Below are 70,932 nucleotides of genomic sequence, written 5' to 3'. Positions count from 1 at the left end.
TAGTTGTTCTATCCATTATTGAAAGTGGGATATTAAAGGGCCCACTTATTATTATTGAATCGTCTATTTCTCCTTTTAATTCCGTCCATTTTTGCTTCATATATTTTTGGGCTCTGTTGTTATATATTCACATATTTTGGGTGCATATATGTTTATAGTTTTTATATCATCCTGATGGAGTAACCCTCTGATATCGCTGTTTGCATGATATATATATTCATCCTTTAACTCTCAACCTATCTGTCTCTTTGAATCTAGAATGTGTCTCCTGTTAGAGCGTGGTATTTTTGTCCAGTCAGAACTACAGTTACATCTGGCATTTTGCTTTATGTTTTCTGTATGTCTCACGTCTTCCCCCAGGTTTTACCTCTATAAACATCATGAAGTGAATCAGGAAAGACCATGCCATTGCAAAACCAGAATTATAATACATGATACACAACTTGATGTACTTGATACACAACTCTGGCAAGTTCCAGTGCCTCAGCTACTCATTCTTAAAGGGATAGCACTAGTCTCTGCACATTCTGCCTACAAAAGCACTAATTCCTCGTCTCTTCATTTCAGTTCCGGAGGAGTCTGTGTGTGTGTGTGTGTGTCCTGTGGAGTGATAGAGTTGGGGCCAAGGGGTGGACTGGAGTTTTCTGTTTCTATTTCAAACCAGATGATAATGACAATGAACCGAGAAGGAGCTGTATCTCTCTGTGGCCCACTGTCCTTGTCTGAAGCCAGGGTTTTCCTGTCTGGTTCACATGCTTTGAGACTCGTGTCTGACGCAGAAAGAGCATGTAATACAGAGCCTAGGCATTCTGGGTCCAAGCATCGGTTCCCCCACTCACTGGCTATGTGACGTCACATAAGATACTTAAACTTTCTGTGCCTCAGTTTCTTCATTTGCAAAATAGAACTGATAATAACAGGAAGTACGTCATAGTGCTTCTGTGAGAATTAAATCAGTAAAGGCTCAGGAAGAGCCCAGGGCATGGGGAGGCCTGTGGCAGGTGACCGCAGGAATGGCCCTGTGCCCTGGCATCTGGCCCACCAGGAAGGGCGGCAGTGGGAAGCTTTTAGGTCATTGTGGTGGACACTGTGGGGGGCTGGGCACTTCCTTTTCGGGGATTCCAGTGATGATCAACCCCATTTTAGTTGACTCCACAGGTCTCTCTTCAGAGCAGTCCTGATTTTATGTTTCCAAGTTCTTGGGACCACCTTCCTCCAGGATAAATCTGAAGTATGATACCTCAGTAGTTAAGCCAACAGCTCATTAGAAAGAACCCTGGATTCAGAGCCAGGGTCTGTGCCCTGACTTTGCAGCCCATTTTCTGGGGAACTGGCTCATTCATTCCGCCATCTGGACCTCTGCTTCCACATCTGCCGTGTGATGTCGGATTCTGGGGGCTGTTTTATAAAGGCTGTCATAACACACGTCATGCCCCTTATAAACTTAAAGAGTTTGTGAGGATGCAAGAGGGCACACCACTGGACCTGTTTTCTGTTGCTGCTTGGTTACCTCAAGCAGCAGCTTAAAGTGATGCCAATTTATTATCTCACAACTCTTAAGTGAGAAGTTGGACACAGGTCTCATAGAGCTAAATCGCGGTGTCCACAGGGCTGTGTCCTTACACAGGAGAAGAATCCATTTCCGTACTCATTCAGGTTGTCAGCAGAATCAAGTTCCTTGTGGTCACGGCTTCCTGCTTCCTTGATGGCTGTCAGCCAGGGCTGTACTTGGTTCCTCGGGGCCTCTCTTCTTGGTCTTTGCATATAGGTTTTTCCTGAATCTCAGACCCAAGACACTTGGCATCTCTCTGACTTCTGCCAGGTCTTTATTTTTTTCCTTTCTCTTCCTTCCTTCTTTCCCTGCTTCCTCCTCCTTTTTTTTTCTCCCTCTTTCCTTTTTTCTTTTATTTTCCTTTCTCTTCCCTCCCCTCCATCCTTCCTTCCCCCTTCCCCCTTCCTCCCTTTCTCTCTCCAGCTGTAATGAGATACAATTGACACACAACACTGTGTGAGTGTAAGGTGTATGACTGTGATGACTTGATACACGTATATATTGTAACCTCCATAAGGTTAGTTAACACATTGTCACCTCCAATAGTTACTATTTTGTGTGTGGTGACAATACTTCAGATCCACTCTTTTATTGACGTTCAAGCGTATAATATAGTTTTTTGGGGTTTTTTTTTTTTGCCTTTTGTGTGTCTTTTTCGGGAAAACATATTTTTAGTTCCTGTGTCCATTCTTAATAGGGTTGTTTGGGGTTTTTTTTTTTTTGCTATTGAAGTGTATGATGTTGTATATTTCTTATTTCTTTCACTGACTTTCTTCTTTTTTAATGTTTATTTTTATTTATTTATTTGGTTGCACCAGGTCTTCATTGTGGCTTGTAGGATCTTCAACCTTCGTTGTGACATGTGGGATTTTTTTTTTCTTTTCTTCTTCTTTTTTTTTTTCAGTTATGACATGTGAACTCAGTTACAGACTGTGAGATCTAGTTCCCTGACCAGGGATGGAACTGGGGCCCCCTGAATTGGGAGTGCAGAGTCCCAGCCACTGAACCACCATGTGAGTCCCCACTGAATCTCTTCTGATTCTCTGTTTTTTAAAGACTTATGTGATTAGATTGGGCCCATGCAAGTAATCCAAAGTAACTACCCTATTTAAGATCTATAACCTTAATTCTATCAGGGGGTATCCTCAGGGATACCCACCCGCAGCCAACCCTAGGCAGAGTCCAGAGTCCTGATCTCATTCTTCCGGGAAATGCCCTTGGTTGGACCATAAAGACATCATGTGACTTGGGTCAGACTTGCAGGGCAGGCCTGAGGTTAAGGGGCATTCAGGGTCTAGAGCAGGTATTCTCACAAAGTGGAAGCTTTTAATGAAAATGATTGAGCGCTCACTGTTTGCAGGTATGAAGGTAATTAATCCTCACCAGAACCCTGAAAGAGCGGGGTTTTTATTGTCCCCATTGTACAGAGGAAGAGACCAAGGAGAGCTGACTTGTGCAAGGTAACTTAAAGGCTGTCAAGGTCACAGGACTCCCAAGGAGGTGGGTGGAAGCGAAACGACAGGGAGGACCGTCAGATGGAGGTGCCTTTTCCATACCAAGTTGCTGCCCTCCCACCTCATCCTTGACAGAATGTTCTAGCGTGGCTAGCACCGCAGGCTACCCGCTCTTCTGCATCTGCTTCCTGTGTGTGTGATTAATCTTGGAGCGTCTTCCCATGTCAGTACAGAGAGATGGTCTTTGTGCTCATCATCCACTGCAGTATCTTTTGTGGGTGGAATGACTAGAAACAATCCAAACGCCCTTGGAAGGGCAAATACAAATAAAAGCATTTCTTCCTGGCACCAAAAAGAGAAAGAGACATCCTTAGGGCATTTACTTTAGAAAACTTGTAAATTTTTTCTCGGATCCTTTTCCCTTGTATATGAGTCTTTTTAAAAAGCTGAACAAGCCTCTTGTCAGTTTTTCTATCCAGGAATGTTTTTCTCAAGGATGGAGGAACCTTCTGTTTGCAATGTAAATATCAGGAAGCCACGCCCCCTTCACCCACACTCTGGGCAAGGTGAGGAGCTTAACTTCAAGGTTTGGCTCCAAGTTGCAATGCCACCTTCATAGAAAGATACGGATTCTTCTTTCCTGTGGACGAGGACAATTAGCTAACAGCCAGCCAGCCCACATGCCAGCTGAGTTCAGGATGACCAACTGTACCATCTAGCTCTCTTTCTTGAGGACAAGTTGTCATTTGAGAACCTGGATGTAATGTTAACAGGTTGTGTCTGCTGGGCTTTATAAAAGGGTGGAGTTTCTTTCCACCTCTGAGGTCTCTTTAGCAGACTGTCCATGATATGTACCACAATCACATTGAACATATATTCAATAGTCAATTTTCTATGTTTTCTGCTTTTGTGGGAGGTTTTTGGATTTGGTGGGAGATTTTTAAAATTTTGTCTCCAACACCTTCAAATGCCTCTCTACAGAGAGCTGGTTGAAACAAATCTGGCAGCTCCACACAGTGGAATACTATGCAGTCATGACAAAGAATGAGAAGACTACATTTTCACTGTTGCGCGAAAGTGCAGAGTACACAGTGAGTTACTACTCTTTATGTAAAAAGACCATATTTGAATTTGTTTACATTTGCATAATCTCTGGAAGAATAAGCAAGGAACTGATAAAAGTGCTCGTGTATGTGTTAAGAGGAACTGGACAGAGCGGGAAGTGCAGAGGGATGGAATTTCTTTTTTGCTAAATATCATTTTATATGTTATGATTTTTGAAATATGTGACTTTATATTATCTGTTCAAAATTAAAAGGAGGGGTGGTGGTAAGCAAACAGAACAAACCTGTGAAGCAAAGAAGTCCCAGGATCAGACCTTCTCTAAGCCCTTGATTCTGTTTATTCCTGAGCTCAGCCTTCACTTTAGAACCAACTGAAAGCTGATTATATTGAAACATTTTTTCTGGCATTCATGTTGGACTTTCTCTGAAAGGATGACCTTAGTGTAAAAACAAGGAATATCTTTATTTATTTATTTATTTTAAAAAAGATAAAACCCCAAAACTATCAGGTAGCTAACACACTCCTCCCCATTCTACTCCTCCCTCCAGTTCAGAGGACTGCCTCCAGTTCAGAGTCAGCCAGTGAATGGGGTGGGGGAACTCATGTTCAGAGTCTTGCTGTGGCCCCTCCACCCCACACCTCTCCTTCTGCCTCTTAGGAGGTCATTTACGCTCCAAGGAGCGAGACTTCCTGGGTCAGCAGGGGTAATAAGAAGGGGTAGGTGAGGTACAATGTTCCTCCATACTGGGACACCAAGATGCCTGAGAGAGTCCACCATTAGCCATCTGGCTTCTAGAAGCTTCTCTATGAGAACAAGGGTGGAAAGGATATGGAGAAGGGGACATCTCTTAACCCTTCTAGCCACTTCTAGGCTTTGTTGATTGTCACTCCTGTTATTACCCTTGGTCATCAGATCAAGACATGCTGGGTGCTTCTCCCTTTTATCCCTGTGCCAAACCTATGACATAGGTGCTAATAATTCCCATTTTGTGGAAGAGGAAACAGAGGCGTAGAGCAATCAAGTGACTTTCCCACGGTCACATGGCTTATAACAAGCAACTCACCCTCCCAGCTGTTCCCCTTCTAACACCATCCAGCTGGGTGCTGCAGAACCGTTGTCAACATGAAAAATATTCACGATCTAAAAGTTATGTTTTATTCAGCGGGAATTTTTAGGACTTCAAGCCTGGGAGGCAGCATCTCAAGTAACCCCGAGAGAACTGCTCTGAGGTTAGGGGAGGAGCTAGGGTATAGGAGTTCTGCCACAAAGGGCAGGTAGCGGAAGCATCAATAGATTACTGTTAGTGAAAGAAAACCAGAAACTGCAAGTTAAGCAATTCAGCGCTTTTCTATGTATTTAGCATGAGTCTGGGCTCACTGAAACCATCCCTCTGATATGCACCTCAGCTATCTGGGGCCAGTATCCTGTGTTTTCATATCCTGAGTTTCCTCAGGGCTCACTGGCTCATGTTGGACACCTGCAATCGTTGGAGGCTGTGATATCCTCTGTTTATTGATATGGCAGAAAATAGTTCATTTCTCACAGTCATCTCTCAAGAGCTAAAACGAGATCTGAGAAGCTAGCACTGCAGGCACTGTGACAGAGTTGGGGTGGGCTGTGCTTTGCATTTCCATGTCCCCTGGGAGGCCCATACCACTCCCCACCTTTCCTGAGAGGAGTTTGTGGTGAACACAGAAGTACTCAGGCTCTGCCTCCCTGCAGTCTACCACTGGCTCTGTGACCTTGGGCACACACCTTGCCTCGAGGTGTCCCAGTTTTCAGGAGTTAGTAATGAGGGCGGGGCCTTATGATGGATCACGTCCCTTCAGCTGGTTTAGGCGGAGCAGTGCAGGCTGCAGAAGTCAGCGGATGAGAAGAGCGTCAACACGTTGACCAGCGGGAACATGACAACCGCTCCCAGGAGCGAGCCCAGCTGCACCGCCGCCCCGCACCACAGGAGGGCGCTGCGGCTGTGGTCGCGCAGGATCACACCCAGCATCACCTTGACGTAGCTCAGACAGCCAGTGAACAGCACCCAAGAAGCCACCTGCAGAGACACGTTGGGAGAGATGCTGAGTGAAGGTGACTTTGGGGTGAGCCCCAGGGGCAAAGGGCACTTCTAGGGTGACCTAACATGGCTAAGAGAACCCCATGGAATAGCCTCTAAGTGCAAGGAGAGCTAATGGGGCCCCCTGAGTTGACCTCCCCAAGGATAAAGGAGAACCCAATGGCTTTCCGTCCCCCATGATCAAGTCAGGACTTCCCTGGTAGCTCAGCTGGTAAAGAATCCACCTGCAATGCAAGAGAACCCAGTTCGACTCCTGGGTAGGGAAGATCCCTTAGAGAAGGGATAGGCTACCCACTCCAGTATTCTTGGGCTTCCCTGGTGGGTCAGACAGTAAAAGAATCCACCTGCAATGGGGAGGCCTGGTTTTGAGTTCTGGGTTGGGAAGATCCCCTGGAGGAGGGGATGGCAACCCAAAGTTGCCTGAAGAATCCCCATGGACAGGGGAGCCTGGTGGGCTACAGTTCATGGAGTCACAAAGAGTCAGACACGGCTGAGCAACTAAGCACAGCGCAGCATGATCAAGTCAGGGGCAACTGGGAGAAAGCTACTGCTGCCATACACGTAGTGCAGTGTGGCGTTCATGGGAGAGTCTGGACTGTCACCTTGGACCTGCCAACTAACCTTCTGAAGCCTCTGTTCCCCAATAAGAGCATCCCGCCTCCTCCCCACACCCACCTTGGGCTTCCTGAGCAAGTAACCACAAAGCACTTGGCCAATAGAAGGAGCTATACTCTGGGTCTCCTAGGCCTTGGCTAGGTAGAGGTGGGAGGGGGATAGCGCCACAGTCCAGGCACTCACGATGAGGACTTCTCCGCCCCAGTGGCCCTGCATGAGGGGGCAGGGGCTCATCACAGCCATGGCCATGTTATAGGCTCCGAAGCTGGTCCCGAGCACTGTGAGGACTCCCAGGAACGGCAGAGACCTAGGACAGAGTTGGGGGGATGGGGCGTGATTGGAGGAGTGAGAAGCCTGAACATTTGCCCCTACTCCCCCACCCGGCCCGAGCTCCAGGGGGCCACATGGAGTGGTCAGCTTCTCCAGGTTTAGAGGTTAGACCCATGGGGAAACTTCCAGGCTACCCAGTTCAAGTGCATCAGTGAGGTTTCTGAGATCAAGACTGGCACAAGTCATCCTGAGAATTAACAGCAGAGCCCAGCATCCCAGTGGGAGAAACCAAACAGATTCTGGGGCTATACAAGCCTGGTTCAAATCTCAGTTCTTCCTGCAAGACTGGGCCCTAAGCCTCAGTTTCTTCACCTGTGAGATGAGTCTTATGTGGCTGGGAGAATGCAGGGGAGCAGAGTGTGTAGGGCCTGGCCCTGGTTGTGGGCCCACCTGGTACCATCTGTTGCTATTTCCTCCTGCAACACCTCGCACCCACTCTAGGAAGTTGGGCAGATGAGTGGGAGGCTTGGATCATGGCACCGTGACTGTAGCGTGTACTGTGCAGCCTTGGGTGACCCTTCCTCCCTCCAGCCTCAGCTCCCTGGTCCACAAGATGAGATTCACATGATCCGGGGGCCCTGGTAGCCAGCTCAGAGGCACTGGTAGCCTTCCATGTAGCCCTTGGTCTGGACATCATCCTTCATTTGAGGCCTTTTCCCCGGGATCTCCCCATCCACACTGACAGGTTAGAGTGGAGGGCTGCCTACCTCTAAGGACACTTTCTGTCTCAGGATTCTTGGATTCCTGGACTCTCAGATTCTATATTTCTAACATTCTGGGCATCTCAGAGTCCACAGATCTGCAGTCTCTGGTCTGTTCCTTCAGAGATCTCCAGCTTCGCTCCACAGTTTTCAAACCCAAGGGAGAAAACTCAGCTTTCTGGAAAACTGACATCTGTCCAGCTCTCCCATCCTCATGATCCCTCCTTCCCTGGCAGGGGGTGGGGGTGGGGTGAACAGGACTAGGGGAGGTGGGGATGGCAGGTGGGGATGGGCAGGGCTGAGAGGCAGTAAGGACAGGCAGGGCAGAGGAGCAGGTGGGAGGCAGGGGGGACCTAAAATTTCATGACCCCAAGGTGGGTGTTTCTCCTGTGGAGGTCTGAAGCCCCTGCATCAGAACCACTTAAGCTGCTTATTAAAATTTGGAACCCCAGGCCTCAATCTAGGCTGACTCAATTTGCATTTTATCAATTTGCCCAGCCATTCTTCTAGAATTACAGCTGTAAGAGGGCTAGCGTGGACTGGAGGCAGGAGGGCAGGACTCAAATCCTGGGAATTAGACCAGAGCAAATGCTTTCTCCGAGCCTCAGGGTTTGTATTTGTAAATAGGAGCCTCGCTTCCAGCCTGCTGATTCCTCCTCCTGGGCCAGTGGTGGTGAACGGAGACCTGACCTGCACCAGGCACTCACTGCTCTAAAAGCTTGACACAATTAGCCCCCAGCAACCTAAGAAGAGCTATTATTATCCCCATTTTCCAGATTAGATTCCTGAGGCCCAGAGAGGTGTCTAGTATCACAGAGCTTGCAAGTGGCAGAGCCGGGACTTGAACCCAGGCAGTTGAGCCCCAGACACCGTGTTCTTAACTATCCCACCTCCAGCCTGATAGGTAGGCGCGGTGGATTCTGGGTTCTGACACGAAGTGCACCCCCAACCCGAGCTCTCCAGGGCCGGGTGCGGGCAGACCTGTTAGGCAGAAAAACGCAGAGGAAGCAGGTGAGAGGGCTGGCCATGGAGCTGAGGGTGGCAGACAGGTGGTAGGCCACAGGCCCGTAGGACAGGCAGGAGTAGGTCTGCACCGAGGGCAGCACGCCGTTGGTGAGCGCGTTCACGAAGGCCACCAGGACGTAGATGAACGCCAGCGGGGCCAGGTGCCGGGGGGCCGTCTTCTCCTCCGGAGCGCCCTGGGCCTTGCCGCTCTCCTCTGGGGGACCCAGGTCCTTCCCTTCCTGCGGCCGGATGGAGTTGAGGGTGACCTGAGAGGTGAGGAGGTCTTCTATGGAGGCTTCCCAGCGCTTGGGTTGACGCTGGAGGAAAAAGAAGGCCACGAAGCAGCAGGCCATCATGAAGGAGAGCAGGAGGAAGAAGACCAAGGGCGAGAAGTTGGCGGGCAGGTAACGGCTTTCCAGGTGGGTCACGGAGGGTGCTCGCCCAGCGAGCTCAGACGCCAAAGTGCTGCTAGCTCCCTGGGAAAGACAAAACCAGGGCCAGTCAGATCCCTGGGTGATTTTTTTTACAAACTGAAGGTTTGTGGCAACCCTATGTCGAGCAAGGCTATTGGTACTTTTTCCAACAGCATTTGCTCACTTCCTGCCTCTGGGTCACATTTTGGTAATTCTTGAATTATTTCAAACCCTCCATTAGCAAAAAGATTATGACTCACTGAAGGCTCAGATGATAGTTGACTTTTTTTTGGCTGCCCCACGCAGCTTGTGGGCTCTTCATTGCCTAACCAGGGATTGAACCTAGATCCCCTAAAGTGGAAGCTGAGTTCTAAACTCTGGATCACCAGGAAATTCCTAGATGGTTACCACTTTTTAGTAATAAAATATTTTAAAATTATGCTATGTACATTGTTTTTTTAGACACAGTGCTATTATACACTCAATAGATGACATATAGCGTAAACATAACTTTTATAGGCACACAAAAAGTTAGTGTGACTATCGTTAAGCTGAGATGTGTGCTTTATCGTGGTGGTCTGGAACCAAATCTGTAATTGTCTCCGAGGTCTGTGTGTATACAATAAATACTAGGCATTATCATTATTATGTAAGTGATGGATAATATACGCACAGCTACTATGGTGAGGATAATATATCCTCACACTGACTCGCTCACTGCGCACCAGCACTGGGTCTGTATCAGCTTGTGTGTGTCCCCTGACAGCGCCAGTGCAGTCCCCACTTTACAGAGCATGGAGGTGTCAGGACAGAAGCTACAGCTCCGCCCACTCAATGCCCTCCAGGGCTGGCAACCGAAAATACGCATATTCAAAGATGGGGCTGGGTTGAGACAGAAGAACAGCCCCATCCAAAGCCGCTCTGTGGCGACTGTTTTCAAGAGATATCATGCATCTAGATTTATGTGAAATTTCAAAACATTTGAATGTTATTAACTAATTCAAACTCTCAAAAAAAAAAAAAAATCTTGCCTGTTATGGTGGCCCAGGCCACTGGTTTGCAGCCATTGCTGCACTGTGGTTTGGATAATATCAGACATATACATTGTCCCATATCCAGTGAGAAAGTTTGATGCTGTAAACACATGGGGTAACGTCCAAACATTTATCAACGTCTAAAATCTGTGGTTCTCCGCCTTGGTTGTACATTAGTGGCAGCTGGGGAATTTTCAATAAAGACACGTTCACAATCCCTTATCTGCAATTCTAAAATCCGAAAGGCTGTGAAAGTCAGAATGTTTTCGTGACTTGGTTGACAGCAACATTTGAACTGGATTTGAAGCTGTTTATAGCCCTCATCTGCCTGTGGGGCATGAATGCCCTGGGCTGTGGGCTGTGGGCATCGCTGTGCCCATTGCCGTGTCACAGGCTCTGTCTTAGACGTGGGGTAAGTGTGTTCTACAATCTGACACTCCAGATTTCAAAGTACACCTGACCGCAAGGATTTCAGAGGAGCCCCACCCTAGATATGTATGTGTCTCAGCAGCGCCCCCAAGTGATCGAAAGTGCTGTCGGGTCAGGAACACAAGTCCACCCAACATCTAGGGAACACCAGCCCTTGGTAAGATCTTGTTTGTGACCAAGGACAGAGCTGCAACGACCCTGAGAGATGCCAGGTACCTGTGGGCTGTCCACGTTCCTAGTGGTCTCAGGGCTCAGGGTGGTGGCCGATATCTCCGTGACGTTGACGCAGGTGGTGAGACCTGAGCCCTGGGCGAGAGCCACCAGTGCAGGCAGGAGGCCGCTGAGTCCTTCGCCCACAAAGAAGGTGGTGAGGTAGTAAGTGGGCAGCCTGCTCATGAAGGGCAGGAAGGTGACAGAGGAGGTGCAGTCCACCAGGGCCAGGAAGAAGGTGAGCACGAGGAAGGCGATGCTGTGCCGGCTGCCCAGCACCCAGGAAGTGACGTTCCAGAGGAAGGCGAAGAGGGTGCAGGCGATGGTGCCCACCCCCAGCACGGTGAAGACAACGGCCACCTCGGAGAGGCAGCCAGGCCGGAAGTGATGGAGCAGGGTGACCAGCAGGGGGCCGATGTTGGCCAGCTGGATGATCACTGTGAGGTAGGAGGGCAGATACCAGCCCTCCGGGAGCTCTGCCACCAGCAGGGGCAGCTCCACCCAAAGCCCGTTGATGGCCACCCAGGAGCCCATCCCGAACGTGCAGACCAGCAGGTGTATCAGGAAGGCCATGGTGACGTCCGCCCTGGGCCGGAGGCAGCTCCCTCCGCAGACCAGCCTGCAATGTGTTTGACAGAGAAGAATATCAGGTGAGCCAAGTCACGTGCATCATATAGCAGACGACTGTGCTTCTGGGCCCAGGGTTTTCTCTTATTACTCCCCTCTCCATGGACACCTTGGCTTTTTATTAGCAGAAAACATGGAAATCCCTTTATAACTAACCTTTCAGCAGGGAAAGCTTTCCTCATCATGACTCCTAAATCCAGAGTCCACAAAAGAAAAATTCGATACTGAAGGAGGAAACAGACAGAACAGGCTCCATCTTGGGCCAGACTGTGGACTTTGAGCTATATGCCCAGTATCTCTGGAAATGAAATACCAACTGGAAAACCAGAAACCCCCACCCATGGAAGAGCCCCAGGGCTCGTACCTCGACTCTCCCTCACCTAAAAGAATACCCTAATTGTCTGTGTAACCGAATAGAATCATAAATTCTATTATGCTTATTGGGGTATGATCACAGGCCTATTGATAATTGTCCACTGTTAACTACCTAGGCCCTAAGGCATATGAATCACAGGTTAAGATTGTATCTTTCTTTTCCTTTGTTCAGACTAGTTTCAGGGAATTTGGGGAGGTGGGTTTGGGCACGTTCAGTTAGGGTACATAAGGTTTTCACAAAAACTGATCGGGGTCCTTGGCTAAGAGGAGACTCCACCTTGGGCCCGCTGGTGTAATAAACTGCACTCCACCAGCTGCATTGTTCTTCTGAGTGTGTTTGTTTCTCGGAACACGTGGCTACAACAATACATTCTACTGCATAAATATTAGAACACACAAAAGCAAACAAATAAAACAGCCTCTGCAAAAAATGACGAAAAAAGACCAACAAGAAGATCAAAAGACAGACGATATCCTGGGGGAAAATACTGCAATGTAAGGCACAGACAAAAGGTTCATCTTCCTAATATGTCAAGAGTTTTTACAGATTAAGAACAAAAAGACCCAATAGAGAAGCTGACATAGGATATGAACAGTTCAGAGGGAAAAATACAAGTAAGTCTTAGACTGTCCCCTTCATTCACCATGGGAAACATCAATCAACGATGACTCCATTTCCCACCGTGAGATTGTTCCAAAGCCATGAGTTATACACGAGGTTACTATTTCTTGCAGTCTTGTTGATAACAGCAAAACATAAGAGACAACCTTTGTGCCATTCACAGAAGAGGGGCTAGTGGAAGAGATGAGGGCCTGTTGGAATAGCACACACCTGTTACAAAGAGAGAGAGGTGGGAGAGCTCACTGGCTGATGGATGGTGACAGGCCTCAAGGCTGAGTTGATAAGTGAACAACGTCAAGGCAGGTGGACAGAGTATGGTCTTTTGGACTTAGGGGAAGAGGAGGAAGAATGTGTTCTCTTTGTATTCGCACAAAGCAGGCTTTGAAGGACACATAGAAACTGCTGGGATATTTGCAGCATCTCAGTGTAGGTCTTTTTATATAACTTTGATTTGTGAACCATGTAAACACATCACACTATCTGTTACAAAAATATGGTTATCTGATATAAAATTCCAGTCTGGAATTATTCTTCTCAAATTATAGAGCTCCATCTCTGGACAGGCCCTTGGAGACCGCCTGACTGTAGCCCTCTAGAGCCATGCTGTGACTGTTTAAGTAAAGTGAAGTGAAAGTTGCTCAGTCATGTCTGACTCTTGGCAACCTTATGGACTATACAGTTCATGGGATTCTCCAGGCCAGAATACTGGAGTGGGTAGCTGTTCCCTTCTCCAGGGGATCTTCCCAACCCAGGAATCAAACCCCGGTCTCCTGCCTTGCAGGCGGATTCTTCACCAACAGAGCCACTAGGGAAGTCCAAGAATACTGGAGTGGGTAGCCTCTCCTTTTTCACTAGCTTCCCAATTACCTGTGTCACACCACCTGTGCTGTTACCCTCAGTCTAAGAAGAAACAGTGCAGAGGATTTGTCAACTGAAAAAAAATCAGCATCTCACAACATAAGAGCAGTGAGTTTCAGCTTTATTCAGGGGCCCTATGAAGGAAAGCTATGACCAACGTAGACAGCATATTAAAAAGCAGAGATACCACTTTGCCGGCAAAGATCTATCTAGGCAAAGCTATGGTTTTCCTGTAGTCATGTATGGATATTAGAGTTGGACCATAAAGAAGGCTGAACACTGAAGAATTGATGGTTTCGAATTGTGGTGTTGGAGAAGACTCTTGAGAATCCCTTGAACAGCAAGGAGATTAAACCAGTCAATCTTAAAGGAAATCAGTCCTGAATATTCATTGGATGCTAAGCTGAAGCTCCAGTACTTTGGCCACCTGATGCAAAAAGCCAACTCATTGGAAAAGACCCTGATGCTAGGAAAGACTGAAGGCAGGAGGAAAGGGGCGACAGAGGATAAGACGGCTGAATGGCATCAATGACTCAATGGATATGAGTTTGAGCAAACTCTACGAGATGGTGAAGGACTGGGAAGCCTGGCATGCTGCAGTCCATGGAGTCCCAGAGTTGGAACGACTGAGCAACTGAACAACAGCAATGTGAGGATTATAGCCAGGAAGACAGCCTCTCAGGTCTGAGGAACTGCTCCAAAGAGGCAAGGGAGGAGCCAGGATACATATGAATTTGTTGTTGGGAGTTATATGTGGTCAGAAAGCAGGGAAAACCGCTAGACCATTCAGGTATGACCGAAATCAAATCCCTTATGATTATACAGTGGAAGTGAGGAATAGATTTAAGGGCCTAGATCTGATAGATAGAGTGCCTGATGAACTATGGAATGAGGTTCGTGACATTGTACAGGAGACAGGGATCAAGACCATCCCCATGGAAAAGAAATGCAAAAAAGCAAAATGGCTGTCTGGGGAAGCCTTACAAATAGCTGTGAAAAGAAGAGAAGCGAAAAGCCACAGAGAAAAGGAAAGATATAAGCATCTGAATGCAGAGTTCCAAAGAATAGCAAGAAGAGATAAGAAAGCCTTCTTCAGCGATCAATGCAAAGAAATAGAGGAAAACAACAGAATGGGAAAGACTAGAGATCTCTTCAAGAAAATTAGAGATACCAAGGGAAGATTTCATGCAAAGATGGGCTCGATAAAGGACAGAAATAGTATGGACCTAACAGAAGCAGAAGATATTAAGAAGAGGTGGCAAGAATACACAGAAGAACTGTACGAAAAAGATCTTCACGACCTGGATAATCACGATGGTGTGATCACTCATCTAGAGCCAGACATCCTGGAATGTGAAGTCAAGTGGGCCTTAGAAAGCATCACTACAAACAAAGCTAGTGGAGGTGATGGAATTCCAGTAGAGCTATTTCAAATCCTGAAAGATGATGCTGTGAAAGTGCTGCACTCAATATGCCAGCAAATTTGGAAAACTCAGCAGTGGCCACAGGACTGGAAAAGGTCCGTTTTCATTCCAATCCCAAAGAAAGGCAATGCCAAAGAATGCTCAAACTACCACGCAGTTGCACTCATCTCACATGCTAGTTAAGTCATGCTCAAAATTCTCCAAGCCAGGCTTCAGCAATACGTGAACCATGAACTTCCTGATGTTCAAGCTGGTTTTAGAAAAGGCAGAGGAACCAGAGATCAAATTGCCAACATCCTCTGGATCATGGAAAAAGCTAGAGAGTTCCAGAAAAACATCTATTTCTGCTTTATTGACTATGCCAAAGCCTTTGACTGTGTGGATCACAATAAACTGTGGAAAATTCTTCAAGAGATGGGAATACCAGACCACTTGACCTGCCTCTTGAGAAATCTGTATGCAGGCCAGTAAGCAAGAGTTAGAACTGGACATGGAACAACAGACTGGTTCCAAACAGGAAAAGGAGTACATCAAGGCTGTATATTGTCACCCTGCTTATTTAACTTCTATGCAGAGTACATCATGAGAAACGCTGGACTGCAAGAAACACAAGCTGGAATCAAGATTGCCGGGAGAAATATCAATAACCTCAGATATGCAGGTGACACCACCCTTATGGCAGAAAGTGAAGAGGAGCTAAAAAGCCTCTTGATGAAAGTGAAAGAGGAGAGCGAAAAAGTTGGCTTAAAGCTCAACATTCAGAAAACAAAGATCATGGCATCCGGTCCCATTACTTCATCGGAAATAGATGGGGAAACAGTGGAAACAGTGTCAGACTTTATTTTTTTGGGCTTCAAAATCACTGCTGATGGTGATTGCAGCCATGAAATTAAAAGATGCTTACTCCTTGGAAGAAAAATTATGACCAACCTAGATAGTATATTCAAAAGAAGAGACATTACTTTGCCGACTAAGGTCCATCTAGTCAAGGCTATGGTTTTTCCAGTAGTCATGTCTGGATGTGAGAGTTGGACTTTGAAGAAGATTGAGTGCCAAAGAATTGATGCTTTTGAACTGTGGTGTTGGAGAAGACTCTTGAGAGTCCCTTGGACTGCAAGGAGATCCAACCAGTTCATTCTGAAGGAGATCAGCCCTGGGATTTCTTTGGAAGGAATGATGCTAAAGCTGAAGCTCCAGTACTTTGGCCACCTCATGCGAACAGTTGACTCATTGGAAAAGACTTTGATGCTGGGAGGGATTGGGGGCAGGAGGAGAAGGGGACGACAGAGGATGAGATGGCTGGATGGCATCACTGACTCGATGGATGTAAGTCTGAGTGAACTCCGGGAGTTGGTGATGGACAGGGAGGCCTGGCGTGCTGCGATTCATGGGGTCGCAAAGAGTCGGCCATGACTGAGCGACTGAACTGAACTGAACTGGATACATGAAAGTGAAAGTGAAAGTGAAGTCGTGTCCGACTCTTTGCGACCCCATGGACTGTAGCTTACCAAGCTCCTCTGTCCATGGGATTTTCCAGGCAATAGTACTGGAGTGGATTGCCATTTCCTTCTCCAGAGGATCTTCCCGATCCAGGGATCAAACCTGGGTGTCCCGCATTGTAGACAGATGCTTTACCGTCTGAGAAAAGATTAATGCCAGTCACACACCCACAGACACAGACACAAACTCAGCTCAAGTTAATTATTTTAGTGCTTTTCAATGTAAAGGAAGATATAGGATGTCTGGGTCACTGGAATAATTCTTCCTTTGTTTTGCATCTGGGGGCTGTATATCTGAAACAGAATGCTTCATGCTGAATGCTTTTCCATCCTGAATTCCCCTCAGAAAGCATTGACAGTCAACTGCTGTGGGTTCCAACTTAATCCTTGTAGAGCTGGGACTTCAGGCAGCGTTCTTTGTTCACAGATTTGAGTGATGACTGGAGGCAGCTGCCTGAACTTGAAGCCATGTCTGCCTCTTAGCTAACTGAATGATTTGGGGTGACTGAGTTTGCCTCCCTCTACCTCATTTCCCCACTCTGTAAATCGACCTCATGGTTTGTAATGAGATGCAACGTTAAGGAGTATATGTTGTCTTAACGGTACCTGGCGCATAGAAAGTGGTCTCTAAGGTTTGCTATTATAGTTTTTTTTTTTTTTCTAATTTGCATGAAAATTAACGTATGAATATTAACATTACTAAAGGAAAAAAGAAAGTTCCATTGGAGGTAATGCGTGAAATCACTGCTGGCACAGGTACCATTTTGGAGAGAAATGTTGACTGGTCCAATCACATCCTTTTTACAGATGGGGAATGGGGTGGGGTCTGCGGGGGTGGAGGGCCTCTCTGGAGGCTGGTGATGCACAGGCTGGGTCCTCTGAAGCAGATGGCTCCACCCACGTCTCCCCAGGACCCTGATCTCTCCGTTCTGCTCAACTCACACTTCTGCCTTTAACTCCTTGTCTTTCTTCTAGGGCATGCTGGGGCAGCCCCTGTGGGGTGGAACTTCCTCTCCAGGTTCCCATACATAGAGCTGACTCTCCAACCCCAGACTCTCTTCCTCTGAAATCCAATCCTCCCTGGGAGGTGGAATGCAGCCAGACTGGCTTTCAGTCCCATTTCAGCACCTCCTGTCTGGGGGCCTTAGGCAAGTCACTAAAGCTCTGTTTCCTCACCAGCAAGCTGGCCTCACGGACAGCCCAGGTCAAGCCCTGGCTCTGGGTGTGCCCAGAGGACCCACAGAGAGGGCAAACTTCTGTCTTAGCCTGGCTGGGGCACCATCTTCGCACCCATCTGCATCTCAGCTTTCTGCAGGACTCTGCCCCTCAGGAAACCTCCACTGGCTGCCGGCCCCAGGCCCTTCTGTTCAGGGTTCTCCTGGAGTGGGTGTGTCCTGGTACATTTGCCAGGGAGACTGAAACCCCTGGAGGGCAGGGGCTGCTTTGGAATCTCGCATTCTGATAGCGGTGAAAGAGCCTTTACAGATGGCCTAGCTGCAGGTAGTGAACTGGTGACTCGCTGGCTGCAGGCAAGCAGCAGATGTGTTATTTTGATGTGGGGTGAGTTGTAAGTAATTAGTTACTGACGTCTGCAAGTCAGAAAGGATTTGGCAAACAAAACTCAGGATTTCTGGCTTCTCTGGAATATTCTGGAAGACAACACCAGGTTAGCATGCCTACATGGCAACGATCACCCTTGGCCCTCTTTAACTTAGGGCACCAACCTGGGACCCTCCAAGCCCGATACACTGCAAACCCTGATCAAGCCTAGCCCTCAGTTTTGAGAGCAAGATGTGGCTTGCCCTGGATCCCGTCCTAGTAGGGGATAAGTTATGGGCTGGGATACAACCTTGGGCCTCTCTCTCAGATCTGGACTCAGGTCACTGCCTCCAGCCACCTTACTGCTCTTGCTGCACTAGTGTCTAGAGGCAGACGTCTGGGCTCAAATCCTGGCTTCAATTTTGCACTAATTGGCTTAACTTCTGGTGTCTGATTTCTCTTGTACAAAATGAGAGGCTCCCAGTACCAACATCAGAGTTGTTATGACCATGAAACTTGCAAAATGCTCACATGATGCCTGATACATCATACGTGTACATGTTAATGATCACGATTACTATTTCAAAAAATGTGGCAATTGCATTTAAAAACACAGTTATCCTGAACACTTCTTGATACCACAATACACGTCGTTTCTGAAGGCAGAATTTTGTCATCACTTTCCCCTAAACAATCAATGAGCAGGGATTTTTAGTCACCTGCTTTGTGCCCAGTGCTGTGAGGGATGCAAGCAGAAAAGACACAGGGGTTATCCCCAGAGAAAAGTGTGAGGAAGAGGTGGATGGGCAGCAGGACCCAGATGCGTCATGGGCCAAAGCGGAGGCAGAGCTGCAGGTAAGAGGGGAGGGAGCAGTGGCTGGGGCTGGATGGAAAGGCAAGGTTCCCAGCCTACACTGGCCAAGGCAGGTAACTCACTGGCTGCAAAACAGAGGCAGTCTTGCCCCAGAGGATCAGTGGAGTGGAGGAGGGAAAAGATCTCCTTCAAAAGCCAGCAGTTCATTGTAGCTTCTTAGCAGCTCACTGTACTGTCCAAGAAGACCCAGAATTAGATGCTGGCTGCTCACTCCCACCTGAGACCAGAACCTGTTATAGGGCAGGCAGAATCTCATTGAAAAAAAGCTGACCCACATCAGCTCAGGTAGAGTTCTGCCTAGGATGAGTAAAACACTTTGGAAGGAAAGAAAAGATGAAGCGTTCATATTCCAAGACCAAGGCTACTAGCTGCTTTCCATCAGCCACTCTTCCTTCTTTCATTGTTACCAAGACTAGATTTTTGTTTGGACAAATGGCCACTGAGCTAAAGGACTACATTTTCCAACTTCCTTTGTAGCTGGACATGGCTCTTGAATTAAGACCAGGCCAGTGAGGTTGTAGGGGCTTCCCTTGTAGCTCAGTCGGTAAAGAATCTGCCTGAAGTGCAGGACAGCCGGGTTCGATCCCTGGGGTAGGAAGATCCCCTGAAGAAGGAAATGGCAACCCATTCCAGTATCCTTGCCTGGAAAATCTCATGGACAGAGGAGCCTGGTGGGATGCAGTCCACCCAGGGTCGCAAAGAGTCGGGCACGACTGAACAGCTAACACTAACACTAATAAGGGTGTAAGAGACTTTGAAAAAATCTCCTCAAAGGGAATGTGCTCTTTTGTTCTTCCTCCATTCTGCTGTCTGGAATTTAGATGTGATAGCCGGAATGCCAGCAGCCATTTTGCACAAATGGGAGATGGTGTTGGGGCTAGATGGAGACTAGACCCCCTCTCAGGCATAGAACTGCCACACCAACCCTGGTTTGCCCCCTACTGGACTATTTTGCTTGTTAGTTTTCTTTTTTAACTTTTATTTTGTATTGGGATATAGCTGATTAACAATGTTTCGATAGTTTCAGGTGAACAGTGAAGGCATTCGCCCATGCCATTTTGCTTGTTTAATGTTGTTATCAATAAGCTTCTACATTGTTTAAGCCACTCTTATTTTTTATAAATAGCAAAACACTGGCTAATTGGGCAGAGATATATGTTCAAGAATGTGCACTGACCATGACGGTAAGCAAAAACTAATGAATACATTGATCTCATTTACTATTAATGCCCTGACTCAGAAACTTAGGTTCTGCCTCAGTTGGGATCTGATCAAAAACCAAAATCAAGCGAAAGGAGTTGTTGAGACACACCTTAAAGAGATACCAAAAGGAACAGGTTAGGAGTAAATGTGGGGCGAAGGTCTTCCAGAAAAAAATGCAGGGAAAGAGAGAGAGACACGGAAGGAGGGAGTGGTAACTCTCACTATGGAATCTGATAGCAAAAATCAAAAGTGTAAACTGAGACTCAGTTTATATTGATAAAGACTGATTCATAATGGAGTCAAAACAGTAGTGAATATCTGTATTCTGAGTAACTTTCTCCAGAAGCCTCAGACATGCTAGGAGAGACGGACAGAAGAATAGTAAATGGTGGGGTTTTGACTCACTGTTTCAAGCCTTGAGAGCAGAAGAAGGTATAAAAAAAGCAGGGATATAGAGGAGGCAATAAGTGGTATGCCTATTAAGGAGGAATAAGTAAATAATTAAAGGGAGGAGGGGAATTGGCAGAAGATGGTTACCTTTTATCACCTGAACAGCTATAAAACTATGAGGTCAGCAAGCTGGCCAGTTACACATTTACAAATAAGTAGTTTTCCTACATAGAACCAGTAAGAACATAAGATAGGGTAGTCATTTGGGAAAAATAAATAAAGCTGAATCTCTTTCTTATCTCTTACCCAGTCCCCGCCCCATCAAAAGAAAATCAACTTCAGCTGTATCAAATGTTTGAATATTTTTAAAACTAAAAACATCACAAAAATACTCCAAAGAACATATACACAGAAGGAACAGCTTGTGCAAAGGTCCTGGGGCAGGCACGGGCCTGGGCCAGTGTGGCTGAACCAGTGGGCTTAATGGGGAGCAGGGGGCAGACCTGGGCAGTAAGGAGCCTGAATTTTATTTATGTGCAATGGGTCCCATGCACTGAGAGCCCCAGTCCCCACGGCCCACAAAGATGAGTTCTCTGGGTCCTGAGGCAGGCACAAATGCAGCTGTATATTTGAGGTAAGTGATCTGGCTCTACAAGTCTCTATTTGGAAAAAAGTCACAGTGGTGTTATGGCCCAGCATGACCCATCTCCGATATGGCTTCCCTGCCTTGGCTTATTCCCAGCCAGCCACACTAAGTGCCACGTGCCCCTGGAGCCATCAATGGCAGTGGACAGTGGATGTCCTAGACAGAGGTACCTGCCAATGCCGAGGCTGGGTGGCTTCAGAAATCTCAGGAGTGGCTCAAAGAGTGCTGGGGATACTGTTTAAAAGTGCATATCTCTGTTATCTGTTTTACAGTGGCTTTGCAGTTCTTGTTCATTCATTTACCCGGTATTCACTGGATACTTGCTATGTGCTGGACACAATCTCTGCTCTCAGGAAAGTGTGGGATGAAACAGTCATTAAGCAAAGTAGGAGCATCGAGCTAGTCAGCTGCTGATAAGGGCTGTGGAGGAAGGAGCTGTCTGGGGGAGCAGGCAGTTGGGGAGGGCAGCTGGCAGAGGGGACCTGAAGGAAGCCTGGGAATGAGCCATGTCAGGGGAAAGAGTAGTGGGGGGAGGGGACAGCAAGTGCAAAGGCCCTGGGGTGGGGCCTCACTTGTCCTCCCAGCCAGAAACAGGTCTTGGTGTGGAAAACACAGCCAGGAGGCTGATGTGGATATCGCAGGTCCCATGGGGAGGAACTGGCAAGGTCACGTGGGGCCCTGTAGGCAAGACTTGGAGGTTTTTTCTGAGTCAGAAATCTCCACTGCTGGGCCAGCTCTAATTTCATTTTAGATAGAATCATGCTGGCTGTTGTGAGGGGAATAATGGAGAACCAGGGTGGAATCAGGGATGAAACCTGTTAACCCCTTAGAAAGCTGGTGCAGTTATCAAGGGGGAAAAGATAAAAACAGTGCCAGCAGTAACAACTACAACAATGGCCGCCATTTCTTACTGCTTGTCTCCCCAAACCCAACGTTAAGCACTTTACACACGTTATCCGGCAAACCCTCTCAGCAATCCTGGAAGAAGCGTGATGATTGTCTCCATTTAATACAACAGATGAGGAAACTGAGGCTCAGAGAGGGAAAGTCATTTGCTGAGGTCACACAGCTGGTCATCTGGGAGCTGAGGTTTGAGCCCAAGTCTATCTGTGGACCCAGCCCTCTTAAGCAGCGTGAGGAGGGCCCTGGAGGGGAGGGAGTTAGAGTGCAGCTTCAGAGGCCAAGCTGAGCAGGATCCCTTTCCACTCACCTCCAGCCTCTCCCAGCACTTGGGCTGGAAAAGGAAGAGACATGCGATCCAGGCCCTGGAGAACCTGGGAGAGGCTCCAAACACATCTGTTTCCCAGGCCCTTTGGCGACTGCGGGAAACCAGAAACCTAAGGCTTTGAATGAGACCCTTGACATTCTCCTACAGCAGGTGGGCAAACAGACAGTGAAGCCAGAAGGACAGCCTCAGACAAAGGTGTCTCTTTCCTTCAGACTCTTGCATGAAAAGCTGTGTCCCGGGCCCAAAGGGGTGAAGGGAGTAGGGGTGAGGGGCCAGCACACCCCCACTGGCAGGAAGGGCCTTGTCCAGTCTTGACCATCAGAGCCCAAGCCTCTAAGCTTGCACTGACATGCTCTCTGCTTTTAGGGCATCACTGGGCATCAGCTCAGGGATGGGAGTTTATCTGTGTCTATCTGTCGAGTGCTGCTTTCTCCAATGCGAGCCTGGCCCTGTCCTCTCTCCCAGTGTCCAGATGGCCACCTGGTTTGCGAAAGGCCAGGCCCCCCCAACCAAGCCTGCCTCAGCCGTGGGGGTTAAGTCAGCCAGGGCGGCTCGGACAGTGCCAGCTGACAGCATAGTTACTAGCCACACACCGCTCCCAGACAAGGGTCTGAGTCAATATTACCCCAGGTTCCAGACTCCTAATAAGACTAGAGGGGGGAGGATGTGGTCCGGGCAGGAGGGAGATGGTATTGAGTGAACAGAACAGGGAGACAGAGACGGTTAAAAAAACACCTAGAGGAAGAGGAGGAGACAAAAAGAGAGACTGCGACACAGAGGGAAAGAAAGAATCAAAAGCTAGAGGCAGAAGCAGGCGGAAAGAAAGACAGAGGCAGGCCAAAGGGAGAGGTTGCCGAGAGCAGGAGGTGGAGGCAGGGGAGAGGCCGGGCGTGCTGGAGGCCTGGCCCGGGTCAGCCACTGCCCTGGCGCCCCATGTCCACGTGCACCCAGAGGCCTTCGCTTGTCCTCTCCACCGGCTCCCCGGAGCCTCATCCCATCTCTGCGTTCCTGTCTCGCAGGCGTGGGGGAACCAGGCCCAGGGAGGAAGCAGTGCTTGCCTGTGGCCTGTCCACCCTCCTGCTCAGCCAGGCTTGTGCTTACCGCCTGTGCCTTGTCAAGCCAGCTGCTCGCGCTCTCTGGGTCTTGGTGTCTCCAAAGGGTCTAAAGATGCCCGGGCTTTTAGGGCTTTGCTTCAGGGAGGAAGCGAGAAGATAATGGGAGCGCAGCCAGGCAATGTGGACCATGAGTTCCCTCCCTCCCTCACCCCTCTCCCAAGCCCTGGAAGGGCTTCAGGCCTCCCACGGGGCTGACCTTGGCTGGGTTCCCCTCCCCTCAGTGCCCATCCCAACCTCCGGTCCCGGTGCCAGGCAGGGGAGACTCCGGCCCCCCACCCCGGGCAGGAGCAGCTGTCTAGATGTCCCAGTGGCGTGGAGATGCAGTAAGGCAGAGGTTTGTAGGGGCCACTTGTTTGGCCTGGGGAGGGGGCGGGTCTGGAGTCCACCCAGCCGGCTCAGGTTGCCCCAACTCCAACCAGACCAGCTCCAACAGGGGAGGAGGCCCTTCTTCCCTCCTATCCCTTGGCCTCTGAGCCAGCAGCTGAAATTAGGGGAAAGGCCGTGGGGCACCCGCGTCCCCAGACTAGTGCCCCCACCTCGGTGCCCAGTGATCCTTGCCAGTGACTGGCTCCTGGTACTTGCTGCTCTGCCCTTAGCAGACCTGAGCTGCCTGCCAGGCTCTGCTGGCTTACCTGCTGGTCCTGTTCTCAGGCGGCTCTGCATGGGAGGGGCCAGAGGCAGCTGGGTTAGTATTAACCTGTCCCCGCCCCAAGGACAGGGGAAGGCGGCGGTGGTGGGGGTGGGGGGGAATGGTGGGCGGGGCTCACAAGAGCCTACTGTGTGTCTGGAACCTGCCCAGCAGCCAATTCTGATGACCCTGATGAGTCAATTTAAAAGGCTCACATTAGCCAGCGTTTTGACCCCAGAAGACAAAAGACCTGCCCAAGCGCTAGCTCTGGCCTCACCTTAGGGTCAGCAGTGGTGCAGGAGAAAACTCTCGAGAGTCCCTTGGACTGCAAGGAGGTCCAACCAGTCCATCCTAAAGGAAATCAACCCTGAATATTCTTTGGAAGGACTGATGCTGAAGCTGAATCTCCAATATTTTGGCCACCTGATGTGAAGAGCCGACTCATTAGAAAAGACCCTAATGCTGGGAAAGATTGAAGCTGGAGGAGAAGAGGGCGACAGAGGATGAGATGGTTGGATGGCATCATCGATTCAATGGACATGAACTTGGGCAAACTCCAGAAGATGGTGAAGGACAGAGAAGCCTGGTGTGCTGCAGTCCACAGGGTCGCAAAGAGTCGGACACGACTGAGTGACTGACTGAACAATACCAAATTCCCTACAAGCGGGAATAGGACTCCCTGAAGCAGAAATTCTTGGTTCAAATCCCAGTGCTTAAGGATGACACCTGGAAAGTGGGGATAATAGTAGTGTCCTCCTTGTGGAACAGAAGTCCCAACAGCCAGGGTGTGCTGAGAGGACTCTGTGCCAGGCCCTGAGCTTGACATGGGTTAACATGCTTAATCTCCACCACCGGCTTTTGAGGAGATATGACTACTCTCCCTCTACAGATAAGGCAACAGAGGCCCAGAGAGGTCAAGAGTCTGGCTGAGCCGGGATCTGATGCCCACTGACAAATGCTACTTGACAAATAGCAGGAGTGCTGTGCTGTGCTTAGTCGTTCAGTCATGTCCCACTCTCTGCGACCCCATGGACTATAGCCTGCCAGGCTCCTCTGTCCATGGGGATTCTCCAGGCAAGAATACTGGAGTGGGTTGCCATGCCCTCCTCCAGAAGAATCTTCCCAACCCAGGGATTGAACCCAGGTCTCCCACATTGCAGGCAGATTCTTTTACCATCTTTTACTTACTGGAGTGGGTAGCCTGTCCCTTCTTGAAGCCCAAGAATACTGGAGTAGGTAGTCTATCCCTTCTCTGCAGGATCTTCCCGACCTAGGAATTGAACCGGAGTCTCCTGCACTGCAGGTGGATTCTTTACCAACTGAGAGACCAGGAAAGCCCAGTAACAGTTCACATCCAGTTAAATCTTTCAGTAATCCGAGGCAGGTGCTACTTTTATTCCCTACATTGTAGATGGAGAAACTGACGCTCAAAGAGGTTAAATGACTCACTCAAGGCCAGTAAGTGCAGAGTCAGGATTCGACCCAGATGTAAACTGGCCCAGTGTGAAATAAACCTCACAGGGCCTGGCACCTAGTAACTGCTCACTGTGTGAAGACTTCTATGAATAATTCTGGCTTGCTTTCTGCCTTATTCTCTGAGACAGATTATCACTTGATAAGTAATCACTCCCCTAGCAAATGCTTGGGGTGGGAGGTGAGCAGACCCCAGGGGAAGAGACTGGACCCTTCTCTCATCTGGCAGGGGCTCAGGAAGTTTTCAACCCAACTCTGGGTTGCAGAGACACAAGAATTTGGTCCCTGGAGGAGCCTGAAATGCCTGTCTTCTTTCCCAGTGACGGCCCCTCCTGACTCCTTGGAAGTTCTGTCTTAGGTGTGATTCACACTCAACTCACAGGTGCTCTTCATGTAATTTTTAATTTTAATTTTAAAATACAGCTTTATTATTAACCTTCAAAGACTGCCTTGTGGCTCACCAAATGAGGACCGGGTTTCATGCTTATGTCCTTTTTCAGTGGGACTAATAGACCATGAGAACTCCATCACTCGCTCTTTCTTATCTGTAGCCTTTGCTGCTTTCAACCAGAACTGCTCACCATTCTGAGTAGTCACGGTACATCTAAGTCACCAAAATTTCCCTACTGATCCTTCTGTCAGAATATCCTTTCTGGGAATTCCCTGGTGATCCAGTAATTAGGACTCTGCTATTTCACTTCTTCGGAGAAGGCAATGGCACCCCACTCCAGTACTCTTGCCTGGCAAATCCCATGGATGGAGGAGCCTGGTAGGCTGCAGTCCATGGGGTCGCTAAGTGTCGGACATGACTGAGCGACTTCCCTTTCACTTTTCACTTGCATGCATTGGAGAAGGAAATGGCAACCCACTCCAGTGTTCTTGCCTGGAGAATCCCAGGGACGGGGGAGCCTGGTGGGCTGCCGTCTATGGGGTTGCACAGAGTCGGACACGACTGAAGCGACTTAGCAGCAGCATTTCACTGCTTAGGGCTCAGGTTCAGTCCCTGGTTGGGGAACTAAGGCCCTACAAGTCATGTAGCGCAGCAATCAACAACAAAACAAAAAGAAAACATTCTGTCTCATCTTTTTCAGGCACAATCCTGTCCATATTTCAAAGCCAATCTCAAATACTACCTCCTCCAAAGAAATTTTCTTGACATCTGTGTCTAACATAACCAGTATACATACACTGGGAACTTAAATATTCATTGCATACGTAAATGAATGAACTCCAACCAAAATGTTCTCCCCTTCCTTGTCATCTCCAGATATTTTTTATAGCCTTTGTTGTTTAAATAATAGACTTCAATTAATTAAAGTGGTTTTTTTTTGCCATTTTAAGTTTATGGGAAAATATTCTTTATATAATGGAGCACATTATCAACGTCATTCTGAAGCTTGCTCTTTTGGATTAATCTCTCTTAGATATCTTTCTATATCCCCAGTATTCAGACCTTCATTCATTGGCTTCATTCATTCAACAAATTATTAAGTGTCAGTTGTCTGTCAGGCACTGTGAGAGATGCTTGGGATATAAAATTGAACAAAATAGACAAACCCATTGTCCTCGGAGAGCTGGTTTTCCTTCTGATGGAGCAAGATGGACAGTAAGGAATAAGGGAATCACTCAGTATGTTAGAGGATATGCTCTGTAGAAAAAAGAGAGCAGATGAGGGGAAGGTGGAGTGGGAAAGGACCCAGCACAGGGCAGGTTGCAGAGTGCAGGGCGCCTGTAGAGCCACTTCAAGGGAGTCTCAGCCCAGGGAACTGGCAGGACTTAGAGGTGTACTATCACCCAAAAGCACCGGGATGAATTTAGCTAGCCCCATTGCTTGTTGCCTATCATTTACCATCAAGAACAGCGCTGTAACAGACACTGTGGCAATCTGTCTTTTTGCCAATGTGTGAAATATCTGTAGAATCAATTCCTGGCTGCTAACTACAACATACTTGAGAACAATCACCCAGTTGCTCTCCAAGGATGCCGTGTCAGGACCATGAATCCCCTGCAAAGCGCAGCTCCGGGTGATCTCAAACAGGTAGACTCTTCTGTCAGGCCAGGAGGTCGCTCACATTCCAACGGGAGAGTTTCCAGGGAAGACCTCAGCTGATTCACGGCGGATCGCCCACAGTTTCACTCGTAGTGTCTTTCGGGGTGGATGTTGCTTTCCTGACGGATTGATGGGCAAATGGATTAGAAGTTGGAGGCGCCGCTGCCGTTACTCAGAAAAGCCACGAGGGGGCGCAGGAAGCCCCAAACTCCAGAGATGTACCTTGCAAAGGGCATCTTGAGGTTTAGGATCTTCTCACTGAGTGTGTGTGTGTGTGTGTCTGACTGTGTGTGTGTGTGTGTCTGACTGTGTGTGTGTGTTGTTGGGCGGAGGGTCTTAAAAAGGTGGGTGATGGAAAGAAGCAGAAAGATCAGAGGAAAAAGAGATGCAGGAGGAGAAGTTTAGGGGAAGAGGCCTCCAAGGGTGTCTCCTGATCAGTTATGGATTTGTTTGCTCCCAGTTTAGCCGACCAGGTGCAGACCTCATAAAAATGAGTGCTACCTCATAGCCCTGAATTGAACTCAGGAGTGCAGACCAGACTGGAGAAAAAGTCATAGGATAAATATGTACAGTATGATGATTCCGTTTGTGTAATATATATATACTGTGCTTAGTCGCTCAGTCATGTCTGACTCTTTGTGACCCCATGAACTGTAGCCCACCAGGCTCCTCTGTCCATGGGGATTCTCCAGGCAAGAATACTGGAGTGGGTTTCCATGCCCTCCTCTAGGGTATCTTCCCAACCCAGGGATTGAACCCTGGTCTCCTAAACTGCAGGCAGTTTCTTTACCATCTGAGCCACTAGGGAAGCATATCCCTTCTCCAAGGGATCTTCCAAGCCCAGGAATTGACCCGGGGTCTCCTGCATTGCAATCGGATTCTTTACCAGCTGAGCTACCAGGGAAGACAATATGTGTGTGTGTGTGTGTATTCCCCACAAATAAAAGCTACATGTTCTTAGGGCTGTGTGTGTGTTTACCATATATATCACCATAGGAAAAAATCTTGAAAGATAAGTTTTAAATTGACAATAGTGAGGACTTCCTTGGTGGTCCAGGGGTTAAGGCTCAACCTTCCAATGCAGGAGGCTTGGGTTTAATCCCTGGTAGGCGAGCTAAGTTCCCATACGCCATAGGAGCAGCCAAACCTGTAAAAACATAATAAAATTAAAAAAATAAATTGACAATAGGAGTTATCTTTGGGATTGTGTATATGTGTGTAGAGGGGGGTCAAGGAATAGGAAGGGGAATGGGAAATGATCAAAGAGGACTTTCAGAGTTAACGGAAGTATTTTACTTTTCTAGGAATCTGTAACCCTGTTAGTTGTGTAACCTAAAATTAAAAATTACTTAAGAAAACAATGGAGAAGAAGGAAAAAAAGAAACATCCAATGCCATCTTAGTGGTGCAGCAATAGAGGTTTTCCACATAGCTCAGGGGAGGTGAGAGCCTCCTCCGCTCTGCTGAGAGTGTCCCTAGGGCTTCCTTTCTTCTCCTTGGCTCTGTCCTGTGTGGGGACCAATGACAGCTCAAGGTGGATCAGAAGTTAAAGGTGGGGGAAATTGTGGCACCATCTGAATGGGGTAAAGATAGGGGAGCACATCCTCTGCTCAAGTTGGAAGAACTGAGCTGGAATGGGAACAGTGCAGGAGACTTAAGAGATGCAGGTTCAATCCCTGGAGGAGGGCATGGCAACCCACTCCAGTATTCTTGCCTGGAGAATCCTATGGACAGAGGAGCCTGGTGGGCTACAATCCATGGGACCAAAAAGACTTGGACATGGCTGAAGTGACATAGCATGCACGTGGCCAATGGGTCACTGCAGACTGACCTCTACTGGACACCCTGGTGCAGGATTTCGGGAGTGAAGGGAGGTGGAAATTCCAGCCCAGATGGGATAGAGATTTTCCATCCAGCCAAGTAGGGAAGGTGTGGACTAATTTGGAATGTATGAAAGCTGAGGCAGCATGATGCTTCCTAAGAATGTAGTAATGCCAAGGATGGATTCACTGCGTCTAGGGAGGTTGTGGGGGATTTCGTGCAATACCCAATTGGAAAACAATACGGAGATGAGACCTCAACCATAGGTGGGCCTCAGTATTTTCATCTGTAAAATGGGTGAAGGGTGGAAATCTGGTCACTCTATACCTTCCACTGTCTCTGATTTTTTTTTTTTTTTCCTATTCCAGGGGTCATACTCAATGAAGGGGGCGACAGAGGATGAGATGGTTGGATGGCATCATTGACTCAATGGAGATGAGTTTGAACGAACTCTGGGAGATAGTGGAGAACAGGGAAGCCTGGCGTGCCGCAGTCCATGGGGTCAAGAATAGAACACGACTGAACAAGGGCAATTCTTTATGGCCCTCAACCTGAGGATTTGCAGTTCCGATCATTAGCCACCAGAGAGCGCCTTCTGACAGATTTGGGGGAAAAAACAAACCAAAACAAAACCAGCCTGACCTGAGGGGGAACCTGAGACTGAGGGGTCTTTCCTCGCTTTGTCTGCTCTTTCACATGACTGCTGATTGGGATTAACTCTGCCCCTGCACCAGGGATAGAGCAAGGAACAGAGACTCCTGTTTTCCCCACACCGCACATCCGATCTCTCAGCCGACCCTGCGGGATAGAGTCTGGCCACTCTGTCCCTTCCACTGCCACCACTCCGTCTGGCCTCCTTTGCGTCGTGCTTGGACTCTGCTGTCGTCTCCTCCCTGGCCATCCTACTTCACCTGCTCCCGCCCTTCACGTCATGACTCAGAGCCTGTCCTGCCTCTGCGCAAACCCCTCCCCGCCCGGCTCCGCCCGTTCCTCCCGCCACTGCGGTCCTGCCCCCCATCACACCGAGCTTGGCTTCCTCCCTCCCCGCTCTCCACTGCAGCCACACTGGCCTCCCTGCTGTCGCTCACCCAGCAGACTCTGCCCTAGGGCCTTTGCCCTTGCTGTTCCCTCAACCCGGGGCTCGTTCCTTAGGCAACCCCAGGTCCCTTCCTCCCTTTATTCAGGTCTCTGCTCAATCCCAGCCTTCAGAGGTGACCCCTTAACAAAGCAGCCGGGTCACCGTCCCTGTCTCCCTCCGCGTGCTGCCCCCGCTTTCCTCACTGTGCCCTTGATGCCGGGCTACATCCTGTCCTCTTATGTATCTTGCCTGGCCTCTGACTCCCACCAGCCTCAGCTTAACCAGGGTGGGGACCGTGTCTGATTTGTTCCTGGCTGAGGCCCTGGTATCTAGTTTGTGCCTGACACACAGATAAGCTCAGGAAATATCTGTTGACTGTGAAAAAGGAGAGCTTGAGGAGGGACAGCTGGGCCCCAGAGTAAGAGTGACCTTCGGGGCCCTGTGTGAGTGACAGGTGAGGGGGAACCTGGCTGCCGCTGCTGGAGGCAGGACTCTCCTGTCCGGGGGGCCGGGGGTGGGGTTGAGGGGGCGGCGCTGAGCCCTCACCCTCACCTCCTCACATGTCTGGGGTCCTGTCCCCTCCCCCACCCATGACCCTGACTGGCTGGGGGTCAGAGGTCGGCTTCTGACCCTTTCTGTGCCCACAGACCTTCTCTCCACCTCTTCCTCTGCAGGACCCTGTCCTGGGTCCTTTAGGAAGATCCAGGGTCAGGCCTGGGCCTCAGTTTCCCTGTCTGCCTAGTGAGCTAGACGAGAGGAAGGGGCCCAGGCCCACGTCCCAAGGTGGGGGATGGTCTGGTGTGAAGGGACTGTGCCCTGCCCCTCCCCCACCCCAGGCACTGGCTCGCTGGCTGGGGGCCCCCGGGGACAGTAAAGCTGTTGGCTTCCTGCCTGGCCCCAAACCTGAGAGCAGATGTCCCAGGGAGGGGACAGTCAGTGGTGAGGCCCCCGGAGCTGCTCAGAGAACCAGAAGCCAGCCCTGAGGGGAGAATCAGGGGGTCCCGGGGAAGGAGGGCCAAGCTTCCCAGATACAGGGCTGGCTTTCCCCAACCCAGAATGTTCTTCCCGCCTTATCCCGGCTTCTTTCACTCTCATGGCATGTTCACAGTTTTGGCTATACCCAGGATCTGCCATGATGATTGTTTCTTAATTTTTTTTCTCTAAGTCAACCAGAAAAGATTGCATTAGAATAATTTTAGACACAGAGAAAAATACAGAATGACATTATGAACTACATACCCAATACCCAGATTTAACACAGGCATTTTCCATATTAGCTTCTCCTATTTCTTCCTGAAATATCAATGTGAATTGTAGATATCCTCAATTTTTGTCCCCAAATACTTTAGTTTGCATCTCCAAAAAGTAAGGCCATTTCCAGGATCACTGTTGCACTTCATAATATTCATAGTTCTCTGATATCTAATATTTAGTCCACAACTGATTTCCCTGGTTATCCCGAAAATGTGTGTTACAGTTGACCATGGACTTCTTGTAAGAGGAAACTTCTTGATACATGAAATGAAAAGCAAGTATATTCTGTCATAAATGGAATGTGCCTCCAGAAATGGGGACAATACTTCTGGAAATGGGGACAGTGTTCCAGGCCGATGCGATGACCAGGCTGCACGTGAGGCCCGCTATCTACTTGTTACGCTGGAGCTTAGTGGGCACTGGTGTTAAACACAGAGCAGCAGAGAGGACTGACTCACTCATGCAAGGAAACCTGAAAAGGACTCAGAAAGCAATTAGCCTTTCCAGGTCGGGATCAGAGTTACTGAATGTGGGACGGGCCTGAGGAGCTCAAGCTGAAAGCTGAAAAGTCCTGCGCCAGGCCCTTGGGTGGAGGGTCTTGGGTGTTAGGTTTCCACAAAGATTCTGTCTCTGGGGCCACGACCTTCCAGTTCCAGAGGGAGCCTTACGCCACCGCGCCCCCCCCCCACCCCCCTCCCCACAGCACTCTGGCCTGGCTTTGCCATCTGGGGTTGGGATGCTAAGAGGACAAAGGCCCCTCACTCTCAGAACACTATTCCGTTGAAAAATCCCATCTGTCAGGCCCTGACCCTCCAGGCTCACAGGCAGCAGGGTGGGGGAGGGGAGAGGCCCCAGCCCCAAGGAGACCCAAGGCGCCCCTCTCAGCCTCCACCCTCTGTCCTGGTCAGCACGGGGGTCCTCACGCTTCAGCTGCCTTCTCACTGGGACCCAGGCCAGTCACCTCCCCTTTCTGGGCCTTGGTTTCCCCATGTATCACGTGCACAGGTGGGATGGGGTGGAGTATCATTTGCCACAGTCAGAAAAATATTGGGGAAAAAATGGATAGAAACAAAACAATGCTATTACACTCCAGTCTGTGCTGTGTGCTAAGTTGCTTCAGTCGTGTCCAGCTGTTGGCAACCCCACGGACTGTAGCCCACCAGGCTCCTCTGTCCATGGAGCTCTCCAGGCAAGTGTGCTAGAGTGGGTTGCCATGCCCTCCTTTAGGGGATCTTCCCGACCCAGGGATCGAACCCGCGTCTCTGGTGTCTCCTGCGGCAGCAGGCAGTTTCTTATCCACCATGCCACTAGGGAAGTCCACATCTAGGACTCCAGACTGAGGAGACTCTAAGGATTTGATGACCTCAGGATTTTAAAATTCTGGGATTTTCAGGTTTAAAACGTGTCCCACCTCCTGAAACCTGAAGGATTTGGGAGTGCCGAGCTGATGAGGCTCAGCCTTGGCCAAATCCAGCCTGACCCTCAGGCTTGTCTGTTCCCTACCCTCAGCTGCTGGCCTCTCCCTAACCTCCAAAGACTGTTGGATGCCCTCATTGTTCATGCTGGCAGCTGGCACAGCTGGCTTCCTGGCTCCAGAGCCCAAGTGCGTGTGCTCTCTGCCAGGATTTGTGAAGATCTATCAGGAGCTTCTGTGGTTGTGCTGTATAATCTCTCTATATCATCATTAGCACGTGCTAAGTCACCTCAGTCGTGTCTGACTCTGCGACCCATGGACTGTAGCCCTCCAGGCTCCTCTGACCATGGAGATTCTCCAGGCAAGAATACTGGAATGCCTTGCCATGCCCTCCTCCAGGGGAATCTTCCCAACCCAGGGATCAAACCCAGGTCTCCCGCACTGCAGGCGGATTCTTTACTGTCTGAACTCCCATTAGAATAGCACAGTTTTATTGAGCCTGGCTCTGGCCAGGGTTTTGCTGGCATGATCTTGGGTACTTAAGGTAACACCTTACAATGTAGGTGAAATTATTCTTCTGATTATAGATGAGGAAACTGAAAATTCAGACTTTAAGGAACTTCCCCAATCCAGGTGGTAGAGCTGGATTTGAAACCTTGACTGGTTGATCCCAGAGTTCCCAATCTTGACGTTAAACTGCTACGTTTTAAACTTTAAAACCAGAACTCCTCTCTGTGGCCTACAGACTCTCAACCATTTAATGTCAGGCTCTTCCTCTGCCTCCAGTCCAGCCACTGGCTTTGGGCTCAAATGGAGTCACCTCATTCTTGCCCCAGGACCTTTGCACAGGCTGCTTCTGCTCTTCCTTCCTCTAGGTTACTGTGTGACTGCCTCTTTCTTACCCTTCCTGTCTCACCTCAGGGGAGAGGGCTTGGCTCACTGACCATGCTGAGTGAGCATGGCCCCCTTTCTTTTCACACCTGCTTTTTCATTCTGCTTCATTTCTATTTATACCATTTCTCATTTCTTGGTTCAGTTAGTCATTGCTGTGTCTCACCCTGCTGCTGCTGCTAAGTCACTCAGTCGTGTCCGACTCTGTGCGACCCCAGAGATGGCAGCCCACCAGGCTCCCCCATCCCTGGGATTCTCCAGGCAAAACCACTGGAGTGGGTTGCCATTTCCTTCTCCAATGCATGAAAGTGAAAAGTCAAAGTGAAGTCGCTCAGTCGTGTCCAACTCCTAGCGACCCCATGGACTGCAGCCTCCCAGGTTCCTCTGTCCATGGGATTTTCCAGGCAAGAGTACTGGAGTGAGTGTGGCTCACCCACTAGAACACAGTTCCTTGTGTTTTCATCTCTCTTCCTAGAAACTGGCACGGACCGGAGGTTCAGATAGTGTCTGTTGAATGTGTGACTACATCTTGAAACAAGACAAGGGGAAGTCAAGGAGGAAGGTCTACCGGTCAGGTTTGGGCCCAAATCCTCTCTCCAAACCGGTAGCTGCCATCTTCCAATGGTCCAGACAGAAAGCTGAGGCCCAGAAAGATGGAGAGGCAGAGGTATGCTCAACCCCAGCTGCAGCTTAGTGATAGCAGACCAACCTGGACAGCTCTGTTTCTATACTTGCCAAGTTCTTTCTCAGAAACTATGTCCTGGGAGCTATCATACCTCCATTTTCCTGATAAAAGCCTGCAGCCTGAAAGGTCAGGAGACTGTCCCAGGGGGAGGGTCACCTTAGTGTCAGAGCAGGGGGTCCTGGGTTTCCTGTCTCTGTGCAGGTGTCGGCTTTACTCTTAGCCCTTGCTGGGGCAAGAGGTTGAAAACAAGACTCTGCGCCCACCCCTCACTCCTGGACACAACAGAAAGGAACCAGAGACCTGGCTGAGCCAGCGGGGTGTGTCTTGGAATATGCCCATCAGAAGCTGAACCTGAGGTTTTGGCAGGTGGAACCTGGCCCCTAGAGGCATGGAGGGGGTGTGAGAGGCAGATGCTGACGGGACTGGAGATGGGGGACAGTTCCTGGGTCTGCGAAGTCTGGTGCTGGGGGAGAAAGTGTGTAATTTAGGAGGGGCACTGGCAGAGGAGGAAAGGCTCCTGGTCACATCCTGGAGACTCACCCTATGTAGATGGTGTTTTCACTGTTCCTACAGGCTGTTTAGGAAGTGTTTTGAGGACACAGGGCTCCAGGGTTGAGAATGTTTGGGAAATAGCGGAGTAAGCAAAGAGAAAGAGGAGTTTCTGTTCCAGGTCTTCTCAAAGCCTTTCTCAAAGCTCAGTGCATTGCCAACCTCTAATTGCAGGAAAAGTGGGCAAAGAAGTGTGGACCCTGCCTTCTGGGAGCTCACCGTCGGTGGAGGAGACCCAGACACAGGAACAAACTGAATATCAGGAGGTTGGAGAATTATGAAGAGAAATGCAAATAATGGGCGGGGGAGGGGGGCGTTTCCCTGGGAGGATGACATTTGGGCAGAGCCTGGAAGGAAGTGAGGGAGGGGGTGAGGGGGCAGCTGTGTCTGGGGGAAGAGAGGCCCAGGCAGTGGGAACAGCATGTGCAAAGGCCCTGAGGCAGGAAGGGTACTTAGTGTATTTGAGAAGCAACAGGAGCCGGTGGCTGGAGCAAGGTGGGCTGAGGGGGAAGGTGGTAGGAGATGGGGTTGACAGGGATCAGCCTCCAAGGGCCACCAGAGGCCAACAAGGCCATCCAGAGCTTGTTGGGGAGCCCTTGGAGGGTTTGGGCAGGGAGTGATGCCTGGGACATGCTGCCTCATGAGCTTGTACCATCAAACAACCTCTTAAGAGCAATAGCAGGAACAGTAGCCATAGCGTGTGGAGGGTAGTCAGGGTACTGTACCTCCTGCAAGCCTGGGAGGTAGGCATGGTTAACACCTATCTTACAGGTGAGGAAACTGAGATTTAGAAAAAGGTGCTCAAAGTCATTTCTGGAACAAATAAGTGAATTGAGAGACAGTATTTTTTAAAAAAATCTTTCCGTAGATATTTTTTCTGTCTTTCCTATCGCTTATTCTTCAAAAGCACCATGTTTAATGGCTGTGTGGTATTTGTTCCAGTCCCATTCACCATGCATTATCCTGTGGCCAGGAAATTAGGTTATGTTTTGGGGGTGTTTTTTTTTTTTTTTTTTTTTGGTGGTGGTGGAGGGCATTAATAGCAATGCTATAGTAAGTATTCCTGTTGTCAAATCTTTCTGAATCTCTTTGGTTAGAGTCAGTTGCTTTTTAGAAGCAGTTTAGAAACAGAGGATAGAACTATTGACACAGCTCAGAATTTCTCAAAAATGTTTGAGAAAAATGACTCTGTTGCCCTCCAGAAAGAATATCTCAGCCATCTCAGCTGACCATCTCAGCCGTCATGTTTGGAAGGACATATCTGGGTTGAGTTTTCAGTCACTGCCTTATTTTGTTCTCTCATAGAATATCCTTAGAAGTGTATTTACTTTTTAGTAGGTAATACATTTACAAAGTGGGTTTCCCAGGTAGTGTTAGTGGTAAAGAACACACCTGCCAATGCAGGAGATGTGGGTTCTATTCCTGGGTTGGGAAGATCCCCTGGAGGAGGGCATGGCCACCCACTCCAATATTCTTGCCTGGAGAATCCCATGGACAGAGGAGTCTGGTGGACTACAGGCCATAGGGTTGCAAAGAGTCAAACATGACTGAAGCCACTTAGCACACACGAACGTTTATAAGGTTTAAAAAATATTTTCTGAAAAGCTTTTCTCTTTCCCCTGTTCCTCAGTCAGCCCAGTAGCCACCACTGGGACCAGTTTCTGGTGAGTCCTTCCAGAGAAGTTCAGAGGCAAGCAAATGTGTACAGTGAGAAGACCCTTTGAATGGAATGAAACAGAACAAAATAAGCTCTAGGGTGCCCAGGAGATTGGGAACTGCCGTCTGAGGCTGATTTCATCTTGGTTTTGAGCTGAGTAAAGAAAACGCTGCCAAGGTCACACTGCTGGAGGAGGCACAGCCACAGGCCTGGAAACAGGATGAGATGTTACTCTTGCACACGTGCTGGGCCAAGATAAGCACACGAGGGACACAGGGATCCTCCAGCTCCCTCTGATCTGGGCACACTAAGGACAGCTTGGCCATCTTCTTATTCTTACAGGTTCTCCTTCCCTACGCTACACAGTGGGGAAGAAGGAGAGCTAGGATGCTTTCAATCACTCTGAACTGGTGTCAGGTGCTTAAACCCTGGAAAATAGAGGTCATCCTCAGTATGCTGTTGACACATGAAGATGCTCTGAGTCCTGGAATCTGAGCATGTCCAAATAATCTCTCTCTGTGTGGCCTGACTTGGAATCCCAGGGAAGTGCCTTCTGCCTCAGTTTACCTCACTTTCTTAATTTGGGAATGAGCCTCAGGGTTTTTGTGCTGCTTGTTTGAAGCTCCAGGGCATGCAGTCAGAGGCAGCTTTGAAGATGCAAGAGTCAGCAGGGCCTTTATGCAGGCATCTCAAATATCTCCCAACACGTGACTGAAACTACACATTTCAGAGAATTCAACCATGACACCATTGTTGTCATTCCCATTTTAATGACAGGGAAGGTGAGGTCTGGGAGGCACTCTAGCAACATGTTCCCATGGTAAGTGAGGTAATTTAACCTCATTTTGTTAAAACCACCATCTCCTTCTATTCCAGCTTCCCCTTGTGTCAGATGAAGTTGGAGTGTGAGCATTTTGGGGATCTGGCTAAGAGGACTTTGGCATTTAGTTCGGGTTTAGTGGTTTTATTTATGTTGTTTCCAGTTACTTTTTTTCTCTTGCTCACCCGGGACTCAGCTGATTCCTAGTCCTGACTTCAGCTGACTTCAGTGATTTCCAGCTGCTCTAGTACAGGAAAATCTTCCAGGAATACCCTCAACTGGCACATTGAGGTGACTTACCTGGTACTGTGACATGAAAGTGAAGGGTCAGAAGTCATACCTCCATAGGCATGGAGGGTCCTACAGTGTGATTGCCACCAGTATGAGGTAGTACAGGAGAGGTTTGAAATGTGTGTATACATGGAAATGTAGTATACAGAAGCCTGTTTGTGGAAAGTATGGAAATATGTCGAACAGGTAATTCACAAAAAGAATGTTATTTTTCTGAACTTTGTAATCTCTGTAGAAATTGAAATTTGCTAAGATTTCTTTTATCTTTCTAACTAAATCATCTCTGTATTACTTAATTTGTAATTTTGTAGTCCTTTTCTTAAACAACACTCCCTAACACTCCTTAAATTGTTTAAGCCTCAGGAAGTACAGAATCTGGACCTCCTACTGTTTTCTCTGTGTCTTTCAGGATCAGAGACCCTCCTTGGCTCTCCTCACTGCCACTGTCAAAGTGCAGTTACATGGGAATGTAACAGAATGGTTTGGAGGACTTCTGCTGGACCCAAACAAACCTTAGTTTTCTAATCTATAAAATAGGAATATCAGTAGAATCGCCTCAGACAGTAATGAAGTCAAATGAGAAAATGTGTGTATGTTTGAGCACAATCTAGCAGAGGGCACAGTTAGTGCCAGGTCTGTTATTTAGCTGATCCTCATAGACTCCCTGTTTATGACAGTATCTTTTCTGATATGGTTGGTTGGTACCTATGCCAGAGTGTGCAATCATTGGTAGCTGTTGGTATACTATCAGTTCTCCTCCCCAACCTCTCCAAGGTATGTACACAGTCAGTGCTCAATCACTGATAATCCAGTCAAAGAATGAAAAACACCATCTGGGATAGAAGGAGGCTGACTCCAAACTGAGTAATGTCCTAGACCCAAACAGTGGCTCACCCTCTCATCTGGAAGGGCTGTTAGAGTTGATTTTTCTAATTCTCTGTTTAAAAATGTGTCTTTGTTTTCCCCCCTGCCTGGTTTAACTATAGGCAATTTGGTAACTTATTTTACATTTCCAAATTTCCAACAGTTAAACCAGTCAAGGGGAAAAAGAAAGAAGAAAGAAGCAGAAAGAAGAAATTAACTTGTTATTATAAATGTTTATACAGAAATATGTACATCTAGTCAAGGCTATGGTTCTTCCAGTAGTCATGTATGGATGTGAGAGGTGGACTATAAAGAAAGCTGGGCATAGAAGAATTGATGCTTTTGAATTGTGGTGTTGGAGAAGACTCTTGAGAGTCCCTTGGAGACTGCAAGGAGATCCAACCAGTCCATCCTAGGGGAAATTAGTCCTGGGTGTTCATTGGAAGGACTAAAACTAATGTTGAAGCTGAAACTCCAATATTTTGGCCACCTGATGCGAAGAGCTGACTCATTTGAAAAGACCCTGATGTTGGGAAAGATTGAGGGCAGGAGGAGAACAGGACGACAGAGGATGAGATGGTTGGATGGCATCACTGACTCAGTGGACACAGGTTTGGGTGGACTCGGGAGCTGGTGATGGACAGGGACACCCGGTGTGCTGCGGTTCATGGGGTCGCAAAGAGTCAGGCACAACTGAGCAACTGAACTGAAATATGTGCATTGTGCTCAGTCCTGTCTGACTCTTTGCAGTACCATAAACTATAGCCCTCCAGGCTCCTCTGCCCATGGAATTTTCCAGGCAAGAATACTAGAGTATTCTTTCTCCTTCTCCAGGAGATCTTCCTGACCCAGGGATCAAACCTGTGTCTCCTGCATTGGCAGGCAGATTTTTTACCACTAGGGCCACCTGGGAAGTCCATTACGTAAATATAGTACATGTGATATTACCATTATGTATTTAATGCATATTTATGTTGTACATAGTGCTTTGAAACATACTTTTGAAAAATTCAATCTTTCTTAGTGCTAAATATATTTTAATCACATCATTTTTAATGACTGTATAATATTCTTCATCAAAAAGTGAGGATATTTAAAGGTACTTATCAGAGGGTTATGCCATGAGCAGTGATGAGAGTTTTGTCATGCAAAGCTTCTGGTATATATAAAAACCTCAATAAATTCAGTTCTTCCGCAGGATGGATTTATATAACCAATTTCCTTTCACTGAGCACTTAAGTTATTTTCATTATTTTGCCATGATAAAGAACGCCGGGCATATTAATCTTCGCTCACATCCTTAGTAAATTTCGGGACTGCTGGGCGTGCCCATCTTCACACTAACTTGCTCAGCACTGAGCAGTTAGGGGAACAGACAGGGAAACGGGCTTGCACTGGTTCACATAGCCTGTCAGCTGAAGTCAGGACTGCTGCTGCTGCTGCTAAGTCGCTTCAGTCGTGTCCGACTCTGTGCGACCCCAGAGACGGCGGCCCATCAGGCTCCCCCGTCCCTGGGATTCTCCAGGCAAGAACACTGGAGTGGGTTGCCATTTCCTTCTCCAATGCATGAAAGTGAAAAGTGAAAGTGAAGTCGCTCAGTCGTGTCCGACTCTTAGCGACCCCTTGGACCCACCAGGGTCCTCCGTCCATCAGCTAAGTCCCGGGTGAACAAGAGAAAGAATTAGCCGCTTGAGCTAAAGGGGCTGCTCAAAGAACCTGAGACCACCGGGAAGGTGAGGGGCGGGGAGGGACTGCGAAGACCTGGCGCTCCCACGCCAGGCCGAAGCTAAGCCGTTGCCTGGCAATGCGGGCGGCGCGGAGTTCGAACGGAAGCGAGAAACCAATCAGGATGTCCGGGGCAAACCATTCTGGTGTCGGGGAGGGGGGTGAAGCGACGCGCTCATTTCCCCTTCCCCCGGCGCCCCGGGATTTTCGCTTCCGCTCTGTGCCCCCAGACCTTCGCTCTGTCTGGGACCTTGGGACGGTCAGGTTCTCCGGCTTATCTCGGGTGCGGAGCACAGCTCCGAAGAGGCCCCCGCGGGTCCTCACGTGGGGCTTGGGCCTCCCGAGCCGTGTTGGGTGCGGCCATTCCCCGCCTGACTGGGTCCGAGCTGTCAGCCTCCTCAAGACCCACACTGGAGGAGCGGGACTCGCCTAGGTGAGGCTCCATGTGAGGGCACGGGTGGTCCGGGGCGCGAACCCGGGTGTAAGGGGGGCTGTATTCACCCCTGCGGTGCGTGTTCTCTCCGAGTCCTACGAGGGTACCCCATTTCACAGATGAGAACGCTGAGGCTCAGAAAGACGAAGTCTGGCAGAGAATCTGATTCAGATCTTTCTGCTCCATCTCGCAGTCTCTAGCGTAATAGTTCTAGATTTGCCTTGAGAGACCCTGACAGGTAACTGGTGGTCGCTTTCTTAGCCTCTTATCAACAGGAGCATGAGAGCCCTGGCTGCATCCGCTCCAGGCTGCCTCTCCCCAGCATCGGCCTGGGGTCTTCTCCGCACCATCTGTCTTCATTTCTCCAGAAAGCCAGGGGTGGACTTGGGGCTCACTTGAGATCCTTCAGCTTGCAGGGCTCTGAATTACAGAGCTCTCCCTCTCAGAGAGAAGATACAGGTGGCTCAGGCAGGACTGACATTTCTGAGCTAGGTGCCAGGTGGGCAGCAGATGCTTTGGCCCTGGAATTGCGGTAGGACTCTTGGGAATCTACTCCGAGTTGGGCAAAAGGGTAGGCACAGCCCTCAGCCAAAGACGCTAGTTACCAGAGACACTGGACTTGGTCCTGGGCCCAGGGCCGCTCCTGGTAGAGCATCTGACCTACACCAGGCCTTACCTCCTGGGGAACCCCCTCCCCACCTGCTGGTTGCTATTGGTTTCCTTTTGTAGGTGGGCAAACTGAGGTTCTAAAAGGTTAAGCCCCTTTGCCCAAAACCACATGGTCAGACTTGGCAACTCTGGGGCTGGTTCCCAATCTGTCTGGCTTCCATCTTAGAATCCTAGACACTCAGAATTGTAGCATCTGGGAGTCTAGAATCTCTTCAAGGGGAATTATTTATCCTCTCTCCTCCAAACCAGTCTCCTGGCTTTAAAGGGAGCAGAGCTCTGGAAATTCAGAAAGAAAACAAGTCTTCATTCTTTCAACAAATATTTGCTCACTTCATATGCTCGGCCTTGTCTATTTTGTTTTTCTCAGTAGCATTTACCCCATCCAATGTCCTATAATTTCACTTATTAGCGAGTTTATTATCTTCCTGGACTGGAATGTGATGCAGGGAAGGGCTAGGGTGAGGTAAATGAGGTAATCGCCTCCAGTGTGAAACTGAGGGGTGCCCAAAGCCCTAGGAATCAAAATGACTAATGCTAACATTTATTGATCATTTGTTGTGTGTTCTGCTGGTGGGAGATCAACTCCCTGGATCACAGTCCCTCATCTCTGTCACAATTACACATGCATCCCCCTGACCTAGCTGTCCCACTTCTGGGCAGAATGATATAGGTGAAGTGAGCCCACAGTGTGGGGTTTTTGGGTTTTTTAAGGCTCTGCCTGAGAACTCTTTTATTTATTTGTTTATTTTTGGCTGGGCTGGGTGTTCGTTGCTGCCTGGGCTTTCTCTAGTTGCAGGCTTATCATTGTGGTGGCTTTTCTTGCTGTGGATCATGGGCTCTAGAACTTGGAGGCTTCGTTTGTTGTGGCCTAGTTGCTCCATGGCACGTGGGATCTTCTACCAGGGGTAGAAGCCATGTCCCCTGCATTGGCAGGCAGATTCTTAACCACTGGCCCACCAGGGAAGTCCCACAGTGTGGTTTTTAATAGAGACTAGACACACGCTCAGTGGCCATTGGTAGGGACTGATGGGCTCTTTATGTAGTACAACATATATTATTAAGTTTATTAACAATATTATAATTAATAACATGCTAATAACACATATTAAGAACATATATTATTCAATGAAAGAATAAGATGAAAACAATGCACAGAACATGTTGCTATGGGTAAAAAAAATAGAAAGAATATATGTCCATTGTTGCTTGTATGTGCCTGAAATCTCCCTGGAAGGACATATAACCATCTGATCATAATGATTCTTGCAGGGAGGGGAACTGGGTGGCTGGGGATAGGAGTGGAGGGAGGTGTTTTTCTTTTTTTAATTTCCTTTACAGCTTATGAATCTTAAGCCATGCACATGTATCACCTGGTTGAAAAAATATATGTGTATTATAGATTATTTATCTAATCATGAGACCACTGCCCTGTCTATGATCTGTCATTAACTTTCTTGTGACTTTGGACAAGGTTCTTGACATCTCTGCGCCGAGAAAAGAAGCCATGATGGTGAGCTTCGGCCCAGGCAGAGGGCAGTCCGGGACAGGAAGTGGGCTTGGTTGTGGGTCTGTCCCAACTCCACCTTCCGCATCCTGTGTGCCAGGCCCTTCCCTAAGGCTTTGTGCGCAGTATCTCTCTTAGTCTGCACTGTGAGTCCCTTTGTCCTCATTTGGCAAGCTCAGGTGCAGACCTGAGGCCCAGAGGACTGAGTTGGTGGAGGTGTGCAGTTGGTGGGCCAAACAGGAGATTGCTGCCTTAGGCAACTGCACCCACACCGCTTCTGTGGCCTGTTTACCCTTTCCCTTCCTGAGGTTTGTGCAAGGTTGCCCTGGGCAAGGCTGACTGCAGGCAGGCCAGGGCACGAACATCTGGGAAAACTCCAGAAATAGTGTGGGGCCTGGCTTGGGCCTGGAGGATGCCCAGCTGGGTGTCTCTGGCCCTGGCAGCTGTCCTGGAGTCTTCTGCTGCCTGGAGCCTTCCTGGCTCCCTCTGGGGCAGGAGAGGGCCTCTCTGTCTCCACCCAAGTCTGGGCTGGACTTCTGCTAAAGAAAAGGAGAAGCAGGTGGAAGGGAGGGGTGAGGTGGAAGTGCACAATGTCATAAAAATGATAAACATCAGAAACCACACCTCCTGCCCCCTCAGCAAAGAATAGAAATCACTGACACCTCTTGATCCCTTACTGTGTGCTAAGTAATTTACAAGTGTGAACTCCTTCAATTCTGTCAATTCTATGACGTAAGGTAGTTACTGCTGTTATTTCCTCCTTATGAAGGGAAACTGAGCACAAGAGATGTTTAATATCTTACACCTAGAGCTGGAATTGGAATCCCAGGAGTCTGGCTTCAGACTAAACCTTCTTATTCTTTTTTTTTTTAATGTATGTATTAATAAAATGCAGTTTACCATTTTAATTATTTTTAAGTGTACAGTCTTGTCGCATTACGTTCGTTACAGTGTTGTGCAACCATTGCTAATGGAAACTCCATACCCAGTGAATAGTAACTCCTTGCTCTCTTCACTCTCCCACCCTGGCAGTCACTGTTCTTCTTTCTGCCTCTATGAATCCAACTACTTGAGGAACCTCATATAAGTGGAATCAGGCAGTATTTGTTCTTTTGTGACTGGCTTATTTCACTTAGCATGATGACTTCAAGATTCATCTGTGTTGTATAGCATGTGTCAGAATTTCCTTCCTTTTTAAGGCTAAATGACATTCCACTATGTGTATATACCGTACCCCACATTTTGAGTATTTATCTGTCAGGGGACACTTGGGTTGTTTCCACCTTTTGGCTATTGTGAATAATGCTGCTATAAACACTGATGTACAAGTATCTGTTCAAGTCCCTGCCTTTAGTTCTTTTGGTCATATACCTGAAGTAGGTTTGCTGGATGCCATAGTAAGTCTGTTAAAAATTTTTGCTTAACTGCCATACTCTTTCCATAGTGGCTGTACCATTTTATATCCTAACAGTGCACCAAGTTTCTAATTTCGGCTCATTCTCCATCCACATTTATTATTTTCTGTTACTGTTTGACTGATAATGGCTATCTTGTGGGTGTGGTATGGTATCTCATTCTGGTTTTGGTTTGCATTTCCCTAATCATAAGCGATGCTGAGCATCTTTTCTTGTGCTTACTGGCCACTTGAGTACCTTCTTTGGAGAAATATCTATTCAAGTGACCACATTCTTAGATTTGTAACCTCTGAGAGAAGTGGTCAACATTCTGTCTGGGCTGACGAAGGCCTCACAGAGGAGCTGGGCACTGGAGCATCTATTTGGTTGAAGAGTTATCGTAGCTCACATTTTGGTGGCATTTGTCAAGCACGGGCCTCATGCTGGGAGGGAGGCACTATTAGGGATCCTGCTTTACAGTTGGGGAAACCAAGGCATGGAGAAGTATCTTACCCAAGTTTTATAGCTGATCGCTGGTGGAGTTGAGATTTGAACTCAGTCAGGCTAGTCCTAGAATCAAGGCTACAGGGGTGGCCAGGGAGACGGCGTGGAAAAGGGCACTGCCAGCAAAGGATGCAGTGTGTGCAGAGACTTGGATGTAGCATCTTAGGAGGCAAAATAGGATTCAGTTAGAAATGTCTGGAGCCCAGCTTGAGTAGGGGCTCCTGGAGGCTGGAGCCGGAGTGGGACTGGTGGAGGAAGGCCTGGGCAGAGTAGAGGGGTGGGAGGAGGCTTGGTGCTGAGGGGCCTTGGTCTTTCAGGTGGCCTGGCCACTTGGTCTGTGTTGTCCCCTTTTATGCTTTGTCCCTAGAGGATGGAGTTCTTAGCCCATGGGAGAGATAGGAAACAGGTGGTTGTTGTTGATGTTCAGTCGCCCAGTCGTGTCCAACTCTTTGTGACCCCATGGACTGCAGCACGCCAGGCCTCTCTGTCCCTCATCATCTCCCAAAGTTTGCCCAAGTTCATGTCCATTGCATTGATGATGCCATCCAGCCATCTCATCCTCTGACACCTTCTTCTTCTTCTGCCTTCAGTCTTTCCCAGCACCAGGGACTTTTCCAGTGAGTTGGCTGTTTGCATCAGATGACCAAAATACTGGAGCTTCAACTTCAGCATCAGTCCCTCCAATGAGTATTCAGGGTTGATTTCCCTTAAGATTGATTGGTTTGATCTCCATGCTGTTCAAGGGACTTTCAGGTGGTAGTGTCATCTAAAATGACAGGGTGCGATGAATGCTTGGAAGGGAACTAACTGGGTAGGAGAGTTGGCAGGAGCCCCAGGGTGGTCAGGGAAACCTCTCTGAGGAAGTGAAAATGGAAGGTTCCAGGCAGAGAAGATGGTGGAAAGGCCCTGAGGCAGGAGAAACCTTGGTGTGCTCAGGAACAGCAGGGAGGACTCAGAGGCTGGAGCAGGGGAGGCTGGAGAGGAGGTGGCAGAGGAGGAGGACTGAGAGGAGGGCCAAGTGGAGAGTTTGGATTTTGTTCTCAGGTGATAGGGAGTCTCAGGGGCTGGGGCTGGGGTGACTTAAGCAGAGCCGTGATGACATCTGATTTCTGTTGGGAAAACATTGCCATTTCTGCCCTCATAGCTGAGGAAACAGGTCCAGAACCATAGCCAAGTTGACTTCTCTCTCTGGGGCCCAGAGAGGGAGGCTAGAGATTCCCTAGGAGTCCCCTGGTGAGTGGCCAAAGACTAGCAGGAGACTGGGGACTGTCTTCTCCACACCCCTGCCCCCCAGACCCAGGCCTCGGTTCAGGTTCTGGCTTTGCCATTTATTAGCCATGTGACCTCAGACATGTGGCTTCACTCTCCATGCCTTGGTTTTCTCAAATGTAAAATAGTCATAATAGTAGTATCTACCTTACAGTGTACGTGTGAGGATTAATAAATGAGTTAATTCCTAGAAAGAGCTTAGAACAAATGCCAGGTACAAAGCAAGCACTTGGAGAAGTTCTACCTGTTTTATAAAACTTGTCATCATTGCCTTGCTTTTACTACTGTTAGAGCCTAACTGAGCACAGCTTCCTTCCCCACTGTTGCCTTAGTAGAGGGTTAGGAAGGGACCCAGCAGTCTGCTGTGGACAATGATGGTCTTGTCACCTCCCTTATCCTCCTAAAATCAGGACCCAGGGACTGGAAGAGGTCTCAGAGCTGATTCATTCCCAGGTGGAAGAGAGTTGTTCCTTGAATCAGTTCCTGTCCCCTTGTGCCCTCCACCTCAATGCTGGTACAGCCCCCACCAGGCACAGACATGGAACTGGGTTCTTTCACTTCCTTGGGGCTCATGTCTGAGGCCAGTGCTCACTTCCTTCTTTGGACTGCAGGATCCCAGTGAAAACTGGCTTCATTGAATGTGCCACCTGAAGTGATGTAATAGAGCTTGGTGGCAGAAGAGATGGTCACCTCCCTCCCAGAGGTTCCTTCTGGCAGGACTACTATTGACTCTTCATCTGTAAAATGGGCATCAAATAGCTTCTCCCTCTCAGGGTAGTATAGAGATTTAAACAAGGACCGTGTCTGGCAATCTGAAATTCTAGTTATTATTATTGCTGTCAATTACTAATGTTTACAGCTTGCTCAAAGCTTCAGTAGGTACTCTCAAGCTCTAAGAACTCACACTGACCTGGCCTGGAAGCTGGGACTCACCTTTAGACAGAATGGAAGACCAGAGAGGTTCAACAACCTATTCAGGGACACACAGCCAGAAAGGGGGGTGGTGTTAATTAAGGTTTGGTCTGAGGAGAAAGAGCCCAATTTGGACTCTGCAGGGTGACTTTGGCAACTGACTCAGCCTGTCCCAGCCTCAGTTTTCCATTAGTCAAGTGGGGATAATAATAGAGCTCCCTTCATAGGGATTGTTGGGAAGATTAAAATGGGTTAATTAACACCAGGAAAAGTTAATATATTAACTGGCGGTCATTGTGGCAGTGACAAGGGGGACTCAGTTTTTCCATCCGCAAGATGGGTGCGCTTGCCCTACTGGGCTCCACGTGTGGGCCAGGGCAGCTGGGGATGGGCGGGCCCCGCTTTTCTGAAGGGCTTCCTGGGGTAGGTAGGGCGCCTGAGACCAGATCCCGGCGCCGAGCTGACGGACAGCAAGCCTGGGCTCAGTTCCGGCCCGCTGCCTGGTTTTCCTTCTCCCTTTTCGAGTAATTCCTGGGCCGGCGGGTTCACTTGCCGGGGGCCGGCCGCCGGAAGTTGCGCAAACGTTGTGTACCTGAGCCCAGGTGGGCCGGGCTGGAGAGCGCAGAGCGGCGGCCGGGACGCAGCCAGGTATGTGCGGACCGGGGCCTGGGCGCCCGGGTCGGGGCTGCCCGGGCACCTCTCCCTCCTCCTCGGGTAGGCGGGGACCGGGCCGAAAGTCACCTTCAGGCCTGGACGAGGCTGTAGGAATCGTGCCGTCTGCTCTCTCATTTAAGAGCCGGGACTACCTGAGCTCGGAGAGGGGCGGCTAGCAGACTAGAGTCACACAGCGTGCTGCTGGGCTCTGGGCCTCCACCGCCGCTAGGAGTCCCCAAGATTGCTCTCGGCTAGGAAGGGCAAGGGCAGAAGCTAGACCGGGGATCCGGGCTCCTCTACGACCCTCTCCCCTCCGCCCCCCGCGGCCCCACACCGCGGCCTCCTGAGGCTAATGCCCGGGAAGCCTCTGGGGAGGGAGCGTGGTGAGGCTACATGCCCGAGGATGACAAGGAGAAGGGCCTGGGGCCGGCGTATTTGGGGTCGTTTGTGGGTGTTTGAAATCCGTGGGTGGGGCGTTGAGTGATGAGAGGAGGCCTCAGAGAAGGCACGAGCCCCACCTGGGGACCGGGACCCTGGCTTCAACTGGAGGAGCCACAGCACTTTGGGCTTCACCCGCCTGTGGAATGAGTCTTGTTCACGGATTAACCTCCTTTGTCCGCGGCTTAGGCTCAGACAGACCCTTCTGGAGAAGACTTAGAGACCCCTGCGAGAGGAACGGTCTCAGGAGTTGGGTCCAATTCGTAATAGAAACAGGGAGCCCAGGTCATGCAGTGAACGAAAGTGCTCGACTCGTTTTTTGTCTCTCCATCCTCACGGTGACCTGGAGGATGAGGAAGATCTATTTTTAACAGCATTTCACAGATAAGGAAACCCCAAGTCTGGAAGAGGTGCAGCTGTTTGCGAAAGGCGCACAGCAGTCGAGTGGGCGAGTTCTGAGCGAGCTGGCCAGCGGCCGCATAGCCAAGCTTGGCTCCTAGAATCTGCCCTGGTCTGGCCAGAAGAGCCCCTGGGGCGCCTGGTCCGCTGGAGGCGTTGGAAGCCCGAGCCGGGTGGGGGTAGGGGTCGCAGAACTTATGCCCTAGCCCTGCCCATCTGACCTCCTTCCTCCCTCTGTTTCCCCGATGATGCCCGGGAGGGAACTCATGCCACCAACGGGTTGGACTGGTTTGGGAGGTGGCGGCCAGGGGGTGGGGCAGAGCCTACCTACCTTGACAGGGCTTGGCATGGCTACCTTTCTTGTGACCCTTCCCTCCTGAGGTCTCTTTGGGGGTTGGTCCTGAGTGGGGCAGCCTTCTTCTCCCACCTACTTCATCCCTTCTACCTCTGGAGCAGCTCTGGCTCTGGGCCAAAAGCCCCCAAGTTTCTGTTGTCAACTTAACCTTGGTTGCAGAGGCCTCAAACTGGGGTGGGAGGGGAGAGGCTCAGATATGTTTGCAGGCATTTTGTTTGCCCTGTCCATGCAGTATTTAATATTATTACTATCAAGTAGACTAACAATCTAGGGTTTCCATGCACTCTGGATTCCCAGCTTCCTAGAACATTCTATATCTACCATTTTGAACCATATGCCTACAGTAGGGTGGGTGTGCCCCCTCTCTAGTTTGTCCCTGGTCTCCCTACTTATATTTGGCCCTCACAGGTATTTTATCTTAGTAAAAAAATCCATTGACTGTTAGTTATGCGTAAAGAGTAATATCTTGAAACTGAGATAGGGGAACAAAACAGACCCTCCCTTGCTGCCCTCCCCCCCCGCCCCCAGCTGTTTTAGGAGAATGTGAATAATAATGAGTAAAACTACTCTTTTTCAGACGAGTGAATTAGGCTTCATATGACTTTGTGTCTTATTTACTGGCTCTGGAACCTAGGTTGGCAACTTCTTTGAGTCTCAGTTTCTCTGTCTGTGAAAATGGGATGACAGAGACCTGTATCACAGACTTGTTTCGAGATTACAGGAGAGGATGATGTCAGATGTCTAGAAGACAGATTCCTCTCTCCCCTCCCCAGTCCAGACTCTTCCCTCATGGCATTCTGGATGTCGAGGTGGGGCTGTCCAGTATAGCTTTTTGCTGCAGATGGAAATGCTCCAATCCGTGCTGTCTAGTAGAGTGACCACTGGCCACATATGACTATCAAGCACTTAAAATGTGGCCAGTGTGATTCAGGAACTGAATTATATTTACTATAAATTTAAAGTTAAGGCTGAGTAGCCATATGTGGCTAGTGGCTATTGAATTAGACAATACTGGTTTAGATGGCCTGAAGGTCCTCTTGAAGGTCATCTTGATGGAGTCCCTTTCCCCCATATTATACTTGAAAAGGTTCAGGACTTGGTCTATGGATTTTCTTCCGGCCCATCTCCAGGGGACTTCGGGGAGCACTTTGGGACTCTAGCCCTTCTTCCTTGGAAAAAGGGACAGGGGTGGCCTGACGGCCAGGGCACTGGCCCTGATGCTTAGATGATCATGTGGAGACCAGTGCCTCCAGAGGTAGGCCCTCCTGCCTATGGGTGTCCATACTACTGCTGTTGGCAGATGCAGAGTTGGCTGGATACTCCTGAGCAGGGCTGTGATCTTGGGCATTTCCAGCTTCTCCTGGGGCCGCATAGCTCAGGGCTGATGTTTCCACCTGACAGGCATCCATGGATCACCGTGGGCCTGGCATTGGAATTTCATACTGGAAGCTAATGGGTGTCTGGACTCCAGTGGGGCAGGGGTGGGGTAGGGACTTTCTGCGCTCCTCCTCCACAAGCTCTGCTGCGGTGCCTGAGGCCTGGCGTGTCCAGGCGGGTGGATGGCACAGGGCAGCTTCCTGCCTAGGTGAGTGTTGGGTGGAGGTGGTTCCAGGCTTCCTGTGGGCATTCCAGGTGGGGTGTGGGGTTGGAGCCCTTTCTCTTGGCCACTCAACCCCAAGACCCCTGCGCGGCAGGGGGACAAGGGAGGCAAGGGACAGCCACCAACTTGTTGAATTAGCTTCCTCAAGCTTGCCTCCCTGGGCTTCAGTTTCCCCAAGTGCAAAATGGAGTTGAGAAGAGGACCCACTGAGGTTGAGCTGGCTGATGTCCAGCACTCAGCCTGGAGCCTACTTTGCTTCCTTTAAAATATACCATCCCCATCCTTTATGCCCAGGCAGCCGGTGTCTGTCTTTGGTACCTTTTTTCTTTCTGCTTCAGCTGGGCTGGGCCCTCCTCGAAGGAGGGGGAGTGGGTGGGGCCACAGGCCCAGCTTTCTGCCTGCTGATTGGCTCCCTGTGAATCAGAGGCGTGGCTTTTACCTTTTAATAGGGAAGGCGTCTTCGGTCTCTTGGTCTTCCCTGAGCCTTTGTCTGAGTGGGCTCTGTCGCTTTTTTCCACCCCTGCAGCCGTTGTGGAGTCCAGCTGCTAGCTTTCTGCTTGGATTTCTGTCTTCTCATTTCTCCAGTCTCCTCAGACAGAAGCCCTCGGGGAATGTAACAGCCATGCCTGTGGACACGCTGACTCCGGGAGCCCGGGACACCCCTGCCCTACCTATCCGCCTACGGACCAAGGTTCCTGGCTACCTGCTCCGGCGGCCAGCGGACGGTGGAGCCCGGAAACCTAGTGCTGTCGAGCGCCTGGAGGCCGACAAGGCCAAGTACGTCAAGAGCCTGCATGTGGCCAACACTCGTCAGGAGCCTGTGCAGCCCCTGCTGTGCAAACAGCCCCTCTTCAGCCCTGGAACTCGCCGCACCGTGCTCACACCTAGCCGCCGAGCCCTGCCTGGTCCCGGCCGCCGGCCCCAGCTGGACTTGGACATCCTTAGCAGCCTCATCAACTTGTGTGATAGTCCTGTGTCCCCTGCCGAGGCCAGCCGTACCCCTGGATGGGCTGAGGGGGCCAGGCAGCCTCCCCCGGCCACGCCTCCACGCCCACCACCGAGTATTGCTGCAGTCCGGCGAGTGGATGTCCTGCCCCTGCCGGCGTCACCTGTCCAGCCCTGCCCATCGCCAGGCCCTGCCGCTGCCTCTAGCCCAGTCCGGCCCCCAGGTTTGCAACGCTCCAAGTCGGACCTGAGTGAGCGCTTCTCACGGGCAGCAGCTGACCTGGAGCGATTCTTTAACTTCTGTGGCCTGGACCCGGAGGAGGCACAGGGATTGGGTGTGGCCCACCTAGCGCGGGCCAGCTCAGACATCGTGTCGCTGGCGGGGCCCAGTGCTGGGCCAGCCAGCTCCGAGGGGGACTGCTCCCGCCGCAGCTCTGTCACCATCGAGGATCGGGCTCGGGAGCGTGTCCCCTATGGCGTGTCAGTGATAGAGCGCAACGCCCGCGTAATCAAATGGCTGTATGGGTTGCGGCAGGCGCGCGAGTCTCCAGCAGCTGAAGGCTAGGTATCCACTGGAGTCGGGATCTTAGGCTGTTGGCCTCTTGACCTCTCCTGCATCCATTCCCTGGCTTGGAGCAGACCCAAGGCTGCTGCCTTGTGTGAACTTGCTGTGGAGGCAAAGGCTCAGAGCACCCATCTGGCAAGGACTGACCTGGAGAGAGTTGGCTCTTGACCTTGGACCACTGCCTGGCCCTCACATGTAGGGTTTTGACATGAATGTCCCCTGCTTGTGGGTTTGGATTTGGGGCACTTAAGCCTCCCCACTGAGAGTGGAGGGCCAAGGGATCTCACCAGAACTGTCTACCCAGCAGCTCTGTTTCTTTCTTCCTTCCTTGGCCTCTGGCCTTTGCTGACTTCCTCTTCTTTAGCCCGTGGGCCTTGGTTACTTGGGAACTCACCCTGGGGTGGGGCAGGGAAGAGTGGCCTTGGCAGCCTGGGCCTAGGTGCAGAGGGGACTTGTAGGAGTCTGCACTGCTCTGATTTCCCTCCTTTTGGTTAATAAACACAAATGCTTGTTTTTCAAAGGCTGGGTCATCAGATTCTTCTGTGTTTACAAGGGGAAAGGGTGGGAAGTCTTGGGATGGGGCCTTCAAAAGTCAGTGATTGTCCACCCTAGGATCTGGGGGAACATGAGTTCGGTGGCTGGCCTGGCCTGAGACTTGCCTCACAGGGCATCCTCAAAACCCCTCTGGGAGGCTCGCTGATGGGCCTTCTTCATAGAATTTGGGAAAGAACTGGAAAGAGCACTGGGAAGGGGACCTGCAGGGAAAGGCTGACAGGTATATGGACCTTCCCCAACCATAAGTTATGTGCCCTTTTCCATCCCAGCCCAGTTCCCAAGGGGGCAGGAAGCTCAGAGAGGGCGAGCCCTGAACTTGAGGTCACACAGTCCATAGATTGGAAGTGGAATTCTTAGAGGAAGCAGGACTTGAGATAGATAGAAAAAAATGAGTGGCCTTGCCCCTAACTCTGAGTGACCCTGGGCAGGCCAGTCTCCCTCTTTGGGCCTTGGTGGATAAATTGGCAGCATGGTCTTATCTGGGCTTGGGGAAAGGGAAGGAGGTGGCTGGCACTGGGCTTTGAGATCTCGGCTCCTTCCTGTCTCCCTCCAGGTTAGTTACCTGCTAGGAGACCCCACCCTTGGCTGATGAAGCAACTAGGGCCAGGCTCATAAAGGGTGAGAACCTGGATGGGCTCTGCATCCCTGCTTTCCTGAGGGAGGGGGGCAGGGCTGGGAGGCGCTTCCTCTCTTGCAGGCTGCCTGGGCTGCAGCGCTCAGAAACAGGAAGCTCTAATGGGGGCCGTTGGTGACAGGTTTGATGTAGGTTTTATTTTAAGCATAAAGAGGAGATTTCCGTCGGGCTGTTGACAAACATCCAGGTCAGCCCAGCTGTCTGACAGTCCACCACCAGTCCCCAGGGGACTTGACTGGGCTGGAGCCATTTGGGGAAATAGGGGAAATCAGGTTGTAGAAGAGGATGGTATTCAAATTCATGAGGATGGAGTTCACCCCTCATGATACAGATCGGAAGACTGAGGCACAGGCCGGGGATGACCTGCTGTAGGCTCCCAGCAGGTTTGGCAATGCAGGAGCTGGCCCCCCCACCCCATCCCTGAGTTAAAGGAGTGATGGGGTTGGGCTGATAATCTGTGTCAGCTCTGCAGAGGTGGTGTCTTTTGAGGTGTCAAAACCTTTACCTCCAAGGCAACTCACCTGAATTCTGTGCTAGGGGTTGCCCCTTGCCGTGAGCTGTCAGTTCTCTAGAAACACAAGGAGGGAGCGTTGGTTGCATTTTACGTGTGAAGAAATCAAGGTTTGGGTCACAGGACTGCTGGTGATGATCTGGGAGAGCCCTTGTTCCTGGAGGAAGTTTAAGAGCTGGACTCAGACCATTCATACTAGACCTGTCACTGAATCCTCAAGGTGACTTTTTGAGGGTCACCTGAGAAGATCACCTCTTGTCTTAGAGCAGGGAGGGGTAGTGGCTTTTGGGCTGTCACAGAGTGGGTCTGCCCTCCAGCCTGGGGTCACACCCTAGCCTCCTAGGCATCCCAGTCACCGGCTCTCTGGGTCCTTGATTCTCCTGACACATGCCTCACCTCTCTTCCAAATCCCGGCAGCCTTTCCTCCTCGTCACTATGGAACACCTACTGGATGCCCAGCAGTTGGCAAGACTGCCATGGGTCCCGCCAGGTCTCAGGGGAGGGAAGGAGCCGCTAAGTAGAAACTAGTCATATAATTTGGAACAGATGCACTCAGGGACGTCTGCCCTAAGACCAGAGCTGTTCCTAGAAGCTGTGATGGGGGGAGCCAAGAAGGGCATTGGGAGGGTCTGATGCAAGAGAGCAGGGAGGGATTCTTGGAAATGAGGAAGGTGAGACAGTTTGAGCCTTGACTTCTCTGACAGGGGTTCCCCTTGGCCAGGATTCTGTGGAGGGAGAGGCTAGCGGCTTCTGCCATTCCCCTTACCCCCGGCCTACCAAGCCTTGGGGATCCACAGAAACAGGCCCTCTATTGTTTCGCCTCCAGTTGGAGTGTGAGGGGCAGTGATTGGCAGGCGCTGTGTTTGAGCCCCTGTGAGGGCCTGCAGCTGCTGCCTTGTCCCCTGGGGCTGCTGGGCCTCCATAGCAGCTTCCCCAGGCCAGACTGGCCCCAGCTGCCTAGCCCCTAATTAGGCAAAGATGAGATTTGCTCCCTGATCTGTTTCTCACCAGCTAATTATACACACTTGGGCTTGGGAGACTAGCAACCTGGCTGCTCACTTCTGTCATGAAGGTGTGATGGGCCCCCTGGGAAAGTGCCCATCCCCACCTGCAGGACCTCAGTTTATCTTGACAGAGGAAGGGATGTAGTGAGAGGGTATTGTCCCTGCCCTGATGAAATGGTTCTGCCTTTGCTAATGAGTTGCTGAAGGGGGCCAGGGGGAGGAGATCCCCCCATCTTGTCTGACATCCGGTGTCCAGGGAAGTCTGCAGATCCATCCTGGCCCAAGACAGAAGCCCCATCCAGGTTTTTTAAAAGTTTAATATTATCTTTCAGATGATACATTTATATATTTCCCCCCAAATTTTATTAAAATGTTCAAACATAAAAGTTGATAGAATTATTCAGTGAATACATATATCACCTACTAGATGGACGGTTGTTAATATTTTGCTATATTTGCTCTATCAGGCATCTCTCCATTCCTCTGTCCATCCAGTAAGACAATTGGATTTTTTGGAAACCTTTCAAAGTAAACTGCAAGGATCAGTACCCTTCCCCTCAAAGACACTCCAGCATGTATATCATCAACAGAGTTTCATATTAAATATTTGTTTGTGGTTATTTTTGAGGGTGGGGGTAAAATTTATATACAGTGAAATGCATAGATCTTAAAAGTACCATTTGCCAAATTTAGACAAGTACATACTGTACCCCAAACCCCAATCAGAACACAGAACCATGAACAATTCCCTCACATTCCTTCCCAGTCAGTTCTTGTCCCCCGCTCATGGAGGTATATGATTCTATATAAATTAAATATTACTAAAAACAACATTCCCTTGCCCTTCCCTTCCCACTCCTAACCCTGCTCTCCAAAGTAAACACATTCAACTTTTTAAACTATTTCTTCTGACATTTTCCTCCATATTTCTAAATAACATTCTTTTCCTGCCATTTTCTTGATTAATTTTAGGCAAATGTTGACTTTCAGGTCTGATGTCCCCCAGTGTGGCTTCTGCGGCCTGACTGTCTTGTGTTTGAACTCTAGCCCTTTCCTTTACTGGCCAGATGACCTGGCAAGTCCTCTTAACTTAGACTTAACCACCTTAAGACTTAACTACCTTTTGCCTTAGTTTCCTCATTTGTAAAATGAGTAATAAGAATATTGAAGATCTTATGAGGATTCAGCATGTAAAGTGCCTAGAATAAGGCACATCACCCAGTAAGTGGTCAAAACTGTTTCTTTTTGTAGTTATTATTATCAAGGAAGACAACTTTTCTTACCCACTTCTCTTTCAAAATCAACATTTATCACAATTTTTCATTAAATGATTAATTAGTATTGTTGATATTGTGACCATATAAATATTTTCTTGCCAAGTTGCATATTACAGTTAGATTTCCTTTTTTTGTGCAACTCTATTCTTCCTGGAGTTATTACCTGCTTTGTTTTCCATTTGCTTAGTTTCCTCTTTACTCATATTTGATTCTTGGACATCTTCAATTTCCCCATAGTTACACATAGAGGATAATTTATTGGTTCCAATTTTCTTCCTGAAACCCTTCAAGGGCTTTATAACAATCCTTACAGAACTTTAAAAACAATAATGGAACCAACTTTTTTTAAAAGGCAATTTTAAGCACAAATACAATTTGTAAGATAAGCACTTGTAAGCATCCACTCTCTGTCTCTGCTCACATGAGTCTCTAAGAGGAAAAAAAGTCCTCTCCATTTATCCACTGAGCATGTCTGATCACTGCTGCCAACCTCTGGCTTGTCCTGTGCCCTTGGCTTTATTCATTTAACCAAAGTCTACTTCTAGTCACCTTGGAACTGTACTTGGCAGTGCCAGCAACATAGAGCTTGGGCAGTGTCGACCCATCTGTTCCCAGACTGGCATTTACACTGCACGTTACATTACATTGGCAGCCAGGAGAGTGTGTGTGGGGTTAGATGATGGGTGTATGTGTGTGTGTATGTGTGTGAGACCTGTAGGGGCATGTGAGTGTTTATATAGGTGCCAACAGACTTGCTATGAAAGCTCATCTGTGTGCATTTATGTGCATGTACTTGTGTGTATAGACATTGACAGTGTGTTCACTAGGTGTATGTATCAAGAAGCCCTTGCTGTGTAACAGACCACCCTAGACCCTAAACAACAAATTATTAGTTCATGATTCTGTGAATTGGAAATCTGGTTTGGGCTCAGCTGGGCAGTTCTGATCTTACTTAGGCTCACTCACATAGCTACAGTCAGCTGGGGCTGGGTGGTCTTGGAGGGCCTTGCTCACATCTCTGGCAGTTGGCAAGCTGTTTACTAGGGTGCTTCGGTTCACCTCCATGAGGCTAGCGTTGGCTCATTCACATGGTGATCTTAAGGTTTTGTGTTCAGCTCCATTGCACAAGTGTTCTTTAAAGCCTCTTATTGGGTCATGATTACTAAAGTTCCATTGGCCAAATTGACGTGGTCAAGTCAGATTTAAGTGGTAGAGAAATAGACTCCATCTCTTAGTCATATTGCAAAGGGTATGAGTACAGGCATGGAGGAACTTTTGCAGTCAGTTTTCAGTTTATTACAGCCTGTGTGTGCTGGATGGGCTTCCCTGGCGGCTCAGACAGTAAAGAACCTGCCTGTAATGCAGGAGACCTGGGTTCAATCATTGGGTTGGGAAGACCCCCTGGAGAAAGGAAGGGCAACCCACTCCAGTATGCTTTCCTGGAGAATTCTACGGACATAGGAGCCCAGGAGGCCACAGTCCATGGGGTCGCAAAGAGTTGGATATGACTGAGTGACTAACACACACACACACACGTGTGTATGGTAGGTAAAGTATTGGGGAAACTTCCCAGCTTTGAAATCAGAAAAACTTGGACTTTTTGGTACTACCACCTGTTGTCTGATCTTAGTCAAGTTGCCTCACCTCTCTGAGCTCTGTAAACTGGATAAAACTGAATAACATGCTATGGTCTTTGTAAGGGCTTGTTCCATTCATGTGTTCATACAATATATATTTATTTGGATCTACTGCATACCAAGTCCTAGGCGCACCCTGGAGAGATTGTAGCAAACAAAATGAACCAAACACCTCCCTTGGGAGACTTAGTCTAGATACTATTTGATCATCTCAATAATTTTATGATCACTAAGATTACATCCTAAAGGAAGGAGAGGTTCTTGACCTGACCAAGGAGGTCTGGGAAACCTGAGATATTTGAGCTGAGATGTGAAGGATAAATAGAAGTTAGCCAGGAGAGGTGGGCCTAGGAGTGGAAAAGGATTCCAGAATAAAGGACCAGCCTGTGCAAAAGTCCTGTGGTGGGAGGAGTAGATTATTGGAACAAAGAGGGTAGGTGAGGCTGAACCTGAAACATAAGGGCCTGACTGTGTGAGGCTATCAGGGCCTTTGAACAATGTGAGGGTCTGTCTTGCCAGGCATCCTGAAAAAGAAAAACAACAATAACAACAAAACCACCAAAGTTCTAACAGTATTCTACAAGCCCTGATGACCAGGATCCCTGTTCCTCCTCCTCCTCCCCTTTACCTCCCCGGACACAGCCTGCTGCTTCCTTGATATTCCAGAAACACACTAGGCACATTTCTACCTCAGGGCCTTTGCACTTGCTATTTCCACTGCCAGTATCTGTCCTACCCCAGATATTCACATGACTCACTCCCTCTCTTCATTCAGGTCTGTGCCCACATGTCACCTTCTCAGAGAGGCCTTCTCTGACCCACCCACTCACTGCCCTTTCCCTGCTAAACCATCAGCTTCCAATAACCATTAGTTCTCTACCCTGGTTTATTTTTCTTACTAGAAAAATACTCCTACCCTCCACCTCCTATCACTACTTACAGTTAACAAAGGCCACATTATGTTTCTTGTGTGTGTCTCTCACTAGAATGCAGTTCCGTGAGGCAGGTGGGTTTGCTTTGTCTAGGCTCAGTCCCCATCCCCTGGGGAACAGGCGGTATCTCATAGCCATTTGTTGGATGAAGGAATGAGTGAAAATAAGTGAGTGAATGGCATGCTAGAAAGAACTGACTCCTGAATATTAGGAGGTCTGGCTTTAAGTCCCCAGCTGGGTGAGCTAGATAAACCATTCACCTTTTGGTTCCTGGTTTCCCTCACTGTGCTGTGAGGTATTTGTGGCCTCTAGGTTGGCTCTGGGTTTGGAAAGGAAGACTCCAGGCTATGGAGGGTTAGGGCTTGTCAGGGAGAAAGGGAGCTGGGGCCCTCTCCCTGACCTTTCTGGGGATGAAAATAGCCTAGCTCAGCCCCCAGGGTTGGCCCCCTACGCTCACTATGGCATTCAGCTGGAGCCAGGGGGCTCTGTCTGGAGCCTGCCAGCCTGGCGTTGGGCTGGAATAGGCCTCCTGACAGCTGGGCCAGGCAGCCCTGGGAGGTTCTTAAAGGCAAACTGGGCTGGTTGGATGCCCCCCACTTCCCTCCCTACTCCCCTCTCCTTTATCAGTGTCCATTGGCAAGGTAAATCCCTTAATCCCCTACATGCCTGCAGCCTTTGCAGCTTGCAAAACTCTTCCTTGGTCTGTGTCTAATTTCACTCTGCAGGGTAGCTGCATTACCAGGGGGAACATAAAGCTTCAAAGAGGACAGCTGTCTCATTGGAGGTTACATAGCCAGGACCTAGTGCAGTTACTGGTGAGACACAGGTCTGGCCCAGCCTTGCCCCCTCCCTGAGAACGGGAGTTTGGCGGGCCCAAAGCTTCTAGGTTCTCATGAAAAATGAGACCTCAAAAATGTTTAGTATGTTATTCTCTTGCGATTTAAATGTGAGCTTAATGTTGTTGTTGTTCAGTTGCTTAGTAGTGTCTGACTCCTTAGGACCCCATGGATTGCAGCACCCCATGCTTTCCTGTCCTTTGCCATCTTGCTCAATTCATGTCCATTGAGTTGCTGATGGATCCAACTATTTCATCCTTTTCTGTCCTTTATCCTCCTGCCTTCAGTCCTTCTCAGCGTCAGGGTGTTTTTCAATGAGTTGCATCAGATGGGCTTACTATAAAAATACCTTAAACGTAAAAGTATTACTTAAATGTAAAAATACCCCATACAAAAGCTATAGGTATTTATCACGCCATAGTTTGTAATAGCAAACAGTTGAAAATGTCCATTAATGAGAAGTGGTTAAATCAGCTCAGTCTAGCCTTGCACCAGCAGCACACATGGCACTGGGAACATGGCCTGCATGCACTCGTGTGGACTGGCAGGGCACCTGGTTCTGTGAGCAGAGCAAGGTGTGAGACCATGCACCCTGTGCCCAAACCCTCTTGTACCGACCTTCAGTCTCCCTGGAGAGCTACGTGGGGAACCTGACACACTGGTGGCCTGTGGATACTGGCTGGCTGGAGCCAGCGGTGAGGGGGGAACTCACTTCCTCTGCTTTTACCGTTTGAATGTTGAACCTTGTGAATGTATTATCTATGCAGAAAAAAATAAAAATAAATTTAAAATAAAGTAACACATAGTAGATGGCGAGAAACCTGAAAGAGAAAGAGAGACATCAGGTTTGCAGGCCCAGTCGGCTCCCAACCTCCCCTGGGGCAGGAAACCAGGGGCCAAATCCTGGTTCTGCCCAGCTTGGTTTTGTGGTTCCACCCTCTACAGTAATGTTTTGGTTTCCACAGACACAGCACCCACAGGAAACCCCAGCCAATGGGCATCAGGTGCTGAGTTGGACCGCCTGGTGGTGGGCATGACACATCCTTGTTAATGGCATCATCCAAGTGCCTGAGTGATGATGCAGCCCCCAGTGGAATGGTAACACTTCCCATAGTTCCACAGGCCAGGCTGGTCTAGGGTTTGTCTTGCAATGTCTAGGTGGGTGTGTTGTCACCAAAACAACCATCTCCATTAACCTGCTCTGAACCTTTAGGGACTGAATTCATCCATCCATCCAATATTCATTAAGCACTTACTATGGGGCAAGTTGGAGAAGGAAATGGCAACCCACTCCAGTATTCTTGCACAGAGAATCCCATGGACAGAGGAGCCTGGTGGGTTTGGGGTTGGCCAAGAGTTGGGCATGACTTACTGGCTAAACAACAACAACAACATGTGCCAAATCCTCTCCTGGGCACTAAAGAAACAACAGCATGATGTGTGCTCAGCCACATCCAGTTCTTATGTGACACTATGGACTGCAGCCCACCAAGCTTCTCTGTCCATGGGATTTTCCAGGCAAGAATACTGGAGTGGGTTGCTGTCTCCTCCACCAGGGGATCTTCCCTATCCAGGGATCACACGTGCATCTCCTGCACTGGCAGGTGGATTCTTTACCACTGAGCTACCAGGGAACAAACCAAATAAAAACCTCATGCCCTCTGGTGTGGGGACAGGTAATACCTACCAGGGAGTGAAAGTTCTGTGGAGGAAGAAGAAGCAGGGGAAGGGAGTGGGGCTCTCGGGTTTTTCCATTTTTACTGATGTAGAATTGTGTTAGTTGCTCAGTCGTGTCTGACTCTTTGAAACCCCATGGACTGTAGCCCACCAGGCTCCTCTGTCCATGGAATTCTCAGGTGAGAATACTGGAGTGCATTGCCATTTCCTTCTTTAGGGATGTAGAATTGATATACAATAAAATCAACCCATTTCAGGTGTATGGTTCAGTGAGTTGAAGTTGTATACATCTGCGTACCTACCACTCCAGACAAGGTATGGACATTTCCATGCATCCTGTAAAGTTCCCACATGCACCTTTGTAGTCAATTTCTTGCTCCCACCCCACTACCCATCTAGAGAGCTGCTGATCAGTCTCCTTCCACTGTGGACTGAATTTGTCTTTTCTGGAGTTCCTACAAGTGAAATCTGGCTTCTTTCACTTGGCATAATACATTTGTGATTCATGCATGCTGTTGCGTGTTGGTTCCTTTCAATTGCATCCCATGGTATGGCTCTCCGTATTGTTTGTTTATCCAACCTGTTGATGGTCATCTGGGTGGCGGTTTCCACTTTTTGGCTGTACAGATAAACCTGCTATGGACATTCATGTACAGCTCTGTGTGCATATATATTTTCATTTCTCTTGGGTAAATACCTGGGAGTGGAGTTGCTGGGCCTAGTGGGAAGTATGTGTGTAATTTTATTAGAAGGGAGGACTGTGCTCCTAAATAGGGTGGTGAGAGCAGGCTTCACCTACCAGGTGATGTTTCAGCAGAGGCCAGATGGAGGCAAGGGGAGTGTCTGTGGGGAAGAGAGTTCTAGGCAGAGGGAGCTGGGGGATCGAGTGTCAGCAGAACAGCACGGAGGCCAATGTGGCAAGATTAGAGTGAGTGAGCAGGAAAGGCCTGCCTAGGAGGTGAGGTCAGTGTGTGACAGGACTGGATGCTGTCCGGCCCTGAGGTCATGGTGAAGGCATTGGCTTTTACTCTGAGAAGCCGCAGGAGGGTTCTGAACAAGAGCTGGGACAGGATTGAGCTTGTATTTTAACAGCCGCCTCCTGGATTCCTAAACGGAGAATGGGCTGTTGGGCAGGGAGCAGGGAGGCCAGCTAGGCAGCTGCTACAATGGTCCTGGTGGGAGATGCAGGAGCTAGCTGACTGGGGTTGAGGTGGTGGAGAGTGAGGAGTGTCAGATTCTGGGTCTACTCTGAAGGTGGAGCTAGAGGGGAAGCACTGGGCATGGGAGGCGAGGGAAAGAGATATGAAGGGTGGCCGGGACCTGAGGTGGCCTCTAGGAGCTGAGAGTGACTCCTAGCAACAGCTAGCAAGGTAACATGTACCTCAGGCCGGCAACCCCAAAGAACTGGATTCTGCAAATCACCTGAGTGAACTTGGAAGAAGACCCTGAACCTCCCCAAAGGAACACAGCCCAGCTAAGAGCTTAATTCAGCCTGGTGAGACCCTGAACAGACAACCCAGCTGTGCCACACCCACAGCCTGATCCATAGTAACTGTCAGAGGGTGGTTTTCAGTCACTAAGTTTGTGATAATGTTTTACTCAGCAATAGGTGACTAATACAGACATCCTGGAATCCTACAGCATCAGAACTAAAGAGTTCCTTGGCAACTATTGACTCCAACCTCCTCGTCTACAGCTGGAGAGACTAGGGTCCAGAGAGAAGACAGGCCTCGAACCCTGGTCCCAACAGGTAGGCAGCATCAGGCAGAAGCTGGACGCCCTGCCAGGCCCAGCCCCTCCTCTCCTAGGAGGTACCAGCTCCTCTGCCAACCCCTCCTTCGTCTGGACACTGGTCCGCTAGATAGCCAGCTTCTGGGTATCCACTGAATACCCTCAGTTCCCAGGCCAGCAAGCTTGGGCAGTTTCCCCACTAGGCCAGGCCCAGTGACCAGGAGGGAGGTAGCATCCTCGTCCCCACAACAGAGCAGGGCCCACGGGTGGAGGAGCCACACCTGAATCTAAGAGCCCAGCAGGGAGGGACTGTGCCTAGAATCCCAGCTCTATTGCTCACGGGCTGTAGGACTCTGGCCAAGGGACACCCCTTTGCTGAGCTGCAGGGTCAGTCTGTGAAACGGGAGCAGGATTGCTGTTCTCCAGGTAGCCAGTGAGCTCAGGTACACGAAACTGTTGGTGGGAGTTCTGTAAATGCACGAATGCACATCCCCAACCTTTTCCTTCATGTGGGCCTCAGTTTCCCCATCTGCTAATTGATCTCATGCTTTAGATATGCTTTGGGGGTCCTTTTAGCTCTAACAGTTGACCCATTTTAGGGTTCAGATTATGGCTCTGCTTGTTATCAGCTGTGCGACCTTGGATAAGTAATTTAGTCTCTCTGAGCCTACATTTCTTAACTTGTAAAATGGGCTATTAATAATGCCTATCATATAGGCAAAACTTTCTCTGACATTAGATCCTACCAATGTTTTCTTAGGTCAGTCTCCCAAGGCAATAAACTAGTAGGACCTAATCAAACTTACAAACATTTACACAGCAAAAGAAGCTATTAAGAAATATGAAAAGGCCACCTGCAGAATGGGAGAAAATATTTGCAAATGACGCGTCAGACAAGGGCTTAATTTCTAAAATATACAAACAGCTCATATAACTCAACAACAACAAAACAAACAACCCAAGAAAAATGAGCAGAAGACCTTAATAAACATTTCTTCAAAGAAATCATACAGGTGGCAAGTAGGCACATGAAAAGATATTCAACATCACTAGTTCTTACAGAAATACAAATCCAAACGACAGTGAGGTACCACATCACACCATTTAGAATGGCCATCATTAAAAAGTCTACAGATAACAAATGCTGGAGAAGGTGTGGAGAAAAGTGAGCCCTCCTACATTGTTGATAGGAATTTAAGTTGGTACAGCCACTATGGAAAAGAGTGTGGAGATTCCTTAACAAAACTAAAAATAGAAATGCCATATGATCCAAGAATACACCTGGAAGAAAACTATAATTTAAAAAGATATGTGCACCCCCTATGTTCATCGCAGCACTGTTCACAATAGCCAGGACATGGAAACATACATCAACATATGAATGGATAAAGAAGGCATGGTACATATTTACAATGGGATACTACTCAGTCATAAAAAGAACGAAATATTGACATTCGCAGCAACATGTAACTTTCAGATCATCATACTAAGTGAAGTAAGTCAGAAAAAGAAAGAACAAATATCCTATGATATCACTTATATGTGAAGTCTAAAAGACGACACAAATGAACATATCTACAGAACAGAATCAGACTCACAGACATAGACAACAGGCTTGTGGTTGCCAAGGGGGGAGGCAGGTAGGGAGAGGGGTAGCCTGGGAGTTTGGGGTTGGTGGATGCAAACGATTACATTTAGACAGGATAAGCAACTAGGTCCTACTGCATAGCACAGGGAACTATATTCAATATCCTGTGGTAAACCATAATGGGAGAGAGTGTAAAAAAGAATGGATGTATGTGTATAACTGGGTCACTTTGCTGTACAGCACTGACACAACATTGCAAATCAACTATACGCCAATTAAAAAAAAAAGCAGTACCTGTCATTATATGAGAAATGCAGGTCAGATACCTAGTCTAATGTCTCAATAAATGCCAGCTGGTTTTATTACTGTCATCATTATCATAGTTCCGAACATATGAATTAGGTAGTGCCAGCAGACGAGGGCAATAGGGCAGAGCCTCCCAGGGTGGGTAAGTTCGGTTTCCTTGGAGATAATGTTTGTGGGTTGGGCCTGCAAGCATTTCTGGGAAATCCAAACTTTCCCCCGGCCATTAGGTCCTGCACGCATCTAGAGCCAGGATCACAGTGCTTATAAACGATAACCCTATAGGCAGGCTTTGGGAAACAAAAATATGCATTTATTTCTGTTCCCAGTTCTGAGAACCGCCTCCTGCTTTTCTCTAGAGGGATGCCAGTCGCTTGTGCCAACACCTGGAGGTGGGGATGTGTATCATAGACACAAACATGGGTGACCATCTCTATGGTGTCCATCCTCTGACCACAGCTAACCCGCAGGTGTTTCCAGATACCTGACTGCGGGCTGGCCAGGCCAGAGTCTCTCCCGGGAATTTGAAACTTGAATGGAGGGGCCCTCCCTTAAATCCACTGCCAGACTCTTGCTTAGTCACTTTCTGGTGTTTGTCACCCGCTTCACCTTGGCTGACATGGTGACTGGGGGGACAGAACATTGTGAGGAACTGAGGACCAACTGTGGGATGGAGCAGTGACCCTCCCGTCACGCAGGCAGCTGGGGGATGCTTCTGTGCAGAAAGAGCACTGGACTCAAATTCTGGTTCTCTACAAACTTACTGGCTGTGTGACCTCAGGCAAATCACTCAGTCTTTCTGTGTGGTCCAGTGGGATGGGACGAGTGGGGACCTCAGTGAGCTGATGGGGAAAATGAAACCCAGAAAGAGGAGGGCTTTACTTAAAGCCACACAGCAAGTTTAGGACAGACCCTGGAGAGCTCTCGTGTCTGCTAAAAATCTCAGCTCTGGAGATGAGACAGTCCCTGGAGCAGGGAGTGTGTCTCTAATTAGTGGTGGGACCGGTTTTCCCTAGATGACCCTCAGGCCCCAAGCCCTTCGAAGATCGCAAATTCCTTTCCCAACCAGTTGTCACATTTGTCCTGGCAATATTATCAACATTGCCTCAAAGATTGAGCAAATGAACCCCAGAAAGCCCCAAGCTGGTCACACCCCAAGTTTACTGCAGTTTGAGCCAGATCTGAAAAGTCTGGGCTTTTTGTTCTAAGTGAATGTTTCCCAGGCTGGTATTTGAGAATGCATTGAGGGTAGTGGTTAATGAGCTCCCCATACGACTAGTTAAGTTGCTTGCTTTTATTCTGATGGTAATCTTTAAAAAGTAACTCGAATATATTCTGAACCATCTGCATGACCACAGATAAGGCCTACTTGGGATTGTATTTGGATCTGGGGTCACACTGGCATCAAAGAATAACATTTGGGACTTCCCTGACAGTCCACTGGGAAGGGAGTGCTGGCTCAATCCCAGGTCACGCAGCTAAGATCCCACATGCCTCCTGGCCAAAAAATCAGAACATAAACAACAGAAGCAATACTGTAACAAATTCAATAAAGGCTTTAAAAATGGTCCTCATGAAAAATATCTTTAAAGAAAGAATAACATTTATTGAGAACTAACCATGGGCCAGGCACTGTGCTTTGTATTTTTCACATAGTATTCAGTTAACCCTCATGACAGGTACTATCGTGAGGGTTAAATGAATAGGTACTACCATTTCACAGAGGATGTTGAGGCAAAGAGAGGTTAAGTAAATTGCAACACAATCAACAGCGAGTGATGGGGTGCAGCCAAGATTTGAGCCCAGGCTGGCTTCAGAGTCTGTGATCTTGATCACAACACTTTACCACTGTCACCTGCTTGAAGGGGCGAGAAAAGGGCAGATGTAGCCTTGATATGTATAATGAATTCCTGCTAAGCGAAAGGCCACGTGATGCAAAGGTAGAGACTGGGAAGGAGGCTTCGCCATGGGAAAAATAGAGCCAAGTGGTGGGAGAAGAGTCAGCAGCACACAGGGGTGGGTGGAAGTGTGTGACGCACCCAACAGAAATGGCAGCATGGCGAGTGTCCCACACACACACTGCCAGTGATAATTCAGGTTTAGCAAAGCACCATCGTCTATATCACTGAAATTAATGTTGTTACCTTGATGCTGTGGCAGCATAACTTAGTGGTTAGGGCTAAAAAGACATGATTTCTGAGTTCAATCCATCTTCCTCCTTGTCTTCTCCTCAGACTATGAGCAAGTCACTCAACCTCTCTGAGCCTCCGTGTTCTCATCTCTAAAATGGAGCTATAATAGTGCCTGATTTCCTATGCCATTCTCTTCTCTTCTTTTTCTTTGTTGGCCAAACCCTGATTTTATTTCTGGTGCCAATGTACCCAGCCAAAATGCTACCTAGCCTCTCTTACAGCTACCTGTAGCCAATGAGTGGAAGTTATTAGGTGAGGTTTATGCGAAATATCCTTAGACAACTCGGATGCAGCTGAGAAGGAAACCAATGTGTCCTTTTTCATCTTCCTACATGGAAATCAGGCATTAAGGCAGGAGCTTCAGCAGCCATCTTGGGTCAGAAAGGACCTGGAGGATGAAACCATACGTGGTAAGGATGAACACGAACGATATGAGCAGCATGAAGCTGGAAGGAACCTGAGACGTTGATGAATACTGTGGAGGCTGCACCAGCTCTGGCTCAGGTTGATCTTCTCAGACTTCTTTTTACAAATAATTCTTTTAGATTTACAGGCCTATTACAAAGATAATACAGAGAGCTCCTATATACTCCACACCCTCCCTTATTATTAACATCTTATATTAGTATGGTACATTTGTCACCATTAATGAACCAATATTGTTACCTTATTATTAACTAAAAAGTTCGCTCCATTCAGATTTCCTCAGTTTTCCCCAAATGTCCCTTTTATATGCCAGGTTCCCACCCAGGACACCAAGATTATGTTTATCATCATGTCTCCTGAGGCTTCCTCTTGGCTGTGACAGTTTCTCAGACTTTTCTTTTTCTTTTTATGACCTTGACAATTTTGAAGAGTTTTGGTCAGGCATTTTGTAAAATGTCCCTCAACTGGGATTTGTCTGATGATTTTCTTATAGTTGGACCAGAGGATGTGTTTGGGGAGGGAGGTTGCGGAGGTGAAGTGGCAGCCTCTTCACTTCTGTCAAGGGTAGACACTGTCAATATTACTTTTTGGTGTGGGGGTGAACTTTGATCACTGTCAGGCTCTCTCTGCAAAGTTACCCTTTTCCCTCTCTTTCCATGCTCTGTTCTTTGGATTAATGTCACTATGAACAACCCACGCTCTAGAAGTGGGAGTTACTTTCCCTCCTTAAGGGTGGAGTATCTACATAAATATTTGGAATTCTTAGGAGTGTTATCTCTTCTATTTATTTATTTATATCTGTATGGGCTCGTGGATATTTATTTTATTCTTTGGGGTATAATGCAGTACGATTTTATTTTATTTTTTCGCTTAAATTGTTCCATCTTTGGTCTTTGGGATCCTGCTCTGCTGGCTCCCCACGCTTCTTCACCTGAGTAAAACAATCTGAGATAGATTTTTCACAACAATGGTTTCAAATTCCTCCCATTCCTCCATTCTCATGCCTTCACAATGTGACTTTATTATAGCTTCTGGCATCAGGAAAGACCTGGCCCTCTCTCTGGATCCCTGGAATCTGGCCTGGGCTGTGTGACTTGCTTTGACCAATGGGAAGAGACCAAGGCATGAAAGGGGCTTGTGCGTTGGGGCTGTTGGACTCAGGACCCTAAGACCACCAAGCGAGAAAGTGGCGCTAGCCTGCAGAGGAGAAGCGGTGTGGCCCAGTCACCTGCCCACCCTTGCCAACAGCCAGGTAACAGCCATATGCTGGAAGCCTTCATCCACAGCTGACTGCGGATGAATGACAGACCCGGAGGCGAGCTGTTCCCCCTGAGCCTGGGCCACACTGCCCACCCACTGGGTCGTGAGCACAGCAGTGGTCAGTTTAAGCCACTAGCTTGTGGGGTAGTTTATTATGCAGCAAAAGCTAACTGCTATGCAAGCTACTTTCTTTTAAAAATCTGTTGAGTTTTCTGTTAACTGAAAAGTGAAAGTGAGCTGCACAGCTGTGTACGATTTTTTATGACCCCATGGACTGTAGCCCACCCGGCTCTTCTGTCCGTGGGATTCTCCAGGCAAAAACACTGGAGTGGGTGGCCATTCCCTTCTCCAGGGGATCTTCCTGACCCAGGGATTGAACCTGGGTCTCCTGTATTGCTGGCAGATTCTTCACTGTCACTGCACAATGTAAAGATGAATGGTAAAATTTATGCTAATAATATAAAATTTTAATTTTCCTTTACTTGGAACAACATTTAGTAGCAAATAAAAAACATCATGACAAGTTGAGAGCGACTAGAAAAAAAAGTTTTATATTTTGGTACCCCTACTGGCATGTTTTTCCTAGTTTTTGAAACCATGTTTTTCCACATTTTCACTTTGCATTGAGCCCGGCAAGTCATCTGGAGGGGGGCATGGTAATCCACTTCAGTATTCTTGCCCAGAGAATCCCATGGACAGATGATCCTGGTGGGCTGCAGTCCATGGGGTTGCAAAGAGTCAAACACGACTGAAGTGACTTAGCACACTGCAGATCACGTTGTTGGCCCTGTTTGGAATGCTTGCTGTCAGGACTCTTCCTCTCAGAACCCAGTTGCCATGTTGGCAGGAACCCCAAGCAGTATGGAAAGAGCATGTGTAGGTTCTCCAGTCAGTAGTCCTGTCCAAGCCTAGCCTTTGGGGTGTCTCAGCCCAGGTGACAGAAATAAAGCCTCCAGATGATTGCATTGCCACCTCTCCTAACCTTCCCCTGGCCCCAGCTTAACTTCCAGACACCTCCGTCCATCTGGGTCTTCCAGCAGACACCCACCCTACATGGAACAGAGACAAGTCATTCCTGCAATACCCTGCCTGAGTTCCTGCCCTACAGAATCCCTGAGCAAAATAAAACCCATGGTGGTTGTGTTTCACCAGATTGGGGTCATTTGATATGCAGAAGGAAATGTATCCTTGTTTATTCATTCGAGTTGATTCCAATCTTTTGTTAATGCAAATGAAGCTGCAATGAATAACTTTGTGCATAGTGTGTGTATATTTAGATTCCTAGAAATGAGGATTACTGTGTCAAAGGGTAAAATGCATACACAATTTTGTTAGCTATTGCCAAATTCCTCTCTAAACAACTTTCTTTGTGCTTACAATATATTTGTACATGTATAATTTCCCTCTCCAACATAACTACAGAGAAACATACATAGAGAAAAATGCACAAACAGAGGTACAGCTTGACAAATTCTTGGGGAAACTAAACATATGCGTGTAATCCTCACTCAGGTCAAGAAACAAACATTCCTGGCCCCCTAAAAGCTGCCCTAGTCACCCTTCCCAGCTCCCTTCCATGGTATCCGATTTCCTTTTGGTGTTTCCAGTTAGGTGCTAATACATTTTATGCTCTTTGGCTTTCATTATAGTCATCAAAACCTGTTACACCGATGTCAGCTTTGTTAGACTCTCCTCTACGGTTCTGCCAGTCTGTTGGGTTATTGTTTTCAAACTGGGTTTCTGTGGAACCCTGGGGTCCTTTCTCAAACGACAGGAAAAAGAACAAATGCACAGATTGGCTCTTCTACATGCAAACATTTCCCTAAAACATTTGGGGTTCATTCCCACTTGTCTACTACCAAGTGTTAACAACGACAGATGTTCAAGAAACGGGGGAAACCCAGAAATGCCATGAGCTGCACTGAGAATAAAAGTGGTCCTCCTCTGTGGAGAAGTCATTTGCACCGGGACAGGACTTTTATGTTTGTGTGTGCTAAGTCGTGTCCGACTCTTTGCCACCCCATGGACTGTAGCCCTCCAGGCTCCTCTGTCCATCGGATTCTCCAGGCAAGAATACTGGAGTGGGTTGCCATGCCCACCTCCAGGGGATCTTCCCGACCCAGGGATTGAACCCATGTCTCTTATGTCTCCTGCATTGGCATGCAAGTTCTTTACCAATAGCGCCACCTGGGAAGCCCTTTTATGTATAGTAGATAGATTTTCTCTCATTTTCAAAAGTCTTGGTGAAATAG

General features: G+C 48.8%; 2 protein-coding genes across 2 annotated transcripts; one reads left to right on the top strand and one right to left on the bottom strand.

The window, feature by feature from the left end:
• Positions 1-5,906: 5,906 nt before the first annotated feature.
• SLC52A3 (solute carrier family 52 member 3) lies at positions 5,907-11,450 on the bottom strand. The gene is made up of 4 exons (XM_068987875.1): positions 10,884-11,450; positions 8,768-9,267; positions 6,939-7,062; positions 5,907-6,119 (listed from the first exon to the last, which is right to left on the bottom strand). Exons 1-4 carry the CDS (start codon positions 11,448-11,450, stop codon positions 5,907-5,909), a joined length of 1,404 nt encoding a protein of 467 aa, XP_068843976.1.
• A 29,242-nt stretch (positions 11,451-40,692) lies between these two features.
• Positions 40,693-52,403, top strand: FAM110A (family with sequence similarity 110 member A). The gene is made up of 2 exons (XM_068987756.1): positions 40,693-40,909; positions 51,134-52,403. Exon 2 carries the CDS (start codon positions 51,230-51,232, stop codon positions 52,115-52,117), a length of 888 nt encoding a protein of 295 aa, XP_068843857.1. The 5' UTR covers positions 40,693-40,909; positions 51,134-51,229; the 3' UTR covers positions 52,118-52,403.
• Positions 52,404-70,932: the final 18,529 nt, after the last annotated feature.

Source organism: Capricornis sumatraensis, chromosome 15, assembly GCF_032405125.1.
Source record: "Capricornis sumatraensis isolate serow.1 chromosome 15, serow.2, whole genome shotgun sequence".
NCBI lineage: Eukaryota > Metazoa > Chordata > Mammalia > Artiodactyla > Bovidae > Capricornis > Capricornis sumatraensis.
Note: the sequence above shows the minus strand (reverse complement) of the source record. Positions and strands in the feature narration are given on the sequence as shown.

Excerpts from the sequence above, each read along its gene's own strand:
- SLC52A3 (XM_068987875.1), bottom strand. The coding sequence starts at position 11,450 with ATGGCCTTCCTGATACACCTGCTGGTCTGCACGTTCGGGATGGGCTCC. Across the intron at positions 9,268-10,883 it reads GGAACGTGGACAGCCCACAG|GGAGCTAGCAGCACTTTGGC; the intron begins GTACCTGGCATC and ends TGTCTTTCCCAG. Across the intron at positions 7,063-8,767 it reads TGCGTTTTTCTGCCTAACAG|GTCTCTGCCGTTCCTGGGAG; the intron begins GTCTGCCCGCAC and ends ACTCTGTCCTAG.
- FAM110A (XM_068987756.1), top strand. The coding sequence starts at position 51,230 with ATGCCTGTGGACACGCTGACTCCGGGAGCCCGGGACACCCCTGCCCTA.